Consider the following 71,455-nt stretch of genomic DNA (forward strand, 5'->3'; position numbering starts at 1 on the left):
AGCCAAAAAAAATCTAAGTTAAAAATACTGGCTCTGAATAGACAATTTTTCCAAAGAAGACATAAAAATGTCCAACATGAAAAGCTGTTCGATGTCATTACTCATCAGGGAAATGCAAATCAAAACCACGAGACCATCTCTCACCCATTACAATGGATACAGTCAAAAAAGACAAGTGATTACAAGTATTGGCAAGGATGTGGAGAAAAGAAAATCCTTGTGCATTGTTGGTAAAACTGTAAATTACCACACTCACTATGAAAATCAGTTTGGAGGTTCTGCCAAAAATTAAAAGTAGTATCCAGTTTTCCCAGCACCATCTGTCAAAGAGACTGTCCTTTGGCCGCTGAATGCGCTTTAGTCCCATCTCAAATATCCGTTGACATTTTATGCCAGGGTTTACTACTGGGCTCTCTATTCTATTCCTTTCTTAGACTACATGTGTATTTTAATACCAGCATCATGGTGTCTCATGACTATAGCACTGTGATACAGTTTTAAAGCAGAAAGTGTGATGACTCCCAGTTTATTCCTTCTCAGGCTTGCTTTGGTATTTGGGTCTTTTGTGGTCCCATCAAAACATTTAAAGATGGACTTCTATCTTTGAAAAATGTTATTGGAATATTGACAGAAATTGCACTGAACCTGTAAATGCCTTTGGGTAGTATGGACATTTTAGCATTAATTCTTCTGGTCCATTAACCATACATCTGGTCCAGTATATCTTTCTACTTGTTTTGACTTCTTCAACTTTTTCCATAAAAGTCTAATTATAGTTTTTAAAGTACAAATTTTTCACTTCCTCAGTTAAGTTTATTTTTAAGTATTTTAATGGTTTTAAGGCTATTTTGAAAGGGGAAAAGCTAGTGTCTTCAACAAATGCTGTTGGTTACACTGGAAAACCACATGCAGAAAAATGAAATTGGACAGCTACCTTCCACCACTCAGAAATATAATTTAAAATGGATTAAAGACTGAGAGGTAAGATCTGACACTACAAAACTCCTAGAGGAAAACATAGAGAAGAAGCTACTTAACACTGGTTTGGGCAATAATTTTGGGATATGACCCCAAAAACACAAGTCAGAAAAGCAAATATCAACAGGTGGGACTACATCAAACTAAAAAGCTCCTGCACAGCAAAAGTAACAATCAGCAAAATATAAAGCCTAATACAGAGTAGGACAGAATCTCTGCAAATCATATATGGGATGAGGGGTTAGTATCAAAATATATGTGGACCTCATACAACACAATAGCAAAAAAAAAAAAAAAAAAGCCAAACATCCAATATAAAAAATGGGCAGTAAAATTAAATCTATATTTTTCCAAAGAAGACACCCAAATACACAAAAGTGTACATGAAAAGATGTGCAACATCACTAACATTTAGGTAAATGCAAATCGAAACTGGAATGAGATATCCCCTGCCTCCTGTCAGAATGATCATCACCAAGAAGACAAGAGACAAGTGCTGGCCAGGACGAGGACAAAAGAATACCCCTGTGCACTGTCAGTGAGGATGTAACCTGGCTCAGCCACTATGGAAAAGCTGCAGAGGTTACCCAAAACTTAAAGACAGAGCTACCATATGCTCCAGCAGTCCTCCTTCCTGGTGAGCATCTGAAGGGAGTGAAAACAGGATATTGAAAAGATAGCTGCACTTGCATGTTTATTATAATGTTATTCACAATAGCCAAGATATGGAAATGACCTGAGTGTGCAACAATGGATGAACAGATAAAGAAGAAGTAGCATTTATACAGAATGGAATATTATTCTGCATTGAGAAAGAAAGAAATTCTGCCATTTGTGATATTACAGATGGACATTGAGGGCTTTATGCTTAGTGAGATGAACTAGACAGAGAAAGATAAATGTAAGATATCAGGTATACATGTAAAAAAACAAACAAACTCTTAGAAACAAAGAGTAGAATGGTGTTGGGGTGGAGGAACTGTGGAGACATTAAAGGGTACAAACTTGCAACCCGAAGATAAATAAGTCATGCAGATCAAATGCACAACAGAGTGATTACAGAAAACAGTGACGTATCAGTCTTCAAAGTTGCTAAGATACTATCTTGTGAATGTTCTTGTCACAAAAAATAAAGAAAATTATACTTGTGAGTCATGTGAGAGGTGTTAGTTAAAGCTGTTTGTGGTCACATTGCTGCATGTAAGTGGATCAAATCAACACACTGCAGACTGTGAAAAAAGAAAAAGTAGAACTGCATGATTTCACTTACACATGTAATCTAAAAAAGCCAAATTCACACAAACAGAGAACAGAGTGGTGGTTGTCAGGGCCTGGGAGTCAGGAAGTGAGAAGATGCTCAAAGAGCACAAACGTTCAGGTTTAAGATGAGTGAGTTCTGGGAAATCTCACGAACAGCACGGTGACTACAGCTAACAATGCTGTATTATTTATCTGAAAGTTGCTGAGAGCAGATCTCAAAAATTCTCATCACAAAAGGGAATTAGGTGAGTTTATGGAAGCAACCTTACTGTGAAAATCACTCACAATATATATGTGTATCAAGTCACCACATTACTTACTGGTAGGCCTGTGTCCTGGGTCACTGTCTAAGAAGCATTCCACCAGAGTTGTCTCTCAGGACTCAGACTTCAGGTAGTCTATTTCACTTCATGGGTGAACATATTCAAATGGTCTGTGTATAAAATAAGAATATAATGACTAATAGTTCATTGTGAATGGCTCCCAGAATGTGTTTTAAAATTTTTGTTCCCATGCTTACATTTCACACTACTGGAACAAAATCAAATATGAGCCAACACAAATGGCACATTAGAACAATGATAACAGAGTCCTGAACACAAAGATTCAATGTTTCTTCCTGATGTTTTCTAATCAGAAGTGTTTTTAAAAATATTTGAACTCACCAATTCCTAGGTGACAGCTGAAAGTGACAAAATCAGAGAACCCAAAATGGCAGATGATCCTGTAAGTGATTACAGATGTTGCTACATTTTGTGCCAGAAATTAATTATCTATTAGAAAGTTACATAAAAATACTTGAAGTTCAAACCCTGGAATGCTTCCCAATTTTGTTAAACTCATGTTATTATAATGTCTGTGTCTATTTAGCTGATGAGGTAGGTGAAGATAAAAAGTGACCTGTTCCTCTGTGTTTAGTACAATTAAAATAACTAACAATAATTATGCAATGCTTTTAAGAAATCAGGTTAGATCTGAAATACAAATGGAGATATGAAAATGCTTTTCCTTGTTCTATACATGAGTAGTAGCCCATCATGTACAAATATGTCAGATGACAAGGTATCTTCATGTTAAAAAAAAATGCCATCACAACAAAGGAAAGCTTTACTGATTGTACTGAAAATAAAAGGAAAAAAATAGAATTGGAAAAAGATCATGTTGACATAAAAATGCTCATGGTCACAGATACTATAGAGAAGCAACTGTGGCAGATGTATGAAGACGTAGAAGCCATCACTCATCCACTGAATGTGATTACACCAAATTGTGACTTAATCATTTCATAAACTTGACAGACAACATTTCTGCTTCTATAATTTAAGATATAACCTTTAAAATGCTGTATAATGAGAGGTGTGATGTTCTAGTATCTGTTCTAAGAAGTGCGTTAGACACACATAAGAATAGCCAATGGTCAGAAAGATCACATGTTATCAGCTACCACCCCATGCAAATTAATGGCATTTAGCAGATATTCATATATGTGTGTACATATATAAAATGTGTATTAGTATATATGTAAATCAAATAAAATATTAGATTATAATCTAATGTAAAATCATATCAGCAAAAGCACTTTGCTGACATAAGTGTCTTGGTGTAAACAGATTACAATTTTTTATTGAGTTATCATAATGGGATAATATTGTGAACCAAATAGAAATTGTAAAAAAAGTTATTAAAAAAAAAAAAACCTGACTACATGAAAAGATGCACAATTACTATAAGGCCTCTTCCCTTATTTACTATCAGTGTCAGAAAGTCACTTGGAATAGGTTAGGAGAATTAAAAACTCTAACAAGACACAAGAATGCACTCTCTGTTAAAGAAAATAAACCAAAGGAAAAAACGAATGGACAATTAAGATCCTACAGATAAAAATACCAATTTTTATGGGAAATAGGCTTAAAATAAAAAATAAGGAGATTATAGTCTAATGTCACCTTTTGAATAAAGATATACATTAAGCTGAATATCTTTGTATTTTGCACTTATGAAGAGAAAATGTATTTGCAATGAAAAAGCAGCCATTGTCCTGCCTTTTCAGTATTCTGAAGGTTTAGGTTTGAATATATTTCATCTTAAATGGTCTTAAGCACTATGCAGTGGTTGGTGTTTTTAAAATACCACTGTGTCTGGAGCTTCTGAAAGTGATTCAAAAATTTTTTAATTATATTTTTGTAATAATTTGGTAGTGGCCTGGATATTATTTTTAACAAGACTACTCACCCTGGAATGCTGCAAGGTTTTTTCAATGAGTTTATATTTACACATATTTAAGATTGTCACTATATTTTGAGAAAATGTCAGCGGTGGGAGTATTCTGACTTGAAAATGAGATAAGCTGAGAAGCATATTGTAAGTATAAAATAAATGATTGCATTCCTTTAAAGAAAGGAAAGTAAAAGCATAATAAACTCTTACTTCGACACACTTAAAATATACACGTTAACGTAATGTGTTTTTACACACTTCTCTTTAACTCTTTCAGTACTTTCTCAGCCCCTTTCTCATTACACCCGCATCCCCGATCCTGAACCGCGCTGTACACACCTCCGATCACGCTGGGGAGGGGGGACCCGGGCGGCGAGGACCAGGGGCGCGGACACCCCCGCGGCCCGGACGGACACGGACAATCACCCGCTCCCAGCGGGCGAGGAGAATAGTCGAAGCGGGCCCGCCAGCGCACCCGTCCCCTCCTGCTCTGCCGGCCGGGGCCCCAGCTCGGTCAGGTCCACACACACCCCGACAGGAAGCCAGCTCAGGCCGCGGGAAACTGGCATAACTTCAGACACCCGGCGGGGAGCGTCCTCCTCCCGCGGACACGCGAGCCGCGCGGCCCCGGAGCCGCCATGGCTGCCCCCGCTCCGTCCTGAGGAAAACAAGCTCTGCCCCCAGGGAAGACGCTGGCTGCTGACGCGGACTGCGCATGCGCACCGCTACCTAAGACACGCTGGCTTCGCGCGCCCCCTGTAGGTCCTCGAGGGCGGTGCAGGATACTCAGAACTCACTATAGAACACATGACCCCTCCCAGCCAGGATGCTAAATCACTGGAAATCTCAGTGCCCTGGCCTCTTTGTTGATGGCACTCGTGATGCTCTCATCCAGCCATGCCTGATCTCTTGCCTGGCACATGCCTCAGTCCTTGGAATCCCGCCTGAATCAGATTCTGTTCTGGAGGAAGGACAGGTGCAGAAGAATCTCAAAATTCCTGACTTAGAAGATGATCAGGAACCTAAACTCAACTCTGGCAACTCCCTGGGGTCCTCTGAGGAGTGTGGTTCTGTCAGAACCATCTGCCCTGTGTCAGGAGCAGACCAAGCCTCAGGTAGCTTAGAAGGGCTATCATGCAGCCCATGCTTTGGACGGTCCTCAGTTCTGACCTGCATGATCTTGAGACACTTTTGTAACTCCTAACACTCTGTTTTCTCATACCTATAGTGATGGTTATTGATGACTAACTGAATTATGCTCTTACAATGCGCAGGTGCTATTGTTCCTCAGATAACAGAATGTTTTGAAGGGATCAACTGCTTATCACTCCCCTCTAATCAAATATCTTTTTAAAGCACCAGTTCCTGAGGTGTTGGCAGTTTCTGCTCTGAGCTCCAGATCCTGATCCTGCCAGTGGTCTATAGTGATGCCAGTGTGTACATGCTCTTCCTTGTGCACCGGTGTGGAAAGGAGACAGCTCATTCCCCTACATGAGGCTGCAACATGCTGAAACTCAAAGCAGGCACAATGAAGAATCAGCTAGAGTCCCCAGTACCAGCTGTCCCAGGTAGAAACATCACCTTCACCACTGTGTTTCTGTGCTCCTATCAGGCCTTCACTACTCCCAGCAGGCCATGCATGAGCAGTGTGAAAGGTGACTGCCTGTCCCAGCACAGCATGGTGGTGATGATCCCTCCTTATCTGTTTGTCTTTGGAATGTCCCCACACCTCTCTGAGCTTCACTTTGCTCTTCTCACAGGCAGGGTTGTACAGGCATGAACCTCACAAGGTTATGGTAGGAAGTCACGGTAGCTGCTCACCCAGTGGCAGGCTCTGCCCAGAGGGCTGCTGGGAGTGCTGTGTGTCTTCACACTTGTCCTTCACTCTCCCCAATGAAAACACTCTTGGCCTTATCCTTCCCTGGCCTGCGGCCTTTCTGTGCTTGCAAAAGAACATGGAAACAATCTGCAAAGAAGTTTTGAGATTCTGTCCGTCTGGTCCAGGAAATGCTGACTCTGCTACATGTGCGGGTGGGTGGGCTCTCATGGGAGGGGCTGGGGCAGGGCTTCCCTTTGCAATAAGCTACCACACCCAGGCCTTTCCATGATCCAGACTCCTGGGACCAGGGTGCAAGTCCCCAGCTCCCCACTTGTCAACCATGTGACCTGGGCAACTTTCTCAAACCCAAGCTTTGTCCACCCAAGGTCAGCAGAGATGGAGGATAACAGGATGTCCTGCACAGAGTGTCTGTGCAGATTAAGTGAGATAGAACAGACAGAACAGTGGGCAGGGCCTGGCCCATTTGTTGGCAGAAGGGAATTCACCGTGTGCAACCAGGTCCGCGTGTCACCCAGCAATCTGCCCAGAGGCTTAGCCACTCCATCGCTATCACGCATCTGAAGTCCACTTAACCACATGGGAGAGAAACAAACATATCTTCTGAGTGTAGCTGCCACAGGGAAAATTGCATCTGAGCAGGCAGTCAGACCAGAGGGTGATCAGGAAGGTGGAAAATGCCCCCTGGGTTTGAGCAGAGTGGAGCTGCCCTCCAGAGCCTGGGGTTAGTGAGGATGGGTTTGTAGAAATGCCCCTCTCCTTAACCCATCAATGCTGGGTCCTGTGGGTACTGAGTCCCACAATCGGTGTGGTGCTAGTGCCCTCAGCACAGAGAAAACCCCAGGGATTCCCACAAGGCTCTGTCCATGTCCTCTGCTTGCTGAACTCCCACTCTGATTGGTGACCCCACCTGGGATGCATAGAGGAGGAGAGGCAGAGGTCTGTGCTGTCAACATCACTGCTCTACCCTGGGAATCTGGCACACAGTAGGTGCTCGGTAAGTCATTTTTTAATGAATAGCGATACTGGGTCCATTTTCTGTAGGTGTCTGTGCCCCCAGATCAGGGACCCCTTGGGGCTCACCTCACAAATGACATGAAATAATAATCCCACCAGGAGCAACAACAGCTCCTCAGAATAAGTGGGATTTTCCAAGCACTCTCCACCTGTAGCATCGGCCTCCCAGCAGGGAGGTGGGCTGTGAGGGGCAGCACTGCAGTCTGCACTGTAACAAGGAGAAAGCCAAGGGCCGCAGAGAGGAGTGCCTTTCCAGTGTCACTGCTCACTTTCCCACTTTTTGGGAGACTGGGAGGCTTTTCTGCTATATTCTGGGCCTGAAGCTCCAATAGTGTGTGGATATGACTCCCTCCCTGGAGCAGGGAACCACTAAGTGACCTGTCACTTGTCACCAAGCAGAGGGATTCATCCCAGCTCATCATGCTAACTGCAGATTGGGCTAATAGCAGGATCCTCTGGGAGACATCACACTCTTCCACTGTGGAAACGGGCGGGCGAACAGCCCGTTTTTTCCTGGAGAGGATGGTCACATGGCCTCGATCTGGCCAATCAGCATTTTCCATCCTCCCTGGCCACTGGGATTGGCTTAGGGCTGGGCACCAGCCCAATCAGGCTCCACAGAGGTCAGGCCTTGGTGCTGGAATCCTGGGGGAAGAGAAGTTCTATTTCACTTGGGAGTTGAGGGGTGGTGGTGTCAGCCTGTGGCAGTTGGTGGCTGTCTTGCTCTCATAAAGGTAGAGCCATGTGAAGATGGCACCAATGCCAGAGCCCAGAGGTGGGGAAGGATGACTTCTGCTGATGTCTCTGAGCACCAGGCACAGCCCTGCCTGAAGCTGTCTCCCTTTGACATCTCAGGTAAGTCATTCTCTCCTGCACTGTTTGTTTCCTTAAGTCACTGTGGTTTTCTGTCACTTAAGAACAATTTTTGACTATTCCTTCAAGCTGGCTAAATGGAGTCCCTGGAACTGCAAAAGTGTGGTGACAGGCAATGATGTGGCTAATAGACTCCAGAGGCCTCTGTTCAAACAGGGGGTTGTAAATGACAAGGGAGAGTAAACATGGCCTCAGGGAACAGATTTGCTAGTGGCAGCTCCCAGTTCCTGGATATTAGAGTGCACACACTCAGCCAGGTCTCAGCTCTGCTGTCACACCTGCTAACCCACACCTCTCCTCTCCCACGTGCCTGGCCTCGGGGCTGGACACCCCAGGGCAACTGAAAAAGCCCAGGGCTTTGTGTTGTAATTTACACAGGCTGTCTCCACTTCTGAGTGTGAGGGTGACTGGGTTCCAGTTTACAGAGGAGAAAACAGACTAGAGGGGCTCGCTGGTGAGCTGTGGGGGTGGGACCCCAAAATACCATCTGACCTATGACTTCAGAGTGGGCAGCCTCCCCACCCTCAGCCAGGATGCTTGCTAAGCCTAGGGGCTCAGAAGTCCTGCTCACTCCAGCACTCCTCCTAGAGGTGAGGGTGGGGAGGGGAGGGGAGGGGTGGGCTCTTCTCTATATAACACTCACCCCTGCAAGGGCACACGTATGACCTCACAGTCTGTCATTCCTTCCTTATGACCTGGACCTCCTTGGCCGGGCATGAGAGGCGCCTTGATGTGTGAGCACTGCAGTCCATGGGTGCATACTTGGGCAGGTGCACCATGACTGAGAGGACAGCAACACAGGTTAAGCCCCCCCATGCTCAGATAATTACATTCTGGAACTGAGCGTTGTCCAGGGGTCAGGTGGCCAATTCTGGCCTTAGGGGCAAATTCTTATCATCCAGGTGGCTGATTTTTAAGTTAAATTACACATTTGCAATCCAATAGTCAAGCCCATTTCTAAGCAGCCTCGTAGCCTCTCAGCTTTTACCCCTCGCTGGGACCATGTTCTTAGCTTCAAACTGAGTGCCATAATGGACATGAATGTGTCCTTTTCATGTGTCACCTTCAGAGTAAGGGACCGCCCAAACTCTCCTCCCTTCCCCTTGTCAACACCTCCACACAGGGAGTGGGGCAATTTTGATGCAGTTGTGCAAATGTGTGAGCTAAGGATTTAGAATGACCAGGCTAGAAGGGGCCTGCCCCACATGGCAGGGCAGGTGGTCTGGCAGGGGAGTGATGGTTCACTTGTGAAACCTCAGCTGGTGTCAGGCAGCGACAACAGACTGGCAGCCAAGGGCTCAGCTGGTGCAGAGTAAGCGGATTAAGTGTGTTCACCCAGACGCCTCGGGGATGGTGGCCCCAGACTACAACTACAGGTGAGGAAGGTGGAGGGTCCCCAGTGCCTGGACCTCCACCTTCTAAAAATCAGGATTGAGATGTGGCTTTGAAATCAGAACACTGGGGCTCAAAGCTTCCCTCACCACTTGGTCAATAATTCAAAGCAAATGCGCCTCAGTTTTCTCATGTGTAAAATGAGAACGTTGAAGCCTCTCCCTCTGAGGGTGTGGAGGGAAGTAAATGCGGTGACAGCAGAGCACAGGAGCTGTCTGGGCTGAGCCTGCACACAGGCAGGCCGTTGTTGCTGCCATGACCACTGTCTTCCAGGGCAGGGTCTTCACTCTCCCTGTGAAGGTCCAGACAGTAAACATTCTAGGCTTTGAGGGACCTACAGTCCCTGTCACAACTACCACCCTCTGCTGTTGCAGGGCAAAGGCAGCTCCTGCAGTAGGTAGTCCAGGCTCTCACCTCCGCTTCCTGAGTGTGTGTTCCTGAGATATAACTGTCAAATAATGTTGTTGGCTTTAGGTGTGCAGCATAATGATTTGTTACATGTACATATTGTTAAATGATCACCGCATTAAGTTTAGTTGACGTCTGTCATCACCCATAGTCACACACTATTTTCCTTGTGATGAGAAATTTTAAGAGGTACTCTCTTAACAACTATCAAGTGCACAATGCAGTGTTGTTAACTACAGTCACCCTGCAGTACGTTATGACCCCAGGACTTGTTTGTCTTATAACTGGAAGTTTGTACCTTTTGATTATCTTCACCAATTTCAACCACCCCCTCCCTCACCTCTGGCAATCACCAACCTGATCTCTGTTTCTATGGGTTTCGGTTGATTTTGTAGATTCCACATATAAATGAGATCATGGGTATTAGTCTTTCTCTGTCTTATTTATTTCACTTAGCATAATACCCTGAAGGTCCATCCAAGTTGTCACAAATGGCAGGATTTCAATTTTTTAATGTCTGAATAAGATTCCATTATATACATACATATACACACATATACATATATATATATGTATGTGATGCATATATATATGATGCATGTATATATGATGCATATATACATATATATACACACATATAAGCCTATATACATATACACATATATATATGCTATATATATACACACACACACACACACACACACGTATCACATTTTCTGTATCCATTCACCTGTTGATGGACACTTAGGTTGTTTACATATCTTGGTTATTGTAAATAATGATGCAGTGAACATGAGGGCACTATTGTCTCTTTAAATAGTGATTACATTTCCTTTGGATATATTCCCAGGACTGGACTTGCTGGATAACATGAGAGTTTTAATTTTAAATTTTGGGGGAGCCTCCTTACTCTTTTCCAGAGTGACGGCACCAGTTTACATTCCCACCAATGTTGCACAAGTTTCCCTTTTCCCCACACCCCCGCCAGCACTTGTTATCTCTTGTAGTTTGATGACAGCCATCCTGAAAGTGGGAGGGGATATCTCACTGTGATTTTGACTTGCATTTCCTTGATGATGAGTGATGTTGAGCGCCTTTTCATGTACCTGTTGGCCATCTGTGTGCCTTCTTTGGAAAAATGTCTATTCAGTTTCTCTGCCCACTTTTTAAATCAGATTGCTTGTTTTTCGCTGTTGAGTTGTAAGAGTTCTTTATATGTTTTGGGTGTCAACCCCTTATCAGATATATGGTCTGAAAGTACTTTCTCCCCTTCTGTCTGTTACCCTGACCACTGCTTTCTGGATGACGGGGGTCCAGGCACTTGGGAATCTCTGCTTCTCACGTGTTTCCAATGGTGGGTGGGTGAGGGCTGTGTTCTGATGAAACTGTGCATAACCGTCAGTCACTACCCCTTCTGCTAGGAGGTGACTCTGAAGAGTGCAGTGAGGGCAGGGATGTTTCCCTGAAGTCATCATTTCGATGGTCATGTGCTCTGGAACTCACATCTTCTAGCCCGGATGTGATGGGGCAATTTGAAAAGGGAGGACCTTGCAGCTAAAACACTGAGCAGGTGCTCTTGTGTCTTATTGGAAGGACCTGGAGACCAAGTTGTGTGGAACAGGGACTCCTCCAGGTCACAAGACTCAGTTCAGACTTCTGGGATGCAGAGACCTGCTCTGAGCCACTATCACTGAGGAGGGAAAGGCCTCAGGCAGGAGGGAGGAGCTGCTGGGTTTCACTTGCCCTGCTTGTCAAGTATCAGCTCTGGTGATGTGTGGCACATGGGCTTAACTTTGGGCCTGTAAAAGGAGAGGTTCCTGGGGAAGGGCTGGCTTTTTCTTCTGATTGAGGTCCTACTGTGTGCCAAGCACTGCAGTCCTCTGAGTCAGGGCTGGAAAGCCAGGCACAGAGAGATCAGGGAAACTTTCCAGGTCACACAACATTAGGGGCATCACTAGGGTCTAATGCAGACCTGACACCCAGCCCACATTCTCTCTCCTTTCCCAGGACCATCATGATCCCACATGTCAGCATCACCCAGAGAGGCCCGGGTATGGGCACTGGGACCTTCCCTGACTAACATGTCAGGAGCTTTAGGAGGGAGGACAGGACACTTCCTGAGTCCATGATGCCCACAGGCTGATCTCAGCGAGAGGCCCAGCACACGCTCTGGGCCGAACCCTAGCTCTGTCCTGAGTCACTCTGTCCTCCCCGCCTCAGTTCTTCTGCCCATATGGGGCTGGAAACAGCAGCCACTTCACAAGGGTCGAAGGAACCTCCAGGATCCTGGAAGCAGCGCCCTCACACAGGGAGCACGGTGGGGTCAGCTTCCATTGTCTCCTTATCTTTTCCTCACCTCTTTGCTGGATGAGGAGTCCCAGCAGGGCCCTGGCTTGTCCCAAGTCTCACCCCAGATCAGGGTCCAGCAGGGGGTGGTGTCCAGGCTGGACTCTGTCCTCTACCCCTTTTGGGGACCCTCGTTCCCCGCACCTTGGCTGCCTGGACACTGTCTTCCAGGGGCCTCTGTGTGCTTCACCACGCACCTGGCATTCCCCAATTCTGGGCTATTCCAGTGCCCTCTGGCCCTGGGCCTCACACCGACTCCGTGCTGAGTGGAAGTGCACTGATGGACATGCTGGGCCTCCTGGACTGTCTGGGGGAGCCCGATATCCCCGTCTTGCTCATGGCCCAGAGAGACCAAAGTGGTGAGAGGGTGTGTCTCCATTCACGTGGATTTGCTCAGAGATTCTTAGCAATATGAGGGACAAAAGGATGACATGAACACAGGAGAGCGGGGTGGAGGGGATGTCAGCAGAGCATGAGGAGGGGGCGATCCCGGGCTGGTCTCATAACCCCCTCAGCCTTGGCTTTCTCCTCTTTAAAGTGGGACAGACTATTGTGAGGTGAGCGGGATCCTGACCCATGGCCAGACACTGTCCTACACGCCTAAGAGAAGCTCACTGACTCCTCGTGGAAATCTGTGGGGCAGGGACAGGCGCTATCACCCATTCCTGCAGAAGAAGTAACTGAGGCACAGAGAGGACAGGTGAGGTGACCACCCCAAGTTACACAGCCCAGGCCGTCTGGTTCCAGTGTCCAGGCTCATGGTCGGTGCCCACTCTGGGTGTCCCCTCTCCCTTCACCCTCCAGTGGGACCCACGGCCGCAGCCTCATCTCAGTGTGATTGTTCATGGGGAGCAGGGTGGGGGCACTGAGGGCCCCTTTCTCTGAGCACTGCTTTCCCAGGAGGCTCAAGGGGTTGGTTGCATTCACTGCTGGACCCCCAGGCCTGGCCCCAGGCCAGCCACCCTGCAAGGCCTGAATCAATGATTATTGAGTAAATACCTGAACATCTGCATGTACCTGCGTGGTGCCCCATTTCCTCATCTCCACAGCACACCTGGCTGCACGGCTGATACTTCTTGTCATCAGGCCTCTTCCAGGGAGAGTCAAGGGGACCAGAGCTGTTCAGCTGGGGACAGCGAGCCTCAGGGGCCCTGTGGCTGCCCCAAGCCTCTCCTGGCCTGTCCCAGGACAATCCACAGGGAGGCCCAGCCAGCTTCCAGGAACAGCAATGAGGTCCTCACCCCAGGGGTGTGGAGTAGGTGCTGAGTGACTCTGCATCTGATGGGGCCCTGGGGGTCAGGCTGCTTTCAACATCCATTCCAGGCCTACACCCCTGCTGGCAGCACGGAGCTGGTCATAAAGGACACAGGCCCTGGGGCCAAGGTTACAGCAGGTCCCTGCTCCCTCTCTGTGCCTCAGTGTCCTCATCTGTAACAGAGAACTAGTAACAGGGCCATGGAGGGGCTCACTGAGACCCTCCTCTGTGGCCTTGGGTGGACACTGCCCTCCCTGTGCCTCAGTGTCCTTGTCTGTAACACAGAATTAGTAGCATTTTTCTTAGCCCCTTTGGCACATTTTTCTGAGTCTCTTTCCACAGTGGGCCCAGGGCTTTCACAGAGCTCACAGACTTGGGAGATAATCAGAGTGGGGTCACAGCCCTAGTGTTCACAGCTGAGTCCAGAGGAGCTACAGGAGGAGTGGGAATCCAGAAGTGCTTCATGGAGGAGGTGAGATCTGAGCTGTGTCCCCAAGGATGAGCTGTCATCTAGCTGAGGACTGGCACTGAGCAGGACCCATGTACATGGTGAATGAGGGTGTGAATGAATGAATGGGCACCCCTCTAACAGAGAGTGAGGAGGGAAGACCCCCAGGCCAAAGCAGGAAACACAGAGCACCCTGGGGGAGCAGAGGGCGGGGCTGCAGTGTGATGCCTGCCTCACCCCTTATGGGTGTCTTGCCACCACTTTACCCTGTGCTCTGGTGGATTGGGAGCCTTTGTCTCTCCTCTGCTACAGTATCCTGCTCGTTATTCCCAGCAACACCCGCCTGTGTCACCTCATTGTCCCCAAGTGGACCTGGACCTGTCTTGTGGGAGATTGCGAAGAGGTATTTGGTGTGCAGCCCAAGACTGAAGTGGGAGTGAGAGGATGATAACGACCTCCAGAGGGGATCGTGGGCTGGGAGACATCGGAGGGGTGGGGAAGGCAGAGCCTCAGGGCAAAGTATCCTGCTAGTGGTGGCTCCATCCTGAGGGGTTTCACAGGGAGGAAGCAATCATGGGGTAAAGGCAGAGCTCAGTTTGGGGCACACTGACCTGGAATAGCTCATCACAGAGACGTCCAGAGGGGCTGGATGTAGGGGACAAAGGAGCCACTGATGTCAGGGTCAGAGCCTGAGACCCAGATGAGGTGGGGCGCTGGTGCAGGGGAAGGGGCTTGAGGATGTCAACATGTTCATTCATTGGGGTCCTCAGGGTGGGGACCTTCATGTTCATTTCACAGCCACCTGGTGCCTGACAGAGCTGGGCTTAGGGAGGTCACTGAGTAGACATGTGCTGACAACCTAGATTCTCCTGTTTCCACATAAAGTCCCTGGTGTGAAGCCAGCTGGCACTCTTCAGAGTCATACATCCTCATCCCTGGGCTCTCTGTGTGCCTAGAGCCCAGTGGCACCTTACCTCCCACTCCCCACTGAAGGACCCTTTGCACACCTGCATTTCCACAAGTTATAAAACATCTTCACTTGATGTGTGTTTACCCTAGGAAAACTCATTTCCCCAGGAAGAGAGGCCTCACATCCTTCCCTTATTAAACTGGTAAAGCATTTTGTTCAGAGAAGCCCCTGACAGATCTCACAACCAACCAGGTACTTGTGCATGAATTGATCATGCAGCCCCATCCTCCTTGTGTGCACAGCACACCCCCAATAACAGACTCCACACACCTACCCTTGGTGCTCATGCAGGCACCACTTGTCTGTGGGGCCCGATGTGGCCTATAGCAGTGTCCCTATTAAACTTTCCTAAACGCTTCTGAGACACTGCTAATTCTTTACCAACCCAAGTAACTAGCCCGCCATTGTGCCCACAGCACCTGAAACAGAATTGGCTAAATTATGCAGATTGATGATGCAGGTTAATTTCTATAAAGGTGAAATCAAGGTTTACAAATAAAAGCAACATACATACTCAAGGCAGGACTAAGAACTCACACGGATAACTAAGACCCTCCAAGTGCATCCCACTGTGGCCTCAGGGCCTTTGCACTGGCTGCTCTTTCAGCCAGTATCTCTCTCCACCTGCTTCTTAAACACCTCCAGGAATCTGCTCAAATGTCCTCCCTGACCTTATTTTTCTCCAAGGAAATTATCACTGCCAGACATTGTGTATATTTTACTTAATTTTCTCTGTGTCCCCCACCAGGCTGTCTGCTGCACTAGAATGGAGACCCGCCTGCTTCACTCCCTGCTGTGCCCCGTATCTGGAACCCGCCCAGCACACAGTAGGACCGCAGCGAATGTATGCCGGGTGTGTGATCACTGTAGGCCACAGGCAAAAGTCTTCCCAGCAGTGATGATAAGAGTCATTCATTCTCTACTTACTGAGCCCTACTGTGTGCTGGATACTGACCTGGGTGGGAGGCATGCAGTGGGTGAGACACAGTGAGCACACACAACATGTTAGGAGGGACACAGGATTGGGGGAAGTCAGGAGTGTAGGGTGGAGGAGAGGGCCGGGTGGAGACAGTGGTGGCAGGGGAGACAGAGAGGTGGGGCCCAGGTCGTGCAGGGCTTGATGGGATGGCTCCTGTGAGGGCTTTCCCTCTGGGCGGCGGAACCACGGCTGGGTGCGGAGCAGGGGCCCGGGTCCTGAATGCTATGCAGGAATTGAAGCAGGTGTCTGCTGGGGAGATATGTGTGGAGGAGGCTGTCCCTGTAGACTGTGCAGGCAGGGAAGGCTCCTCTGAGGAGGTGACATCTGAGCTGAGCCCTTGTATGGGCCGTGTTTCCATCTTCTGTAGACTGGATGTTTTCATATGCCCTGCAGGCCTACGCAGGATATGCCCTGTTCTCAGCCACCTGGACTTGGCCTCCTGCCTCCCTTGTGTGCCCTCCCACCACGGAAGGAGTCCTTCTAGATCTAACCCACTACCTCCTCCACTGGACTTGGACCCACACTGAGCCACTGTCCACCTGCCCAACTCACCCAGAGTCAAGTCCAGACACTTGGGGGAGCCCCTCCACCCCAGAACCCAAATCCCAGTCCTGCCTGTGAAAGTGGCAGATCCTATGGCTTTGGATACTGATTCCAAACCCAAGGCCCCCTGGATCCCTCAGACCTGATTCATGATGGCTCTGATTGAGCCCCACACGTGCTCGATTGGCAAAATGCCAAATTGGTATCTGGGTGTGCAGATGCAGTGGAGGTGGCCAAGGGAGATTTTGATAAACTCAATCACGCACACCAGTGTTGTTGCTTTCTCACGGGGTCCCAGGCCGGTTTGCTCTCTTGATAGGAGCAACGACAATCCACAACACTCTCCAGATCACTGAGACTGAGTGTGTGCCATCATCCATACCCCTGTCCCACATCTTGCACAGCCTCTGCTAGCTCAAATTTGGCAGCTCAGTTCTTGGTCTGGGAATCAATGGTGGGGATATTCTGTGCTGAATTTTTGAGTTCTGTCAGCCAAGCATCTGCTGTGCACTCTCCTAACACTCAGTGCAGTGCTTTCAATCCCATGCGTCCAGTCCGCTTGAGAGTGTGTGTCCAAGTAAAGCAGAGTTTCACCTTTGCTGCTCCTTCACCAGAGGCCAGGTCCTGCACTGGTTTCCACTTTCTACTTTGCCTTCTCCTCCTTTCAGGTTTTGGGAGGTCTCCTTCTGTCTTGGGAAATAAGAGGCCACTCTTCACCAAGTGTCCTGAGCCAAGGCCTGGGTGAGTCGCAGTTTATCTTGCTGTGGCCATGGCAGCGAGTAAGCGAAGCTTGCACTGGTTCTCTTCCAACTGGACATCGATAAATCAACACTTTCCAGACATAACTCACAGATATGTGATTCTTATTTAGCTCTTTCATCTGTACAGCCATGGTGGGAGGGATTGTCTGAAGACTCCAGTATTGACATCATGTTGATACCTCAGGTGCAGTCTTTCAAATGGTTAATGGAATTGATTTACGTATTTTGGGATTTGTATGAAAATGAAGTTAATCTTTGAAACATACTGAATCAAGCTACAAACCAGACTTGTCATTTTCAGATACCAGTTTGTCAACTCTAAGAGAAAAATAGACAGAAACAATGTAAAATAGCAGTCCAAAGTGGTGAAGGGGACAGGTGAACCCTTTAATGTTGATGCTTTCAACAACAAGAGCAACCATGATATGAATATTGGAACCATGAAATAACCACCACTCTGGATTTCCCTTGTGCATGTGGTGCAATTTCCTACCAATGACACGTACTGGCCAATGTTGGTAATTCAAGGGGCAACTTTTCTCTCTAGGAGAAAAGAAGGAAACTCAAACAATATATTTATATGTAGGCTTGATTCCAATAGCACCTAGAGGCATTATAGCTATGAGAAGACTGCTGCAGCTTTGCTAGTCTATGCAGAACCAGGTGCTCTTCTATCAACCATGAGAATATTTAATCATCCCATCATGTTTGGTAAAGCGATTTAACCAATCCAAGACTGAAACCCCATGATATCCTGCACCCGGGACTTGACTGAAGGGAAAAGACAATCCACAAAACATGTGTCCCTAAATGTCTATGGTGACTTTTACAGTTCATTTCAATAACTGACTTATAATAGCTACCTATACTGTCTTGAAAAACTGAGGCCTAATACATATTAAAGTTCAGTCAAAGATTCCCCTCACTTATCACACTCCCTTCACCCCAAAGAAGACATACCCCAGCATTTTCTGAATCTAGGGGAAGGTTACCATTTCAGGCTGTGATCTAAGAATTCAATTCCAATCTATTTTAATCGAGAGTAGTTGACCATGGAGGAGCTCACATTTGTGCACTGAATGTGAGTGTGGTTGAACTCTGATTCTAGGAGGGGCTTACTCTGCTCCTACTGGATTCATTCAGCCCAGGTGCTGATGCTTTGAAATGGATGCCTGAGTGGTGGGGAGGGAAGAGAAAGTGCTTGATAGCAAGGCACAACCCTGGGAGAAGGCTTACCAGGGCTTGGTGCTTGGTGGTATTAGCAGTTTGTAATTGCCCCTTGTGATATGTGGATTCTCATGACTTGTTCCAAGAACATGAGAGCTTTTATGATCTCTGCCATCTCTTCTGTTTTAGGAGTTCAGAAACTTGGACCCGTTCTTGGAGCACTGAATTGAGTACTTTCCTCAAGTGCACGTTGATCCTCCGCAGGTCTCTGCCAATATCAGTGAGGCTCAGTATGTCGAATGAATGAATTTTGAGCCTAGCATTCTATACAGAAGTCTCCATGACAGTATTCTCAATTGTAGCAGGACCACACTCATCAATGTTTTGCATCTCCCCTTAATCCGTGCATCCAGCATTTCCGCAAACTTCTCTTCGTGTCTCCCATAAAGTTGACTTCTAAAGGACTGGGAATGTCTCAGAGTAACTCAGAGTCTCACCAGTAAGCTGGAGACAGGCAGAACTTCCACTGTCTGACCTTTCAGGATCTGGAAACTGACCAGTGAACTCAGGCCATTGGGCAGCAGCAGTATCTCGAACTTACACAGCTTACAGAACAGGAGACATAACCCAAACTTCACATAGGGCAGTAGCCCTTCCATGACACTGATCCACCCACAGGGTTTGGCCCAGTTACATTGGATCCACCAGCCACAACAAGCCACGCGGAACACACCTTTATTCCACCTGGAATTCAACCGGTAACTGCCATCCCTAAAGGTAGCTGCATCTTGTCAGAGTTGGGGGAGGGGCTGCATCAGACGAGATTTTCCTAAGGTAAGTGCGTTTCTCTCCACTAGTGCCCCATGGTTCTTATATTCCATTCCTCTTACCTTATGTGCAGTTCTCTATACACAGCACAAATGGAGGAAGTATGTCCATGTTAACTTTATGGATTCACATGTCTTTAAACTCAGTACCCAAAGACCCACAAGAGGAATCTTATGTTTGCATCATATCCATTCACCCAGAATGCATATCTGTCTGTTGCTTTTCTGCTGAAACACCCACACTCTCAGAACATAGATCCATTTGTTTCATGGGAGCTGAATTTCCTAGAAATGAAACCAATCCCAATATACACTTTACTGTCTGTCTCCTTGGCTCCTACTGTGGTTTGGCAGAGCAGCTTGTCTTTGTTGTAGGCATATGCCATTTATTCTGTTCGTAGGCCTGAATATGACATTCATTCCTCCTGATGGAAAGCTTGTAACCCTATATCATGGACTATAGACCCATTTTATTGAAAATAGTCATTTGGGTTAGGTCACGATGTGCTCTTATGAATCAATATTTATGAATATTAATGCACGCATCTGTTTTCTAAGTTCAAGTGTGTTGTGAACATGCATGCAGCGAAACTGTGTCAGAGCATGCTGAATGATCCTTGACATCATTTTGAGTATTTTCTTTTGAATTTTCTTCATTCCTTCAGATATATGTCAGTCAACCGTATGCTTTTGTTGTGTGAACTTTGTTTGTTGTTTGCTTGTTGTGCAAACACATTACGCCATGTGGCACTCCGTTTGATTAAGAGAGTCATATAAGCTGATTCGGAATATAAAGTGCTGAAACTCACCTATGTTTTCCTGCTTCCTTCTCCCATTCTTAGGATTTTGACGTCGTCTTTGCTTACTTTCCGATTATTCTTTGCAAATGATTGCACCTCTTGCATTTCCAATGATGGTTCTCTTATTTCCAGATCATCTTCCTTGTTTTCTATTCTGGGAAGGATTCTCAATCTTTCTTTTAGGATAAATTTCGAACTGCTGAATTCTTTTACGATTGGCCGGTCTGTGAAATTCTCTACATTGGCCAGTATTGTAAAGGGCACTCTTGTGGCATAGGCTACACTAGACTGCAGCTTTTTGTCATGCAGAATTTGGCCTTTGTCTTGTCCCTGTTTCCTGTCCTGCAATGAATCTGTGGAGATATCAGCTGAAATCCCTCTGCAGGTTCTGTTGTGACAAAGTTGCTTTATCTAGGTGCATTAAAATCACTCGGTTGATCATGAACTTTGATGAATTGAATGATAATACAGGTGCTTCTATGTCTATTGGGATTCCGCCTTCTTTGGATGCTGTGACAGAGAGGGCAGAAGGCCCAGGGGCCCATGCTGAACCAAGGCCCCTGCACCCAAAATTATGGTCTGACTTTGGGCAAATTACACAGTCTTCTTTACCATGAGATTCCTCTTCTATCCATGAAAATAACTGCCCATTGCACACAGAGTTACTTTATAAAGGACCAATCTATGGTCTTTTGCTGTTTAAGTATTAATTTTTAAACCAACTACAAATTGGCTTGCATTTAAAAGTCAACAATCTGGTTAGCATGCAGGACTTAGTGTGTGACAACCTGGACTCAGATCCTAGTTCCACATCTGTGGGCAGAGTAACCATGGCCACACCTGTTAACACGTATGTTTCAGCCTTGGCACCTTCACCCATCATATGGGGCGAGTGGGTGCACAGAAGAGACCCAGTGACAGGCAGCAGGTCAAGCACACAGCATGGTTTAGGCATGCACTAAGGACTCAGTAATTGACCTGCTCACTCTAGTAAGGGCTGCACTTGGTAGGAAGGGACTGTCTGGCAGGTCCCCTTCTACCCTATGCTATGTGAGATCCATGCTGTGGGGAGCTTGGATCTGCTCACCCAGCTGCCCTCCCGGGCCAGTGACCAGGCTGCCAGCAATCACCAGCAGGGCAGGGCCAGGAGCTGCTGTGTGGCCCCAGGGCCTCACCAGCCCCCTAGGTTGCCACTCAATATGCAGGCCACAGTATGGGAAGGTCCAGCTCATGCTGGTGGTAGCAGCCGGGCAGAGTTGACAATCCCCACCTGCACCAGGTAGAGGAGGCACTCTGAGCTCCCTGATGGCACCGGCTGCTTGTCACACACCCATGGAGACAGAAGGCTGGAGCAAATCCTCATCCATCTGACAGATGTATCAGTTCCACCGAGTACAAGCACAGACAGTTACCAGTGAAGTTGCAAGAAAAGGTGACTGAATTCCTCTTATGTCTTCTGAGATTCCCAACTTCTTGACGTGAAAGAGTGTGTAGCGTTTCTCTGGAGCCCAAGCCAATTGTAGAATATTCAAAAACAAGATAATAGATATGTATACATTATTAAAATCAAAAACTTAAATTCATAAGAACAGTAGCTCTCACAAACAGAAACTATTCACAATTTCTATACTCTATATATTTCATATAACATTTTCTAAAATTAATTCAACCCATGTTGAGTAAGTATCAGCTTCATCACAGATTAAATATATAAAAACAACCCACAGCCAATGGTAGGAAAACAAGTAAGTGAATTGTGCTATACCCACATGATGGGCTGTTAGGTAGTTTCTAAATATTTTTCCACAGAGTATTTAACCATAAAGATACATCAGGGATAAATCAATATGCAAAATACAGCTTCAGGAGCACATTGTACAATTAGAACAGGAAATCGGATGGAGGGTATCCCAACTGTGCTTAAAACATTTATCGTGTGTCTAAGAAAAAGAGCTCAGTAGACTATACCAAAAAATTGTGGCACAGTCTTCTGGGTAGGTTTGTGGGTCACTCTATTTTCTTCTTTACATTTCTCCATTTTATCTAAATTTTGTACAGTAAGTGTAATTTTTATAATTAGGGGGAAAAAACTGCACTAAGAAACAGAAAAATTTGAACAACAACCTTCTCTGTGGGCCTGCACGTAGTGTGAAACTTGTTTCAGATGCACAGGGGAGGCCAGGAAGCAGGCCCACAGGCACAGGCCCTGATCTCGGCCTGAACTGACCTCTGAGGATGTGACCTCAGAGAAGAGCCAGGCAGGACCGCACAGCAAGTGGCACCAGAACGCCTCACACCCACGAGGGGGCAGTGTTCCGAGACTGGCCGAAGGGGCTGCGAGCACAGAGCATGCTCTGCAGGCCTCCTGCCTCTCCTCACCCCAGGACAAAGGGGACACTGGCAGGGTGCGAGGACAGAGGGGAAGGATTTGGCTTTTTCCTCCTGACTGTAGACACGTCAGCCTCCCCCTGCAGTGATTTCTGAACTCTGAGGTATTAAAGCACCAGCATATTAGTACATCATCTCTGCAACGTCCTGAAATAAAACAGTGACTATTTTTTTAACTGAAATAAGTGAATTGATTTTAAAAAAACCTAGTTTGCATTTTTTAAATTTAAGCCTTAGTTGATTTGCAAAGTTATGTTAGTTTCCAGTGTATAGCATAGTGATTCATTTATTGCATTTTTAAACGGAGCTTAGCACATATACACACAAAACTGTATTTGCACAAAAGATACTTGTAATACACAAAATAACAAACATCAGTATCAGGGGTTGCCTCCAAGAAGGGACCTGCAGGAGGAAAGGCAGGTCTGACTTCCCGATGTAACCCCCTCCAGATAGCTTCAATTAATTAAAAAAAAAAAGCTTTAAATAATACATTTAACTAGTCCATTTTACCAAATATATATATATATATATATATATATAGTCTTTTGAAGCCTGAATTAGAAATCACTTCTGTAATATTTTGAAAATTAAAACGAAAAAATGACATTGCAGAGCATCCTGCAAGTCAAGGTGAATAATCTCTCCTTTTTGGCTCTTAAATAATTTTTGAAAAACAAGAAGCAAATCCTCTCCAGCCTGATCTTGTCAGAGAACACAGAATCACCCTCCAAATGGTCATGCGCCGCACCCACTGATATCCAGATGACAGTTCAGAATGAAAGCCAGGAAGACCCTACTGGCAAAGTGACACCAGGGCCAAGCAGAGCCCAGGGACATCAGACGACTGCTGACACCCGACTGCACAAATCTGCTACTGCAAATTTCCAACTGCCAGTGCCACAGACACTAAGCATCTTCCATTTTCTCACACACCTGGGTTAAAAAGCTCTTGTTACCTTTGCTAAGTACAGGTATGTCTTCAAAAGTGGTGCTTTAATTAACAGAAGGGTTTTTTTTTTTTTTTTACTGTTTCCTTCACCTCAAATCAGGTTAGGCCCACAGACAGAGTAGAACTCGGTGCCCTGCTGATCACTGGGATAGTGTGAATGACCCCATCTCTGCTGTCAATGATGATTCCTGTTAATGTGTGTTCACCAACTTGTCATGATGTCCAGTACACAGCTAAGGCCAGCAGTGCCTTCACAAATACCACGGAGACCATCAGCATGGGGACTTTCTCAAGTGTTCCACCATCCTATCTTCAGGTTTGAGCAATAAGCCCTTTCTTTCTTACAGAGTCTGAATGACCTTTCCCTTTCCTACCTTCTATCTTCCTCCCAAATCCAAATTCCAAAGTGGACAACTAACATGTATGTTTTGTGCACTTAATCTGGAGGAGTCAACTCAGTAAGAGAAATCAACGCTTTGCTAAGAAAAGCCAGAGAGAAAGGAATTTTATTGTGGAATCAGGAGGTTTTAATTTCTAATCCACTGGTTCCCAGTGTGGGTCCACAGGTGGATTGCAATAAGACTACTTGTGGAGACTTTAGAAAGACAAAATACTGGGCCTGGCACCCAGAAATTCTCATCTGGCAGAACCAGGATGGTGGTTCTCAACCAGGGGCAATTTTGCCCCCAAGGAGCATCTGGCAACATCTGGTGCCATTTCTCGCTGTCACACTTGGGGGAGGGGAGGCTGGTGGTGGTGCTTCCCCTGGTGGGTCAAGACCTGAGGTGCTGCTAGACATCCCACAACACACAGCTCAGTACCTGCCCCTCCCACGAGGACTGCCCGATCCAAAATTCTGAGGCTGGAAACCCGTGGTCTGATATAAATTCTGAGAATGTGTATTTTGAAAAAAAAACTTTTGAGGAGACCTTGCTGCATAGACCACTTTGAGAACCACTGGGCCACTGTTTCCTAAAGTGTCTCCTATTCCATGGAACAAAAACAGCTTAGGGGTGGGGGAATATTTCTGGTTAAATTTGGAAGTGGTGGAATAAACAGAGTTTTCTAATGCAGGCATTTTCAGAGCCTTTAAGACATCACTGTGTACTGAGAATCACCACACAGAGGACACGGCATGTGGAATCTTCCAAGTTAATCATCTATGCAACTCCTCCTCTTTTTTCCTACAAGTAAGGGAATAGAATATGCAGGAAACATTTTGGAAAACAATTTTATCATTTAGTCCCCCAAATTTCAGTCAATTCCCTTATACAGAGTGGCAGATACATTACACCTAAAACCAACAAAACCCCCCACGAAGAACAAGCAGCTTCAGGGGAAGTTCTGCAAACTCATGGAACCACAGGAGCTCAGATCCACAAGGGGCAACCCTTGAAAGGCATTTATTTTGTTTTGTTTTGCTTTGTTTTAACAGATTCTATAGTATATTTTCTTTTTTATGATCAGAAGTAAAAGAAGCCAAAGAACCACACCTACATCTTGATCTTGTCTCCCTGAGGATACCTGAGATTTTAATGAATGTAAACAGACAAAAGCTGGACAAACTCTACACCAGCAGTAAAACCATAAATCACAGAACTTGCTCTGTACAGTGTTTGAGCTTGGACCAGAATGGGATGAGTTCATGTGCTCTTGAGTGCATGGGAAAGGAAACCACACCACACAATCTTACAGAGGCCTCTAGAATCACCATTTCTTCCACAATAGACAACTAGGGTCACTTGAGAATCACGAAAGTCTCTTGTCCTTACCTGAACTGCAATGTACAGTCCTGGTACATTAAATAATTTGAACATAATTTCTGCAAGATATTCTCTATTTTCTGGTGTATTCAGTGGAGGTTCTGTCTGTAAGGAAACATTCACTATATTTAGCGTTCACCCAAATTTCATGTAATTACATCAGAACCACAAAAACTTGATCTAAAAGCATGTTCATTAAGATTCTGTACAACTCCTTAATTTGACAGACAGAGTATACCCAGAGTGATTGATTAAACATATTTTGGCTGTGGGGTTTAAAAATCTTTGAGAAATCAAACCCTCTCTAAACACTTCTGCTCTTACTAATCGACCCCAAAACAAGAACAAGCTACAGAGAAGGAAACTCCACCTCGGATAACAGAATGCCCAAACACCGTGAATCTGAAGAGACGGGCAGTGAGCTGCCAAGGGCAATAACAACCCCACCGAGACCAGATGAGGGAGGACAAGGAAAGGGAACACCAGGGACTTCAGATACCAGGTAATATCCAGTTCTCCAGAGAAGAGCAAAAGCAGAGAGCCCTTGCTTGGAACCAGAGCAGTCTGAGCAGCACAGCTGCAGAAGCCTCACTCCACAGGCCCTCCCCTCAGAGCACAGGAGGCAAGGTGAGAAGTTACACCTCCACCATCTGCTGTGAGAAACACAAGCTTGGGACAGAAGCTGCTTCACCCAGACGCTGCCCGCCACCCAGCCTAAACTCGCACACACAGCCAGTTCAGGAAGAGCTCCCCTCACTCAAAGATGAGGAAAGAACACAAAGAGACTAGCCAAACACCATATAAAAACACTCATAGAAAAAGAGAGGGGAAAGAGAAAATAGGAAAAAACAAATGGCAGATAAAAACATGTACCCCGAAAAATATAAAAATAAAGCAGATGAAAATCATGACATAGATATCTGAATTTTTTGAAATGTCTATTTAAAATAATAAGTATTATCTAATAGGAGGAAATTAACAGGATTACAGAAAGATAAAAATAAATAAACATGCTTTTTGTCATTCAGCAATATGTTGAACATTTTTCCATGTTAATAAATATGGATTTACATCACATATTTAAGCTGGAGGAAAAAGAGAGAAAACAAAGAGAAAAAAAAAAGAAAGGAAAAAAAAATCTAGGCCTTTTGACAAAATAAATAAATAAATTAAAATCCACATTACCCTTTGTTACATACTGAGCTTTGTGTCCCAAAACTCTTATGCTGGAGCTGCAACCCTCAGGTGACTGTGTTTGGAGATGAAGCCCCTAGAGGGGTAATCCAGGATCACTGAGGTCACAGGACAGCATTAACATCTCTGCAGGAAAAGGCAGAGGGATCAGGGAGCTCTCTCTCACTCACACACAGAGGAAGAGCCACACGAGGACCTGGTGAGAAGGAGGCCGTCTGCAAGCCAGGAAGAGAGATCTCACCATAGACCAACCATGATGGCACCTTGATCTCAGACCTAAAGCCCCCAGAGCTGTGAGAAAACAAATGTCTGTTGTTGAAGCCACTCAGCCTATGGTGTTTTGTTAGGCTTATTGAGCAGAGCAACATACTCTTATAGCAGGAAAAGGGCAGCCTGTCTCAGCCATTGGCACAGCTGCATGCAGAACACTGGGACACAAGGGGCCACATTTACAGACTATTCTGGCAGGAAAATATGACCCCAGAATTCTACATCTGGCCACATTGCCAGTCAAGTCTTTTGCAAAAACAAAATATCTTTAAACATACAACTTGAGAGAATTTGGTTTCTATGAACCCTTCATGAATTAACCATCAGACAATAAGCTTTAGCCAAACAATAAGAATGCACAAAGTACAGCCAAAGACTTACAGTGAGCAAGTAGTCCATTTAAGATGTAGGGATAAATACTTTTCTGGGAGAATCTATAGCTATAGAACAGAATGTAAATATTATAAATTAAAACAACAGGAATAGTATCAAGTTGACAGGCACAGATGGAAAGGAGGAAAATATAAAGACACTGATGCCCTTGTGTCATGGAATCAAAAGATATTGTTTTCTTGGTAGAGCAGCAGAGACACCAGTAAACATAAAGTCACAAACATAAATATCAGAGTAAATTCACTAACATAAACAATCAAAAGCAGGTGATAGAAGAAAGGAGGGGGAGGTAAGAAATGTGGACATGTACCAACTTGGTCACTAAGCACAGTAGGAAGTAATCATCTCTAAACAAATACAGGTAAATATCTTATGCAAAAGTACAGTTATGTTAAAATATGTTTTACCAATTATCAGACTAATATGCACCCAACAGAAACCAAAGAGAAAGTCAAGCCTGAGTTTTAAAATATCCATACATAAATAAAACACACTAAAACTAGAAAGCGCAGCACCAGAAAAGCAGCTGGGACCACACATGCCTGCCACACAGACCAGGCCATGCCAGCATGGGCAACAGGAGAGCTCCAACTCCAATCAGCCCAGCTACATCCCACCTTCGATTTTACCAAGTTTGGAAAGTGATTTCCTCTCTCCATGCATAATTAGCTCTGACTTCACAGAAGTCTAAACAAAGTGCTCATCGCATGGGGCATGTACTCAGTGAAAGTGCATTATTATCACTAAAATCATCAGCATGTACCAGTGAGAAACTCACCTACTGAAGAGAAAGTCTCTGAACTAAGACTATGAGACAAAATCAAATTCCATTGTCAAGTCAAGGGACATCTAAACCAAGGTGCCTCAGAGAGGTGCATGGTTGTCACAGCTTCCAAGATCAGAAACAACATAACTGCACATAACTAGGAACTGATTACACAGATTAGGTCACATCCATAAAATGTAACACTTTGGAGCAATTAAAAAGGATGGGCAGTGTGTCTGCAGATATGAAACAATATCTACTATAAATTTGCTACATGAAAATAGGCCTCTCCATACATACACATTCTTAAATATACTTCTGTATCTACAATATTTTTTTAAAAAGCAAGGTGTATGAGGGAGAGAAGTGAGGAGCTGTTTATGGGCACAAAGTTTCGATCTTGCAAGTTGGAGAAGTTCTAGAGGTCTGTTACACCATAATGTCAATGTCGGTAACATTACCAAATGATACATTTAAAACTGAGTTAAGTGGGTAAATTTCATATATTTCAAATTATAATTTCTAAAATTTTTAAAGTAAAAATCAAAATGTACCTTAGTATGTCTATTTTGTTACCATTTTATGAAACAAGTTTATGTATAATCCATGGGCCTGCACATAAGTATTGCTGGTTAAGCACCAGTAAAGTTGGTTTCCTCCAGCAAGGGGATCTGGAAGGCAACACATAAGTTGGAAGGAGACACTCTTGCACTGGGAATCCTTCCTCACCTTTTGAATTCTGTGCTGTGTGTATGCTAACTCTTCAAGCAAATAATCTAATCTGGTTATCAACTAGCTGGGGGCTTTAGTTTATACTCCTGTCTGATACAAAGCTCAAACATCATGCCCCAAGTAAGTTTTAATTACTCTAATTAGAATCAATACACTCCCTGAATGGGAGAGAGAAAGCAATCTTAAGACATAGACAAGAAATAGTAAAGTCATCAAAAGCAGATTGTAAGTGATATAAAAGTCATTCAACAACACATTACTTATTTTATTGTGCCTACCTCAAGGGGCTGAGATCAAATTAGTTAATACCTTAATGTTCCCAGTACACATTTAGCACTGTGTTAGTGGTTACTATTTCAGATTTTTGATTTTTAGTTTTCTTTCATTTAAAGCACCTGAAGAATAGCTGTGGATTCCAATATTTAGGTTACAGTAAATCTCCTTATGGCACCTCCTATCAACCTGAAAAACAGGCCTAATAACTGCCTACCTCACAATTGTCTGTGGGATTAAATAAGTGAGTGAATTCATGCAAATACTTGGTGGGGAGAGGGCTGGGCCCTTAGCAAGGGCTGAATATATCAACAATCAACTGTAATATCAACAATATATCTCAGACCAGAAGAAACTGAATGTATTAACTCCAGAGACCTAGAGTCTTCTCTTACCTTGAAGAGGAATCCAAGTACCTTAATATGTTAATTTTATAAACATAACATTTAAACTGATTAGAGGGGTAAATAGGATGAAGAGAGGAAGGCTAGAAAGGTATGCAAAGTGGGAGCATAGTCATGCAATGTTTCCTTCCTGCCTGGCTTAAAAAAAAAAGTGAGCCTATAGAAGACATTCCAACAAGAAGTAGATTAACCCTGGCTCTGGATTCTTCCTGGGTTTAATTTCAGTGTCAAGTGATGTTCCAAATAAATCCCAGATGAATGAAAAATATATATAAACATCAAAGGAAAGTAGGTCTACTTACATAAAAATTTACAATTATAGATGTTCAAAAACATAACCTACAAAAAATCAAGTGGGAAATAAAGTATCTGCTTATGACAAAAACTTCTTATCTGTTATATGAAAGAGTTCACACCATAAGCAGATTATGGCCATACATATAACAGAATATTATTCAGCCCTAAAAAGGAAGGAAATTCTGACACATGCTACAATGTGGCTGAACCCTGAAGACCTTATACCAAATGAAATAAACCAGTCATGAAAGGACTAATACTGGATGATTCCATTTATATGAGGACCCAGAATTGCCCTTTTGCCCTTTTGAGAATGAACGTCATCCAGAGCCGGTACCCTACAGGATGCCACCTTTTCAGATTGGCTTCTTTCAGGGGGTCGTGTGCACGCAGAAACTGCCCCGCCTGTCTCCCACAGGTCTCTCGGCTCCACGGGCCCCTGGTTTCCTTTTTAGAGCCAAATCACATGCCGTGGCACGGACCTAGCCCGGGCTACATGTCCCTTCACCTCTTGAAGGACGCGTCTGTCTCGGTCGCCTCCACGGTTCCGGCAGTGATGAAGCAGGCCCCTCCAGCCCCCACCCCCAATCCGCCCGCCGTCCAGGTCCGTCCGCGTTCAGGATTCCGCGTGGACGGAGCCCCGAGGGCTAGGCCTCAGGGTGAGAGTGGTATGGCGGGTGGCACACTGCCGGGTCCAAAATCCGGAGGATGCCGGCAAGGAAGGTCGCCAGGTCAAAGCCTTCCTTCCCTCCCTCCGTCTCCTTAGGGTGGATGGCTGGGCCCGTGAAGTCAGAGAGGACACGAGACACGTGGTGTGAACCGAGATTCCCAAGCCAGGAGACCTGGTGGAGGGTAAAGGAACGAGCTTATTGGGTGGGGCGGGGGGGGATGGGAGGGTTCTTGGGACTGCAGCCCAGGAGACACAGATGCAAGAAAGAAGCACTGGAAGTGTGTGTCAGCAGACGAGCCCACGGGGCAAGTGGAGACGGGGAAACGAAAGAAAACACACCGCAAGAGCAAGGCGGGAACTTTGAAACGACCAGGCTGCAGCTAGCAGCTGCTGGCAGATTTGTTTTGGAAACCGGTTGGTGGCGCCCTTGAGCTTGATACAGTTCTGACCACTCATGCCCCCCCTCCCCCCATTGATGCGGGTGTCGGGACCCAGGGGAGGCCACCCCAAACATGTGTGCGCCTCCGTGGCACACGGATAGGTTAGAAATGAGAGTGACCGAAGAAGCCGAGGGGCCAGCAGACGCAAGAGGGACCGGACCCTCAGACTCTTCTTTCTGTCTCCCTGGAAGCGGGAAATCAATCACTTCCGTGGAGGGCGCCCTCCCTGCATCTGGACTTAGGAAAACACCCTGATCACCCACTCAGAGCCTTCAGGCCCCGGAAGCCTAGAGAAACCGACCAACCTCGTGACTTCTTTCAGGGGCTTCCCCCCCAAAACCCAAACTCCGTCTCGATTCTTCACGGACGGGTCACCCAAAACCAAAGTCTCTCAGCCCGGTCCATTCCGCACAAAGGGCTGATTTCTTGTCCTAAAACGGAGAAAAGCTGCCTGCTTCGGGGCCTCATGAGTGCTTGAATGAAAGACAGGAGGTTCCCTGTCGCTCCTGCTCAACGATCCTTCTGGGGCCCATTTTTGGATCAGTCCAGCCCCGAGGACTCAAGATGTGTAGAGGGAGGGGACAACGTGCCCCTCCCGGAGACAGGACTATGTCTGCAACCAAGTTCCTCCCACTGGCCGTCCAGCTCCACTCTGGAGGACTGAATCCAGGTTCACCTCGTTTGGGTGTTTCGTTTTGTTTCGTTGTGTTTGTGTTTGTGTTTGTGTTTGTTTTTTGATTAATAGACTTTATTTCCTAGAGCAGTTTCAGGCTCACAGCAGAATTGAGCAGAAAGTACAGAGCGTTCTCACATAGCCCTCCCCACCCACACATATATCCTCCCCTCCCCTCAACATCCCTCATCAGGGTGGCCTCTTTGGTAAACCTGATGGTCCGACATGGGCACGTTATTATCAATCAAAGCCCATAGTTTACATGACGGTTCACTCTTGATGTCGTCCGTTCTATGGGTTTTGACAAATGTAGAATGACACGTAGCCACCACTATGGTATCCTACAGAATAAATTCATCGCCTTAAAAAATCCCTCACGCTGCATCTGTTCATTCCTCCTTCCCCCCCTCTCCCCAAAACCCCTGGATACCACGGTCTTTTGATTGTTTCTAGAGCTTTGCCTTTTCCAGGATGTCCTTTGGTTGGAATTGTCCAGTTGGTAACATTTTCAGACCGGTTTCTTTGATTTAGTAAGATGTCTTTTAAGTTTCTTCCATGTCTTTCATGGCTTGATAGCTAATTTCCTTGTCTTTCTTTCTTTTTTATTCATTTCTTTATTTTTTAATTTTCTACTGCCCGTATATTTTTCAGTTGACATATATGTACTGTTCATTGTTTCCAGGAAGGTTTAGCGCTTTAGCTTTTTAAACTTCCATAGTTATCCAAGGAAGAAAGCCAACCGCAAAATAAGAATGAATTCAAAAAGATACATACACCCTGCTATTAACAGCAACATCATTTATAATTGCCAAGATACGGAAGCATCCTAAGTGCACGTCAATATTGGAATAGATAAAGAAGAGGGGGGACACACCCACACACCCACAGACACACATACTCACGCGTGCCCACACCCACCCACACACACACACACACACACTCACACACGTAATGAAATACAATTCACCCTTAAGAAAGAGGGATATTTTGCCATTTGTGGCCCTTCCTTTCCTTTTTTTTGTTTTCCCCGCTCCACCTTAAAAACCAGAGTTTTATTACTGGGATAAACAATTCCTTTGCGTCATAAACAGTAAAATGCTTAGTAGTAAACTTATTCGAGGAGGTTATGTATACTCCAGAATCTGAAATGACACAAAGAAATGGAAAGCTGTCTTGTGCTCTTGCATTGGAAGAATCAATACGATCAAAATGGCCACGCTACCCAAAGCAATCCGCAGGTTCCATGCAACCCCTGTCAAAATACTCACGACATTCCTCACAGAACTAGAACAAACAATTTCAAAATTTATAAGGAACAACGGAAGACCCTAAACAGGCAAAGCAATCTTTCGTAGGTTTCCTCTCTCTCTCTTTCTCTCCCTCTCTCTCTCTCCCCTCCCTCCCTCCCTTTCTCTGTCATTTTTTGTTCTCTTTTCTTAGGGTTTGATGACTTGAGAGGATCCTTTAACATTCCTTGTAAAGCCGGCTTGATGGTGCTGAAATATTGTAGCTTTTGTTTATCTGTGATACTTTTGATTTCTCCCTCAAATCTGAACGAGAGCCATGCTGAATAGATTATTCTTGGCTGTCAGTTTTCCCCTTTAATCACTTTAAATATGTTGTGCCACCCACTTCTGGCCTGTAGAGTTTCTGCTGAAAAATCAGCTGATAACCTTACGGGAGTTCCCTTATATGTTATTTGTTGTTTTTCTCTCGCTCATTTTAATATTTTCTCCTTACCCTTAAATTTGGTCAATTTGATGACGATGTGCCTCGGTGTGTTCCTGTATGGTACTCTCTGCACTTCCACCTCATTTGGTTATTTAAAGGATCTTCAGTCTGTTCAATGCATAGGAGAGAACTTCCAAGTGTATTTCTTCTCAGTTTTATGAAACAAAGAAGGACCCAGAAAACTGGCAAAACATAAATGCTCTTCTATTGGGTTGAGCAAAGACAGGCCCTGTCCGAGGAGGGGGGCCGGTGCTGGAGGGTCGGGAGGGGGCGGTGGAGAGAAGGATATAGATCAGCGTTAGAGTGTCTGCTTAGCATGCATGATGTCCTGGGTTCAGTCCCCAGAACCACCATTAAAATAAATAAATAACCTAATCAAACCCATCCCTCTCCTCCCCCCCCCCATAAAAAAGAAGGAGAAAAGAGTGAGAGACAGAGACAGAGACAGACCATCGGGAAAAGTAGATGCACGAATACTTCCAAGAAACAGGACAACATAAAGATAATGGAAGAAATGCTGAACAGCCACGGGTGGTTGGCACAGACCCATAGCTTCTAGGGTCGCTTAAGAAAAAGAATATGAGAATCATAGGGATCAGGAGATTGGGTCTGAATTTTGTGCCGTTTGACTTGTGTCAGTTACAAACGTCATGCACAAGGAAGATGACTGGCTACTTTATTGTCTGAAATGAGATACTTGAAAGTGAAAGGAGGTGCTATACAATCGTGCCTGGACTGGGATTTTTCTCAGGGAGCCCAAATCCTTTACAATATATATCATGTTTTCAAAAATGAATATCATTCCTGGACAACATTTAAGCAATTTTTTCTGTGTTATCAGTAAACATTTTATAAAAATCAGTAAAAGAAGGAAGAGGGAGAGAGAGAGAGCAGGAGTAACTATACGCGCGCGTGCGTGCATGTGTGTGAGTGTGTGTGTGCGCGTGCGCGCACGCGTGTGTGTTGAGGTGGGGGCCTAAAAGAGGATGAGGATTCTTTTCATCGAGGTCTGTTTGTACAGAATTCTCTCCTCCTTTGCTTTACACTGTGAAGGAAAAGCCCAGCTGGGATAACAAGCTAAGTCACTAATCTAACAAGTGTCGGATTCCTGATCTGAGGTCTGCTGGGCTAACTCGTAAATCTAAATTAATAAGTGTCGGTTTGCTGATTCCCTATTCATGCTTTGCTAGCCAGCTGGATTTTCAAAGAGACATATCTGGCCTTGAAATGTCGGTTTGCCGCCTCACTGCCTCTACTCTTGTGATAATGATGTTGCTAAAGCTATCGCGTGCCTATTGGCCGAATACCCCAAGCTTGTACTTAACCCTAGAAAACCTCACGTGCACGTCTTGGGGGTGCTCAGGGCTTAGGAGCAGAAGCCCCTCTGAGCCCGCCGGCGTAAGAAATCTGAGTACTCCAACCCTCCGAGTGGTGCTTGTTTCTTGGCTGGCCTGTCATTTCCAAAACAGCACCATTGACACTAAGAACGTCACTCTCGTTCCGGCATAAAGAAGACATCTGGGGAGGGTGGGGTCGGGGGTGGGGTGTAGATCTATGTTATGTCCTGATTCCAGGAAGAAAAGGGGCCAGGGTCAGCGTGCCCTTCTTTCTGGGAAATCTGTCTGTTCGCTTTCGGTGTTCGGCTGGTTCGGTTACTTCGGCTTTCTGTTTGGCTCCTTTCACATATCCAGTGGCTCAGAGCAGCATTCTGATTTTCTTTTCTCCTGGGCTTTGGCTTTTGATAGGTAGAGGGACAGGGCCCACGCAGGGGTGGGGGTGGGGGGGTCACTGTGCCAGAGAAAGGGAGGCGGCTATGGTGAAATCATCGAGCTGAGGGGATTTCTACGAGAGGGACTCTCCGAAGTGAATGGGGTCCAAGGAGATCAGCAGGGTTTCTGTGTGCTCGGTTGGTTTTGTTCGTGCGTGTGTTTGCTTTTTCTGGACGAGGCCAAAGAACTCCTCGGGTGGGGCTGTGAGTCCAAAGGGTCTGACAGGATGGGAGGATGCGGGGCGAGTCAGTCCATGTGCCCAGAGAGAGAGAGAGAATCTGTCATAGCTGAGACTCAGGCCTTTTTCAGACCTAGGCCCAGAGAGCAGTTCGGCTCCGAGCATTCACGGAGGAGTTCGCCGCCACCTCAGTCGTGTCCCCCACCCCCGGCCTCCCCCACGCCTCGGCCCCCGGTGAAGGAGGAATCATGAAGTGGCCGCACTTAGGCTAAGCCAATTTTTGGCTTTATGCTTACTGCTTGCTTTTAGAACTATCAGCAGACTCGACTGACCAGACACCACTCCCAGCCCCAGGCCCACTGTTCAAAGCAGCTAAAGTTGTCGATTCTAACTGTTTGATTTGACCTTCCTCCGATCGTTGAAATTGACAGTCATGTTTGGCGTCTGAGTCTTTCCCCAGGAAGGGAGTCACGGGAGGATAAGCTCAGGAGAACGACCAGCCCCCTCCCACCCCCACCCCCCCACCCCGAGTTCCTCCGTGGCGCTGCTGCTGCTGCCGGGTGAGTCTGACCAAATAAAGAAGGTCACGGGCTGATGACCTACTAGACCACCAGGAGGTCCCATGTTACCAGACACTCATCCAGATTTAAGAGGAAGTTTCATCAGAGACCCTTGTTGATCATGAGCACCTTTTATGCCCCAGCCTGTTGTGATTCCCTTTCATGCTCCAACCTGTTCGTCCACAGAAGCATGAAACCCCAACCCCAAGACGGGTTCACAGTTTGGAAGGCACTAGCCTGCTGTGAGTCCCCTTTGCCCAGCAAAGCAATCAAGCTGCCTCTTTTCTTCTAAACTCTAAGACCCTGCCTCTGGGTTATTTGGCTCGTCAGGGACGGGGTGGGGGAGGGCGATCTTTCGGCAACACCCGCAGAAGTTTCCCTGAGTGGCAGGAGCCAGCGTGGCCCTCAGGCCTCAGCCCCGCAGGCAGGCAGGCAGGCAGGCAGGCAGGCAGGCAGGCAGGCAGAGCTGGAGCGACCGATGGACCCGCCCCAGCCCGCGCAACCCCCACCCCCCGCCCCCGCTGCCGCCCAGGCCTCCTCCACCGATCGGTCCCAAATCGGGTCCTAAATCAACTGGACTGTCTCCTGGAAGCGGGGGCGGGGACGGTCAGGAGGATCCATTCGGCAGGGCCTCGTTCAATCGCTTCATTCAAATGCAGAAAGCTCTGTGCTCAGGTCCGAGCCTTTGACTTGGCCTCCGGCTCCTCTCCGTTGAACGGCTTTTGTTTTTTGGTTTCAATTTCCCCTTCCTTAGGCCACCCCGTCCCAACTGCACGGAGGGAGGCGGGAGGGAGGGGGAGAATCTCGCCTGGTCTCAGGCCAAAGGAGTCCCCTCCTTTTCCTGACCTGGGTAAACCCCACTAAACCGTTTGAGAATCATGGAAGGGCATGGAAGCAGACCTCTGACTTGATAGATTCCTCTGGGATGGGAGACTTAAAAAAACAAATTCTTTTTCCCTTCTTCCAGGGAGGCAGAAAGGAGGGCCAGAGTGTACCTCTTGCCTCGGGCAGTTCTTTCTTTGTTTCTTTCTTTCTTTTGTTAAATCATTCTTTATTTTTTTTCTTTTTTTCCTTCCAGTTTTATTGAGACAGAGTTGACATACAGCAGTGTATACTTCGGGGGGGGCGGGGAGAGGAATTCGATTTTATGCATTTATTTTTGACCGGAGGTACTGGGGATTAAACCCAGGACCTTGCTCTTGCTTGCTAAGCACACACTCTACCACTGACCTATACCCTCCCCCTTGGCCAGTTGTGAAGTCCCTTTCATTCAGCATAATCCATCGGGCACATTTTGGGGCAGCCTACTCTGGACCCCAACGTTTCCCTATTCTGTAACTTCCCTGGAAGTTTTACACATTAAAAGCTGGGCTGTTCACTGTGCGTGTGCGTGTGCGTCCGTGCGTGCATGCGTGCGTGCGTGCGGTCAGGGGGCAGGAGGGAGGGAATGGTTTCCTAGGGGGCCTGCGTTTCATGGACCCAGTTTCTTAGTTCTGAGAACAGGTCTGTTCAAGAAAACAGTTGTAGTATCTCGTCTCAGGAGGCGGTGGTGTCGATGGGCTTCTGAAGCTAGGCCTAGGGAGCAAGCAGTCAGGTATCGCCTAAGAGGCACTTGTGTGGACAACCAAAGTCCAGCACAGAGGTGAATCATCGGAGCAGATGAGAAACCAGAATCAGGGCCGGGAGTAGGGGGTCAGTCTGGTAGGAGATTTCCACACATCGGGGTCTTCGAAACGGCTCGAGCAGTTTGAAATGCCTCTGATGATGTCCTGGGGTGTTCGGCTCAACTCTCTGAGCGGCTCCCCCGAAAACAGTCCCGAGGATGGTTTCCACAGGAGCAGTTGTGGCCATTTCTCTGACGTTTACCTCCCGTTGTCCAGCTTCAGTCTGCAGGGCTTCAGGAGACGGAGCGTTTTCGTACTCAATGATGCCAAGACAAAAGGGTGAGAGAAAATGGGAAACGTTCGTGGAGAGGGTCCTAGGCAGATAGTGGAGGCAACTAGAAGTCCTTCAGTCTCCGGGCCGGCTTTCAGGTTGAGACAAAAACCCTAAGGAAAGCGCTTGCTGCCACAGCACATAGACTAACATGGGAACCATCAAGAGAAGATCAGCACGGCCCCTGAATGTGGACGACACACGCCCATACGTGAAGCGTTCCGTAGTTTTAGTGAAGTCAGTCACCCAGAGAAAGACAGATATCCTATGCCATCACTTCTAGGTGGGATCTGAAAGTAAGTCAAGACACCCATCCATACATAAATAACTCCATTTTAAAAAGACTCCAAGGAACCTATTTACAAAACAGAAACAGACTGGACTCGCAGACATGGAAAAGAAACCGATGGTTAACACAGGGGACAGGGTAGGGTGGAGGAACAGGGTAGGGTGGAGGGATAAATCAGGAGTTTGGGATTAGCAGCTATAAACCACCCTAGACAAACTAGGTACACAAGTAGGTCCTACTGTCTAGCACAGGGAACTACGTTCAATAGCTTATAATAACCTATCCTGAAAAATTATACGTGTGTGTGTGTGTGTGTGAATAAGTGAATCACTATGCCGTACGTCATAAATGAACACGACATTGTAAGTCAACTATACTTCCATTGACAGAGAGTTCCTACAATAAACAGGCAGACAGACCGACAGTCAGTCAGACAGACAGACACACACACACACACACACACACATTGTCTGTCTGTCTGTCTGTCTGTCTCTCTTCTAAGGGTGGAGAAGAGTTTGCTGAGCTATTTCGGGGGCCCTCTCATCCTAGTTCCTATCTCCAAGGTGGTTCAAAGTCCAAAAGGCGGTCAAGCACTTAGTCAGATAGGTCCCTCGTAAAGAATGCCTCCCACATCACGACGACAGACTTCTTAGGCCAGCTGAGAAGCTCCTTCAGTTCTGCGCCCGTCTCGGCTCTAAGTTGACGTCAGTCCTCCAGGATCCAAGAAAGCCACGTTGGAAAACAAGTGGTGATTTTGATGGGACAGGAGATCAGTCATTTGGGGGGCGAAGGGTGGGGTAGGGAGAGATACCAGCCTGTCTGTCTGTTTTCATCCAGTGTGGGAGCCGTCCCTAAGAGATAACTCGAGAAGAGAGAAACGGGGAGTTGACAAAGAACACGTGCGGTGGCGTGCCCTCCCCCCACCCCAGGAGAAGGCCAAGCCAGAAGTCCCTCCGGATGGCGGGCTCCGGACTCCGGCTTCCAGGGGAAGCGACTTTTTTTCCTCCTCATTTCAGGCCCGGAAGAAGAGGGAGAGGCAGCGTGTCCTTCTCGGGCATCCGCTGTTTCTGAAGCACGCTTGTTGCCGAAAGATCGGGCCCCGTCCCCGACGAGCCCAAGAATCCAGAGGCGAGGTCTTGGAGCTTAGAAGCAAAGAGGCCATTTTATCGCTCTGCCGGGCAAAGGGGATTCACAGCAGGCTAGCGTCTTCAAAACTGTGTACCCACCTTGGGGATGGAGTGGGTGGGGTGGTTCTAGAGCCATAGCTCAAACAATCAAGCATCGATCGCCATCCACAGAATCGTTTTCTCAGCAGAAGACTCAGAATGGTGTCACGATGCCTCCCAGGTGACCCATTCTATAGAGGCTGGCGGTTAGATCTCGTTATCTCATAAGCACTCAAGGCGTGGCCTTCTTGGTCACTCAGGCTATTTTGTCAGGTCACTAGTCCCGTGACCGACCTCCTCCTCGGAGAAGGACTCAGAGACCCAGCACGATGATGACTTGCAATGACTGAAATACAGTAGAAACAGTAAGATCGATAGCTTCCAGTTTCAACAACGGGCCTGGAACCGTGAGCAGCAACCGGTCAGTCAGAACAGTTGATCGTTTCAAGGGTGAGCATAAGAAACCGAATGAAATCCCCCCCAAGCAAATGAATGAATGAATGAATGAATGAATGACCTAATGATCCTCCCCTCCCCTCCCCCGCCTAAAAAAGAAGAGGCAATCCGTTAGCCTAATTCCGGCCATTTTATTCATCCTCCTTCACCCTGAAGCCCCGATCAGCCACGTGCCACAGTGGTCTGGTTTCTGGTTTCCTTCACCACCCTAACCCCCACCAACGACCACCCCGCCAACATCCCCCCATGCTCAACCACGGCCCCAAGCGCGGGACTGGACGGGGGTGCAGGGGGCTGAGGGGGCGGCGATGGCGGCTTGAGGTGAGGGTGGGGAGTGTTCCGCCCAGATCGTATAGGAAGCTCAAACACAGCTGCAGTACGAGAAGAGATGGTAGATTTCTGTGAGTCCTCCCTCCTCTTAAAATCCTTCCTAAGGAGGAGACAGACAGAAAGAGAAACATCACCCTCACTCCCAAAGCCTCCTGCGCCCTCGATGCGCCCCAAAACAACAACAAGGAAAACGAAAACAAACACAACCACAAATAACTCGCTATCCCTGGGGAAGAAGGTTTCGAAGGCATGGGGATATCATTCTAAACTTCATTCCCTCTTCATCACATTTCATGGAAACCGATTGCGATCTATGAGGCCCTGTGAAGGTAGGGGTTGGGGGGTGTAGGGAGGGGGGAGGGAAGGGAAAGGGGGAGGGAGAGAGAGAGAGAGCGAGCAGAGGAGAGGAGGGATAAAAGGGGAGAGGACAGGAAAGGAGAGGAGGGAAAAGAGGGGAGGGAAGGGGAAGCGAGAGGAGGCGAGGGGAGAGGAGAGGAGTGGTGGGGAGGGGAGAAGAGAGGAGCGGAGGGGTGAGGGGGGAAGGGAAGGGAGAACAGGGAAGAGGAGAGGAGGGGAGAGGAGAGGAGAGACAAGGGAGACAGACAGACACGCATGCGCGGGCGCCCGCGCGCGCGCGCGCACACGCACACACACACAGACACACGCAGAATAGCGAAATGGAGAGAGAGGCAGAGAGAGACAGACAGACACGGATCTAGGTCAGGGAGACTACACATGGGTGTTCTTCTGAGTGATATTATGTGTTTTCTCAGTCGCCACCTTTGGAGATAAAAATCGCTCCCATAAGATGAAGGGAGTCCTTCTGCCACCGCCCCCGGCCCCGCCCTCCAGCACCGCTTGTGTTTGTCAGGGATTCCAAGCCAAAGCACGTGGAGGAGCGGGAGAGCTTCCTGGCGGCCCAAGGGGGAGGAAAGTCCGGCAGCATGAGAGAGGTGGTTGGCACGGGGAAGCTGGAGGCAGGCTGACGAGAAGATGGGTGAGGGGGCAGGGAGGAGGGTTTCCCAAGTTGGAGAGCCAAGACGAGGGACGGGAGCTGTCGGTGGTCGCGTTCTGACCCTGACCCCGACCCAGACTGGAGCGGATCCCTGAAAGGAGGCGGTTCGGGCTCTCCGGCCGAGAACGCCCCTCTCTTCCTCTTTGTGCAGAAACACCTTCCGCGGACCGAGAAAGTCCATCCTGAGACCCTCGTCGGAAGAGTCCTTTCCAGACCCATCTCGATCCTCCTGGGCCAAGGGGTCCAGGGGATGGGGCGGGGCCTCCATTCGCTCCGTCTTCCGTCCGTCCATCCACAAGATCTTGAACATCCATGTAGGATTCCGGACGGTAGCAGTTTTCCAGGATCCTCCAAATCCTTGTAAGTCCTCTCCTGGCAGATTCGACCCCTAGGTCGTACCGCGCAGCACAGGGCACTAGATTCAGTCCCTCGGGGCGAGGGTTCCTGAAAAAGACCAGGAAAAAGAAGAACACAGTCACTATGGTGTGCACCAGCCAGAAACCAGCACAACCTCGTCACTCTTAACAGACTTGCCAAAGGCGGGGTGGGGAGAGAAAGTCATAGGATGGCTACCATCCCTTCCACCCCCACCCCACCGTCATCCCTGCTCCCCCTCCCCTCCCCTCCCCCATTCCTCTCCCCTCCCCTCCATCGACACCCGCCTCCCGCTTGTACCCCACTCCTCTGAACCCAGCACCACCCACCTCGGCCTGGACGTGCTCAGCTCAGCTCGGCTCGGCTCGGCCCGGCTCGGCCCGGCCCGGCCCGGCCGTCCGGTCGACTTCTTCGCAGGGTCTAAAATAGCGCCCGGCCGACAGGCAGGTGGCACACGGCACCCGGCAGGGGAGCGAGCGGGACGGTTCGGGATCTCTGGGCGGCGGGGACACGCGGCCGGACAACCAGGAGCACGGACGGCCTGGCGTGCGTTTCTCTGCTCCGGGGGGGGGGGGGGCTCGACCAGGGACCGTGGTACGGGGAACGGGGACACACACACACGGCACACACACACAGACACACACACACACACACACACACACACACATCCCTTCACCCCCACCCCCACCTCTGACAGCTTTCGTTTGTTTTCGGCCGACCGTCCCTCGATGAGGGACGAGTGCCAGGGCTGGGGCTGGGGCTGGGGGGGGGGTGGAGTTCCTCCCTCCACAACGACCCCACACGGGCCCTTTTCCGGTCACCCGAGTCCTCTTCCAAGTCAGACCACAGGCCTCCGTCAGCCGGCGCGAGCACTCGGGGAAAAAGTCGCCATCCTCATCGCTCCACTCCACCTCTACACGTGAAGAACAGTTCCCAGCCCACGCCACTCAACCCCACCCCACGCCCCGATGCCACCCACCGCAGTGTAGAGAAACGAGACGAATCCACAGACGTCCATCCATCCGATGAAGAAAAGGACGGCCCTATTCCAAGGAAGCATAGATATCTAGGTAGGAGATTCATCGAGTACTATGGAGGCGGTGGGAAGGGGGGGGGTTGCGGTGGGGAGGGCCTAGAGATCCAGCAGTAGAGCCCGTGCTTAGCATGCAAAAACTAAAGGCCCAGGGTTCAATCCCCAGCACCTACTCTTCAAAAATAACCCGAGGAGAAGCAAGACGGCGGAGTAGAAGGACGCTCGAAGCTCACCATCTCCCACCAACACACCAAAACTCACACCGACGGACCCACTCGGCCAATCAGAGCACCTGCGGAACTCCGACAGAACACCGCCCTCTTCGAAAGACAAAGACGCCCAAAATCTGGTAGGAGAAAAGAAAGAGTAAAAAGCAAAACAGTGCGGGAGGGACCGGTCCCGCGGGGAGGGAGCGGCAGAGGAGGAATAGGGCTCGTCGGAGAGGCCGGCGGGACGGAGGGGGCGCCCCCGAGCCTCAGATCTGCCCGGAGCACCCCTTGGCCGACCGATCCAAGTGAAACGGGCACAGCGGGTCCCCGCGATACGCAGCCCGAGTCGCAGGCCGGCAGCGGGGGGCCGGGACAGGCCGCACGAGCCGGGCGGAGGACCGTGCCGCGTGCGCCGTGGCCGGGAGGGGATACAGAGCAGAACAGCCCGCCCGCCCCCACCCCCCACCCCCACCCCCACCCCCACCGCCACCCCCGTACATGACGGGAAAAGAAAGGCAAAGCAACACGGCCGGTGTGCCCTGGGGGGAGGGGCGCCGTAGCCTCCGTCCCCTCAGACCCGCGGCGCCATCACCGGCGCTCCTCGCGAGAAGAGAGGCGGGGCGCAGCCACAGCCGCCACAGCCTCCGGCGCGCAGCATGCGGGCGGGGGCGGGGCCGAGACTCGAATCCGCGCCCGGGGGCTGCGCAGCCTTCTAGGCAGGACTGAGACTCGTTTACAGCCCGAGGCACATAGGATATTTCTGCCCCGGTACCTCAGAGAACTCGCGCCACCAAGACTAAGAAGGAGCCGAGTTCTGGGACGCAGCAGGGGCGGGGCGGTTCCACGGTCTTCCCCGAGCCCACCTACGGAGAGGAGCGCCGCCGACCCGAGGCGGAGCACACAGCCCGCACAGAGCAGCGGAACGACCGGGGCCGGGAGAGGGCGGGCGGCCAGCCAGCCACCCTCCTTCCCGGCAGGAACGCAGCATCCGACCGCGGTGCCGGGAGGGGGCGCGACGTACTAGCCCACAGGCACCGAGAGCGGCACAGACCGAGGGCGCCGACGGAGGGCCTGCGGAAACAGCAAGCTGAGTTCACGGAAACAGGGCGACGACAGAAAGACTTCTCGGTGAAACCGTTAAGAGCGCACCGTCTCCAGGAGAACACGTCCTCCCGCCCCCCCTTTTTTTTTCCTTTTCCTTTCTCTTTTTTAATCTCTTTTCTATCGGTTTTACCTTCTGCTACCTTTTTAACCTTTACTTTTGAACAGTCGTATACGTTTACGGTTTTAATCCCTTTTAAATGTTTCATTGAAAATCTTTTTATTATTATTATTTTTAAACATCCACCCCCTTTCCTTTTTCGTTCTCTTGGTTTTGATCTCCTGTTAGTGATTATTCACAGGTTTCAGATATCGTTTCTCGATTTTTTTTTCTCCATTTTATTAAGGTTACTAAAAGACGTCTCAACTCGATCGCTCTTCTGCTTCCACTTGCTCTTCTATTATTGATTGTACACTGTTTTCAAACTTTTTTTCCTTCATTCTTTGAAAATCCGGCTCCCCCACCCCCCTCCCCCTCTCCCCCTCTGTCTCTGTCTCTGTCTCTGTCTCTATCTCTCCCCCTCTCCCCCTCTCCGTCTCCCTCTCCCTCCCTCTCTCTGCCCCCCCCCCTTTTAAAGTTTTATTCCTGTATAGGCTTTAGATAAATACATAAACTCCCTAAGGACCACGATAGATAACTGATACTCCTTAAGCCGCAGGGCCAGAGAGATAGGAGCAGCATGAGGAAGCAGAGGAACCACTCCCAATGAAAAGAGCCAGAGGGGAATTTCCCTGAAAGCACGATCCACGAAATAGACACGGATAGCCTGCTAGATCAAGATTTCATAAAAGGAGTGATCCAAGTACCGAAGGAACTACAAGAGATAGTGTTTACATATATACTGTACGTCAAAAACGAAATCAAGGAGAACTGGTAAACTCATTGGCTGACATGAGGAGTGGTCTAAAGGCTGTCCAAAGGAGGCTAGATCACGCCGAGGAGCGAATAAGTGGCCTAGGAGACAGGACAACAGAAAGAACCCAATCAGAACAGCTGAGAGAAAAACAAAGAGCAACGAAAACAATCTTAGGGACCTACGGGACCATCGAAAGAAAGCGTGCCCATCTACGCACAATAGGGGTTCCAGAAGGGGAAGAAAGAAGCAAGGGGATCGAAAAGGTATTTGAAGAAAGCATGACTGAAAATTTCCCAACTCTAAAGAAGGAATCAGATAGCCAAGTCCAGGAGGCTCAGAGGGTGCCAAACAGGAGGAACTCAAACAGACCCACACGGAGACATATCCTAATCAAGACGGCCAGAGTCAAGGATAAAGCAATGATCCTAAATGCCTTTAGGCAAGAGAAAAGCAAAGAGTGCGTTCCAAGGGAACCCCCATAAGCCTCTCAGCGGATTTCTCTACACAAACACGTCAGGCCAGAAGGGAGTGGCAAGAGCTATTGAAATTCTTAAAGGAAAAACAAAACAAAAAGATGCAGCCTAGGATACTCTATCCAGCAAAGCTATGCTTTAGAATAGAAGGAGAGGTAAAGAACTTCACAGACAAGCAAGAACTAAAAAGAGTTTAGCAACACTCAACCCATGCGAAAAGAAACATCAACAGGTCTACTCTAAATAGAGAAGCAGCAGGATGGTACAAAAATGAGACACTCATCCCCGGAAAGGTGATCACTACCGTTCATTCCAAACAGAATAAACACAAAATTGTAAAAGAAGACATCGAAATCATCAAGAGTGAGTGGCAGAGGGAAGCAAGGAAATATAGAGACTTTTTCCCCCCCTTCTCCTTCCTTTCTTCCTCTTTGAAACGTTTTGTTCACGGTAGGATGGGCTTGAGATTCTATTACTATCTGTTTCGTACAAACAGTTACAGTCCTAGGTGAAGAGATTTCCAAAAGCAAACGAACAAACTAACAAACAAAACAGAAACAGACCGACAGAATACAAACTTGAGGTTGTCAGGGGTAAGGGCGGTGGGACGGGACTGGGATTTCAACATGTAGACTAGATAAACACGATGGTACCGTGGAACACGGCGAAGTACAGACAGGCTCTCTCGGTGGCTCACAGCGAAAGAGAACGGGACAAGGAACATACGTGTGTGTTCATGTAGAAGTGGAAAAAAAACCAAAAAACAAAAAAAAAAAAACCAAGCCTAATGACGCCTACCCGCCCGAAGAAAGTAAAGTCCATAGAGACGTACACGCATGCATTACACACATCACATACAGACAAAGACAGACAGACAGACAGACTTAAGCCAAGCATGCAAAATAAAAATCCCTCCATGACGTGAAGCAACCCATGTCCTCCAATAACCAAGGACGCCCGTTTGACTAGAGATCCTTGGGGCCGCAGGAGGCCAGGTAAGCCGCATAGGCACACGGAGCACAATCCCTCGGGCCGCGGGGAGCCGAGAGGCCCGCGACGGCTGGTCGACCTCGGTGTGGGCAAGAATCCGCTCGGGGATCCCCTGACGACACGGGGAGCGAGAGGGCCGCGTAGCCCGCAGGACACAACGGGATCCACCGTGGTCGCGGGAGCGACTGGGACGCGAACCACACGGGACACTCGTGGTCCCGTGCGAGGCCCGCTGGAGCCGTGTGGAGCCTCTGCTTCTGGTCGACCGCACGTCGAACCGGAAAAAGAAGGGGAAGTCGGCCTGCCTCGGGCCACGACCACCCCGCGTCCACGACGCGCGGGCGCCACAGAGGCCCGTGCGCCGGTGGGTCGCCTCGGGCCGGCGAGGTTTCACAACGGGGCGCAGCCGGCACCGACACGGCGCGTGCCGGCTCGGACACCCCACAGGCGCCCGGGGGTTCCCGCCTCCCGCAGGGACGCGTTGGGGGCGCGCCGAACACGCGGCCACCGACCGTCCGCCGGGCCAGGCCCCACCCGACGCCCGCGGCGGCGGCGAGCCACGTGGCGCGGTGCCCCGGCCCCGGGGAGGCGGAGTCTGGGGGACGACGAGGGACGGACCCCGCGAGTCCCCACGGGCCCGACCGCCCCGACCCCAAGGCGGACGGGCGACTCCCCCCTAAGGGTCTTTAAACCTCCGCGCCGGGACGCGCTAGGTACCTGGAGAGGGCGAGGCGGGCGAGTCGTGGACGGCAGGACCCCCCGGCCCCAAACGTCGGCCACCGCCCCGACGCCGACCGCCACACTCCGGCCAACGACACGGGGCCACACCGGGCACCGGCCGGCCCCCGCCCCCCCACCGAGTCCCACACCGCCAACGCCTGCCGACGGCAACCTTACCCCGTTGCCCCCCGCGTCCAGACAGACCGCCCGCCCTCCTTCCCACCTCCACCCCCAAACCCCAAGGCCCTGCAGGGCCACCAACCCGCACCCGCGTTCCGGGGTTCCCCTTCTCGCCACGGGGGACGAGGGGGGCCCACGATGCGACGCGGAGCACAACGGGCGGGGCGCCTTGGGCGTGTGGGGCGGGAAGCGAGAGGCGAGAGGCGTGAGCCGGCCGGCAGGCCCGGCCTGGGAAAAGAGGCCCGAAGCTCGCTCGGGTGGGGGGGGAAGCCGAGAGGCACGTGGCAAGGCGGGGCGGCGGGATCGGAGGAGCAGAGGGCCGACGACGACCCGTGGGGACCGGCCCAGGGCGGCGAGCAGCCGGAGGCGGCCGCGGCCGCGAGGAGCGGCCGGCGCCGGAAAGACGAGGGCGCGGCGTGCGGAGGGGGGCTGGCACAGCCCACAGAGCCCTCGGACCCTCCTCTCGGCAAGTGGCGTGGAGGCCGGGCGGGGAGAGAGAGAGAGAGAGACACGGTCGCCGGAGGCGCCGCGGGCAGACGCGGCGTCGCCTCGGGACAGGAGGCCGTCCGGCCGAGACCACGGGTGGGGGGCACGCGGTGCGCAGGAGCAGGAGGGGGCGGGGGGAGACGGGCGGGGAAGGGAGGCGAACGAGAGCCGCCCCACAAGCCGTCCCTTGCACGCCAACCCGCCACTGTTTCCCTCTCCCTCCCCTCCGGGACGACCGCCGGCCCGGCCCGGTCCGGACCGGCCAGGCCACCCGCCCGCCCGGGCAGGCGGGGCAGGCCCGCCCGCGGCACACCTCCGGCCGCCCTCTCCTCCCTCTCCCGTCCGTCCGACCGTCCCGCGCCGCACGGGTGGGAAAAGCGAGCGAGCAAGCGGGCGGGCGGGGCGGGCGAAGGCGCTGGCCAGGCGCCCTCGCTTCGCTTCGCGCCGCTCTGCTGCGCACGCGCGTTAATGATCCTTCCGCAGGCTCACCTAACGGAAACCTTGTTACGACTTTGACTTCCTCCCGATAGTCAAGTTCGACCGTCTTCTCGGCGCTCCGCCAGGGCCGTGGGCCCACCCCGGCGGGGCCGATCCGAGGGCCTCCCAAGGGCAGGGACTTCATCAACGCAAGCTTATGACCCGCACTTCCTGGGAATTCCTCGTTCCTGGGGAAGAGTTGCAATCCCCGATCCCCATCACGAATGGGGTTCAACGGGCTACCCGCGCCTGCCGGCGTAGGGTAGGCGCACGCTGAGCCAGTCAGTGTAGCGCGCGTGCAGCCCCGGACACCTAAGGGCATCACAGACCCGTTGTTGCTCGATCTCGCCTGGCTGAACGCCACTTGTCCCTCTGAGAGGTTGGGGGACGCCGACCGCTCGGGGGTCGCGTAACGAGTTAGCATGCCAGAGTCTCGCTCGTTGTCGGAATTAACCGGACAAATCGCTCCACCGACTAAGGAGGGCCATGCACCGCCACCCACGGACCCGAGAAAGAGCCAGCAGTCTGTCAATCCTGTCCGTGTCCGGGCCGGGCGAGGGTTCCCGTGTTGAGTCCCATTAAGCCGCAGGCTCCACTCCTGCCGGTGCCCTTCCGTCAATTCCTTCAAGTGTCAGCTTTGCAACCATACGCCCCCCGCAACCCAAAGGCTTTGGTTTCCCGGAAGCTGCCCGGCGGGTCATGGGACTAACGCCGCCGCCTCGCCAGCCGGCATCGTTTATGGTCGGAACCACGACGGTATCCGACCGTCTTCGAACCTCCGGACTTTCGTTCTTGATTAACGAAAACATTCTTGGCAAATGCTTTCGCTCTGGTCCGTCTTGCGCCGGTCCAAGAATTTCACCTCTAGCGGCGCAATACGAATGCCCCCGGCCGTCCCTCTTAATCACGGCCTCAGTTCCGGAAACCAACAGAATAGAACCGCGGTCCTAGTCCATTCTTCCTAGCTGCGGTATCCAGGCGGCTCGGGCCTGCTTTGAACACGCTCATTGTTTCCAAGTAAACGCTACGGGCCCCGCGGGACACTCGCCTAAGAGCATCGAGGGGGCGCCGGGAGGCGAGGGGCGGGGACGGCCGGCGGCTCGCCTCGCGGCGGAACGCCCGCCCGCCCGCCCGCTCGCTCCCAAGAGCCAACTCCGAGCTTTCCAGCCGCAGCAACTTTCGTATACGCTCTTGGAGCTGGAATTACCGCGGCTGCTGGCACCAGACTTGCCCTCCAACGGATGCTCGCCAAAGGATTTCCAGTGGACTCATTCCAATTACAGGGCCTCGAAAGAGTCCTGTAGGGTTTGCCGTCACTACCTCCCCGGGTCGGGAGTGGGTAATTGGCGCGCCTGCTGCCTTCCTTGGATGTGGTAGCCGTTTCTCAGGCTCCCTCTCCGGAATCGAACCCTGATTCCCCGTCACCCGTGGTCACCATGGTAGGCACGGCGACTACCATCCAAAGTTGATAGGGCAGACGTTCCAATGGGTCGTCGCCGCCACGGGGGGCGTGCGATCCATCGGCCCGAGGTTATCTAGAGTCACCAAAGCCGCCGGCGCCCGCCCCCCACCCCCGGTCCGGGGCCGGGGGGAGGCTGACCGGGTTGGTTTTGATCTGATAAATGCACGCATCCCCCCCGCGAAGGGGGTCAGCGCCCGTCGGCATGTATTAGCTCTAGAATTACCACAGTTAGCCAAGTAGGAGAGGAGCGAGCGACCAAAGGAACCATAAATGATTGAGTGAGCCATTCGCAGTTTCACTGTACCGGCCGTGCGTACTTAAGACATGCACGGCTTCATCTTTGAGACAAGCATATGCTCCTTACTGGCAGGATCAACCAGGTAGGCGAGGTAGGCGAGACCGCGCGCGCACACACGCGCGCGCACGCCCCGGGGTGGGGGAGCGCGCGGCGCGGCGGGGCGGAAACGGGACCGTCCGTGCCGGACGCGGGGTGCGCGAGACGCCAGCGGGGGCGCGGGGCGCGGCGCGACGGGAGGTGGCGGAGGACGGAGCCGGCCCCGAAGGCCCCCCGAGCCGCCACCGCGGCGAGGGGGCCGACCGCCACGGGCCCGGGGACGCAGACAGCGCAACGCCGCCGGCGCGGAGGGAAGCGTAACGCGCCGTGGCGCGGCCCCAAGGGACGGGCGGACGGGGGAGAGGACGGACGGACGGAGAGAGGACAGGACGAGCGAGGAAGCAGCGGCCCACGGCCGGCGCGCCCGCGGACGGGCGACGCCGCCTGGAAGCCGGCAAGCAGGAGAGGAGGGCCGTGGAGCCACCGCCAGGGGCCCGCGCCAGCAACGCAGACGCGAGTCGACCGCCGGGGTGCGACACGGGGTCTCAGCGCCACAGGCCCTCCGGCACGGGGGCGGCCCCGCGGCACCCAAGGCGCCGACTGGCTCTCTCCTCGGCACCCCACGGCACCCTCACGGGGGCTCAGGGCCACCCTCGCCCGACACCGCAGAGCCTCAGAGCGGCCCACCGCAAGGCTCTCCCGCCGCACGGGCCGGCGCTGCCCTGCCCCGACGCACACCCAAACGTTCGTGCCGTGCCGTGCTGAAGCACCCCGCCTACCCCGGCGGGTCCGACGACGCTTCACCCGGGGCCACCTCCAGCGGAGGGACAGCACCCACACGCGGTGAGGCCACGTTCTGGTCCAGGGCGCGGGGTCGGCGGGGGAAGGCTCGGCGCGGGTGGCCATCGGTCCGGGCAGGGGAGGGCCGCCGACGACGGGGAGGGGCCGCTCGCGCGCAAGAGCGACGGACGCAGCAGGGGTGGGGGGTGTGGGCGGGCACCAGCCCAGGGAAGAGGAAATCCCGAGACACGACCGGGCCGCCGGGGAAACAACCGCAGGATCCCACCGCCCCCACACGTGGGGGCGGCCCCACGACGCCCAGGACGCCGGCCGGCCTCCGCCAACCCTCGGCGGTTCGTCCCACACCCCGGCCCCGCCGCCGGGACTCGCGCGCAGCAGGCTAACCCCCAACTCGAGAGGATAGCCCCTTCCGCTCGCTCACTCGTCCGTCTGTCTCGTCTGTCCGTCCACCACGCCACATCATCCAGCTTCGTCTGGCTCGCCCCCAGGCCTCGCGGCCCGGGGAAACGCTCCCGAGCGAGGCGGCCCGACCCGTAGCCCACGCATCGCCACCGGTGGCTGCGCCTCGGGACCAGAACAGGTGGGGTGGCTCCTCGCGGCGGGGAGACGGGGGGGGGCACAGAGTCGGGGTGGACCGCCTTCCCCCTCCCCCACGGCACGCGCCGGTGAGGCAAAGGCCGCGCGCACACACGGCCCCGCGCCAGACGCCGGGCCCGTCCCGGCAGAACCCTCCCCCGACTCGGAGGGGGGAGGCGCGCGCCACAGCAGGCAGAGAGCAGCACACGGCCCCACCGCGGGGCCCGCGCAACCCACACGCCAAAGCGACGGGGCCCTGCCCACACGCTGTGGCAGTCACCCCCGTGGTGACTGCACGCTCTGGATGGAGGAGCGGCGGCTGGGGGTTGTCCGGTACCCCAAGGCTCCCCTCTCAGATCGCTAGAGAAGGCTTCCTCTCACCGAGGGCACATCGCCCCCTACCCAGCGTGCCCCCTTCAGGCCCACGGCAGTCCGCCAAGGTGGACGCCAGCGCTCGGCTGGGCGGGAGGGGTCTGCGGGAGGGGTAAGCGGTGGGCCGAAAAGCGAGCGTTCGCGGTCGGGACCGGGGAAAGCCCGTGCCGCCTCGCGAGGAGGCGCACCCAAGACCGCGTGGGGACGAGACACACGCGCGCCCACAACGGCCCATCACCCGGCCCCACCACGTTCGCTCCCACGCCCGGGCGCGAACCCCGCAGAGGGGGACCCACCCGGCGTGCGCCCGGCCACATCAGTCCCCCACGGTACAGGGTGAGGGCGACGATCAGGAGGCGGCCCGGGCCCCACCGCGGGTGGGGAGCGGCCACGCCTCGCTTACCATCTCGACCCCTCCGCGCTCCTCAAGAGTCGCTCGGGACACACGACCACCACAGGGGTTACCCGAGAGGACTCGCTGGGGACCGGGAGCGATGCCACCGCTCGGCCTCGGGCACCTGAGGGACAACCTGGAGCGCTCCAGGGGCACCACAGAGGGCCAAGGCGAGACACACGCTCACACCCCGACCAGGGGATAACGTGGCGTGGCGGCGGGGCAGCCCTCCCCCACTGCGGGGGAGGGCCCCTCGCGAGACAAGACGCCGAGCAGGCCAGGAGGCGAGAGTGTCTGCCGCGTCACAAGACCCCGGCCCCGCCAACACCACAAGGCACGGGAGACCGAGGTCGGGCCGGAGTCCGCACCCCTTCCTTGCCCCGCCACCCACGGGCGGCGGAGGAGAGACGAGGGGCCCGCAGGCAGAGCGAGAAGAAAGGCCACGTTTACCATGAACGTCCCGTCCCTCGTCTGGCGCGGCTTAGGCCCGGCCCGGGAGAGCATGACACCACCGCATCAGTCAGGTGAGCGAGCGAGCGAGCCATGGGGCAGGGAAGCCCCAGAGGGGAGGGCGCGGCGAGGACAACCACCAGAGGGGGCCTGCTTCAGCCTCACCAGGCGCCACCCACTCCTCGGTCCTCTCCAAGGAGAGCGGCCAACGACCCCAGGCGGAGAATGCCTGACACGCGGCACGGAGCGTATGAGGGTGGGCTCGTGCCAGCCACCACCGGGTGCCTGCGACGGGGAGCACACGGGGTAAAAGACCCACGTCGCCACCTCACCCCACCGCCCTCGGGCCACCGGAGTCCGGAGGCCGCACCACGGGCCACGTCAGCCGGACGCACACACGAGAGCCGGCGCGCAGGCCCGGGCGGGCGGCTCGAGTGTCAGAAGCAGAATCGGATGCTGCCAGGCCAGGCCTCACGCAGAGAAAAAGCCCAGAACCCCACACGCGTCCGGAGACCCAACAATCGGTGACAGACACCGAGGAACACCGTATCACCACCTATCTGCTGGCACAAAATGCCCGACACGACAGAAAAAATGACAGCGCCCGGAAACGGGTCGGGTCCACGATTTGCAGGGGGGGGCCCCGGATCTCGGTCCGGCCACCTGCCCCCAACCCTACCCCCATTAATGGCAGACCCGAAGCTCTCGGGGGCCATCTGATCGACCGTCGCGCGCGGGGGGGGGGGTGGTAGGGGGAGGGGTGAGGGGAGGGGTTTAGGGGGAGGGGCGAGGGAGGGTTTAGGGGGAGGGGCGAGGGGAGGGGTTGAGGAGGAGGAGGAGGAAGAGGAGGAGGAGGAGGAGGAGGAGCAGTGGGAATGGGAAGGGACGAGAGGGAGACGGGATCGGGATCGGGCCGGGGACGCCCTGCCCGTTTCTCGCCCGCGTGGCCGGGGACTTGGGGAGATGCCACAGAGGCGCCTCCGACGAGAGGGCCCCCCCACGAGGGGCCGCTCCCGAGCACCGGGCCCCGGGCCCCGGGCCGGGGAAAGCCTGCCTCCCCCACATCCCTCGCAGGACGCCCCCGTGCCGGTCCCCGAGTCCCGATGAAGTCTCGGTCCCTCAAATGCCACCGGAACCCACGCGGGCAGGCTTACGGGCCGGGGGGCGCCCTCCCTGGCCTCCCGCGCCAACAGGGGCCGGCTCAGCCACGTCTCCGGATCCATCGGGACTCAGAAAACATTTCATCCAAGGAGGCGCCTCCGACGACCGACCGGGAACCCCAGCGCGCCAATCCCCGGCCTCACCGCACTGGGCCCGGGCCGCTCCTCGCCTCAGGAGCAGTCGTCCAAGGGACGCAGACGAGGGCCGGACCACCTAGCCGCCGGCGGCCCGGGCGCGGGACACCCTGTCCCTTTCCCCCGCGGCGGCATGGCGCAGGCCGCGTCCGATCGGCTCGGGTCGGTCCCCGCGGCTGGAGGGGCACAGGCGGATGCTGTTCGACCAGGCCAGGCCACACGGCTTCCCCCAACACACGAGATCCTGGGAGCGCGGAGACAGTCACCCCCTCATCGGCCTGCGAGTCCAATCTGTGCCGAGAGCAGGACGCGCCCGCGGCTCAGCGCCACGGGGACTGTCACCGCCGGTGTTTTGGAGGCCAGAAAAGACTGGGATAACATAAGCCAAAATATTGCAAGGTAAAGAAACACTGCCCACTAAGAATACTACACCTGTCCACAAAAGAAAAAAGAAAGAAAAAAGAAAAAGAGAGAAAAACTGCAAGACAAACAAAGTTCAAAAATGACAGCAGTAAGTCATTCTTGATCAAACATTATTTTAGCTGTAAATGGGCTAAACTCCCTAATAAAAAGATACATAGTGGCTGAACGGATTAAAAAGCCAAGATCCACCTATATGCTGTCTGCAAGAATTCATCTTAGATTTAAGGACACACATAGGCTGAAAGTAAAGTGAAGGTAAAAGATATTCCATGAAAATGGTGACCGAAACAAAGCAGGAGTGGCTATTATACTTGTCCCAGACAAATGTGACGTTTAGCCAAAAATGCGACAAAAAATGTGTTATGTAATTATAAACATGTCAGTTCACTAGGAAGTTGTAACAATTGCAACTACTTATACACATCTAATAGCAGATCGTCTAAATATGTGACGCAAACATTGACAGACCTGAAAGGAGAAATTTAATGCAGTACAATAGTTAGCATCTCTCTATCTGATTATCAACAGCGGATAGCACATTGAGACAGAAATCAATAAACAACCACTGGACCTAAACAACACTTTAGACAAATGGACCTAACAGACATACACAGAACTTTTCATCCAGTTGCAGAATAATTCACACTCTTTTCAAGTGAAAACAAAACATTCTCCAGGATACATCACATGTTATGTCACAAATTGAAGAAGATTGACATCATACCAAGAATCTTTTGTTGCACCATGAAATGAAACTAGAAATCAATTACAGCACAAAATTAAAAAACTCCACAAATACGAGGAAACTAACTAACACAATCTCAAAAACCACTGGGTCAAAGGCAAAATCAAGAGAACTGCCGATTATAAAATTTGAATTTGAGAAGTCATAACTCACCTCTTCTCTCTAAGACTTTTAGATAAAACTAGACTCATCACAAGGCGGATGTCTGTTACTTAGGACTTATGAACTGTGACTAATGGCAAATGATACCTCTACATGGAACAGAACACCTCTCATGTGAAACATTTTACTAAGTGCTTAGGAGTATTGATTTTTAAACTGAGGTCATGTTTAAAGTGTTCTGTATAGAAATCAGTGAATTAATTGTCAATGTCTATTACTCACTTCAATCACAGAGAATTCAGATGCCCAGCCCTGCACATGACTGAAGAGGATTCACGCAGATCTTGGGGCTAGCAGGTGCAGATTCTCTAATAACTACACACCTCAGATGTCCATTACCAGACGTGTGGACAAAGTCAGCATCACAAGAGACAAGCACCACTCGGAGGGTTGGAATACTCAGATTTATTACACTGGCGGGCTCAGAGGGGCTTCTGCTCTGAAGCTCTGAGCACCTCCAAACCTTGTGCATTAGGTTTTGTAGAGTTAATTGCAAGCATGGGGCTATAGCCAGTAAGGTGTGAACAGCAAAAGCAGGGAATCAGTACACTGGAATTTATCTATTAGGAACAGATCATGCTACTTTTGGGAGCCCATGATTGGGTTAACAAATTGTAACAGACCCCAGCCATTCGTCTCCTTAAAGAAGAGCAAATGTGCTTAGTTGACTGCCTTGCAACCAGGCACCTGTGCATCCGCACGCCAGTCTCCTGGCCATAAAAAGCAGAGACAATGCCTTGCTTGCATAGTTGAGGTTTTAGATAGAACTCTGCTCATTGCAAAGCAACCACCCAGGCCCTCAGCTATAAACACTGGGTGTCTCTGCTGTTAGATAGTCTTCTTTGCCCAAAACAAGGAGCTGGCTGGGCTGGTGGTCTTTTCTAACATATCTATAGGGATATATCTTGTTCCCCTCTTCCCATGACTTCCCCGAAGATAAACAAAGCCTTTGTACTCACTGTGATTTCTACAATCTCAATCCCACCCTGTCTTTCCTTAAATTCCTGCATTCCATCGCACAACTGTTAGTGATTTTTCCTTTGATTGTACACAATAAATGTGGGGGCATTTGAGAGGCTCGTGGAGTTGGCTCCCGACTCCCTCTCCCTCTCTTGACTTTTTCCACAGAGTCTTGAGTAATTCATTCCGTCTCAGTGGGACTTCTGCTGGCCAGAACCCAGTTACTGGCACTTGTTGGGCTAGGACTTATGAGTTAACTTGTTAGCCCAGTAAACCAACACTTACTAAACTTCAGACTTATGAGTTAGCCCAGCAGTACTTAGATCAGTAAACTGACACTTATTACACTTAGATTTAAGGGTTATCTTGTTAGTCCAGCCTGGCTTTTCCTTCTCATTATGAGAAAATGTCGATCGTGGCAGTATTTTGCCTTGAAAATGAGATAAGCTAAGAAGCACATTTTAAATATAAAATATTTTAAGTACAAAATAAGTAGTTGTATTCCTTTAAAGGCAGGAAATTAAAAGCATAATAAACTCTGACTTTGACACACTTAAAATAGAAAAGTCAACATAATGTGTTTTCATACACCTCTTTCCCCGTGTCAGTAATTTCTCAGCCCCCTTCACGTTACTCCCGAGTCCCCGCCAGTGACCTGTGGTGTTTACCTCCGACCACACGGGGAAGGGGGGCCCAGGCAGTGAGAACGAGGGGCGCGAACCCTCACCCCGTCCCAGCAGCTGAGGACAACGGCCGAAGCGGGTCCGCCGGCGCGCCCGTCCCCTCCCTCCTGGACTGGGAACCCAGCTCGGCCAGGTCCACACACACCCCGGTGTGAAGCTGGCTTAGCATGCGGGGAAACCGGCATCACCTCAGACAGCGAGCGAGGAGCGTCCTCCTCCTGCAGGAACGAGGGCCCCGCGGTCCCGAAGCCGCCGTGGCGCCGCCCGCTCCGCCCCGAGGAAAAGGAGCGTCGCCCTCAGGGAGGACGCCGACCACGGCTGTCGCGGAATGCGCATGCGCCCCACCACCTAAGCCCTGTTGGCTTCGCGCGCCCCCTGCAGATCCTTGGGAGCAGTGCTGGATGTTCAGAACTCACCGGAGAACACATGACCCGTCCCAGCCATGACGCTAAATCACTGGGAATCTCAGTGCCCTGGTCTCTTTGTTAATGTCACTGGTGATGCTCTGATCCAGCCGTGTCTGCTCTCTTGCCTGGATCATGCCTCACTCCTTGGAACCACGCCTGGATCAGATGCAGAAGAGTCTCAAATCCCATATTTAGAGATGATCAGGGTTGGTCTGGAATCCAAACCCAAATCTCTCAACTCCCTGGGGTCCTCTGAGGAGCGTGGCTTTCTCAGAACCGTCTGTTCCATGTCAGGAGCAGACCAAGCCTCAGGTAGCTTAGAAGGAATGTCATGCAGCCCATGCTTTGGACAGTTCTCGGTCCTGACCTGCATCATCTTGAGACCCTTTTGTAATTCCTAACACCCTGTTTTCTCATACCTGTATTGATGGTTATTGATGGCTAACTGAAATGTTGTTCTTATAATGCAGAGGTGCTATTGTTCTTCAGATAACAGAATATTTTGAAGGGAGCAATTATTTATCACTCCCCCTAATTAAACATACTTTTAAAGCTAGAAATTTTTCAGGCGGGCAATCAGGTCCTCTTCTTGTACCAGTTGCTGTGGTGCTGGGATTATCTGGTCTGAGCTCCAGATCCTGATCCTTCTGGTGGCTTATGGTGATACCCGTGTGAACATGTTTCTCCTTGTGCATCTGTGTGGAAAGGGGACAGCCCTGTTCCCAGATGGGACAGTTTCATGCTGACGCTCAAAGCAAGCACAAAAAAGAATCACAGAGTCCCCAGTACCAGCTCTCCCAGGTAGAAACGCCACCTCCATCACAGTGTTCCTGTGCTCCCATCAGGCCTTCCCTGCTCCCAGCAGGTCCTGCATGAGCAGTGTGACAGGTGAGTGCCTGTCCCAGCACAGCATGGTGGTGACAATCCCACCTTAATCTGTTTACCTTTGGAAGTTCCCACACCTCTCTGAGCTTCACTTTGCTCTTCTCAAAGACAGGGTTGTATAGGCATGGACCCCACAGGGTTATGGGAGGAAGTCATGGTACATGCTCACCTGGCCGCTGGCTCTGCAGAAAGGGCTACTGGGCGTGCTGTGTGTCTTCACATTCATCCTTCTCTCTCCCCAGTGAAAATACTCTCAGCCTCATCCTTCCCCGGCCTGTGGCCTTTCTGCATTTGCAAAAGAACATGCCACAGCACTTTAACCATGATGCCCTCACAGCCTCTTCTAGACGTGGTGCACCTCCCATATTCACCCGCACAGATGAATCACAGGACAAACTAAAGCTGTAGGCGGTCTTTGGATCCACAACAGGGGCTGCTCTCTCCTCAGAACAAAGTAGGTTCGGGGGCTGTACTGGGGAAAGACGGACAGAACCTGGAGCTCACACATCTATTAATTCCCCTGAAGAAGAAAATGAGTCACAAAGCGCTGTGGGTGGGGTCCCAGCCTCCCTGGGATTCAGAGGACTGTTGGACTGAGCTGATCCCTGAGAGACCCATCCCCCCAACAGCCCCATCTCCCTCACCTGCTCTCTCTACATGCACCTCCATGACCTCCATAGCTGGGGGCCAGAGCAGGAGGAGTGGGGAGCAACCCACTCACAAAAGTGCCTTCAGCCCAGTCCTGAAGCTCCTGTGCGTGGAGGATGGGGTAGGCTGTGCCCATGGCCTTGGAGAGAAGGGTGTCGGTAGGACCACACTCACAGCGGGTCCCTGTCAGGCCTACTGCATGACCAGCCCTCCCGCTACAAGGACGGCTGTCACAGGGGTGGAAGTGGGCTGAGGCCACCACCTGGGTCCAAGAGCCAAAGAAGGGAGTGTGAGAGCTCAGCATGGATGAAAGGCCAGGCCTCTGACTCTAGTTCATGCAGAAACCTCCCATGCCCTTTCCAGTACCTTGGGACCCTAGCGGCATCAGTACCTGCAGCTCACCTGGCAGCCCTGCACAGTTGGCCTACACTCCACAAGCCACACGCTACAAGATACAGTTCCCTCCAACATGATGCACCTGCCCCACCTTTTCCGGGTCATCGTGAACCTTCTAGCACCCACTGAGGCAGGGCCAGAGGGTAGGAGGCCTGCAGGCAGGGGGAGCTGTCTGAGTTGGGGTTCAGAGGCTGTGTGTCCCTTTTGAAGGCAGCAGAGCTTTCTTTGGGGGGAAGACACAGGGAAAGTCAGTTCTGTGGGTGAACCTTTCTCTTTACCCTCCTCTTGTGCCAACCCCACACCTGAAAATTTGCTGGAGAGCCAGAGGAAGGGTCAACTTAGGGCCTGGAGACAACCCCTCTCTGTTTTTACCAGCACCCCTGGCGCCGCAGCCAGCGTCACCGCCACCAGCTGCTCCAGTAGTGGCACAAGCAGCATCTGCCCCAGTGGGGGCGCACTCTGAGGCGGAGCAACGGGGCCCGTCCACTCAGCATTCCATCTCCAGCCTCAAAACTGGAGACAGAGCCAGCTCCAGCCCCAGGGCCCCTCTGCCCCTGATACATGACCAGGAGGAAGGGGACAAGTAAGGAGCAGTCTGAACTCACAGCCTCCCCACAAGGCTGGCGGCAGAACTGCTGACTCTCCTGGATGTGCTGGTGGGTGGGCTCTCATGGGGGTGCTGGAGCAGGGCTTCCCTTTGAAATAAGCTGTCCCACCCCATCCTTTCCAGGATCCAGACTTCTGGGACCAGAATCCAAGACCGCAGCTCCACCGCTAATCAACCATGTGACCGGGGCAACTCTCTCAAACCCAAGCCTTCTCTGTCCACCTTCAGAGGTGGAGGATAACAGGATGTTCCGCACAGAGTGTATGTGTAGATTAAATAGGTAGAACAGAAAGAAGAGCGGGTGGGGCCTGGCCCATTGGTTGCGGGGGGGGGGGGGAGGTCACCCTGTGCAACCAGGTCCAAGGGTCACCCAGAAATATGCCCAGAGGTTCAGCTGCCCTAGCACTTATCACATATCTGATGTGCACTTAAACACAGGGAGAGAAACAAACAGCCTGAGTGTAGCTGCCACTGGGGAGCATGCATCTGGGGAGTCAGACCAGAATGTGATCAGGATGGTGGAAGATGCCCCCTGGGGTTGAGCAGAGTGGAGCTGCCCTCCGGAGCCTGGAGTTAGTGAGGTTGGGCTTGTGGAAATTCCCCTCTCCTTTACCCATCAATGCTGGGTCCTGTGGGTACTGAGCCCCACAATCGGTGTGGTGCTGGTGCCCTCAGCACAGAGAAAAACCCAGGCTTCAGCCATGTCCTCTACTTCCTGGACTCCCACTCTGGTGACCCCCACCTGGGATGCAGAGATGAGGTATCGCTGATCATGTGATGTTCCCTCTGCTCCGGGAGGTGTTGAAGAAAGTGGTTCCCTCTCAATGTCTGGGATTCACCCAGTCCCAGAAAAACAGCCCTGGCAATGAGCACATGGCACCACCATCCATGCCACTATCACTCAGCTGAACAGTGTGGCCAACTGCATCATCACCCCTACCACAAGGACTGAGTGTGGTGGCCCAGGAGCAAGCCTGGGTGGTGGAGCACTGGGTCAAGGCGGCCAGGGTATGGGATGGACCATCCAGTGGAGCCTGTCTCTGGAATCTCGGGAATGGCCTCTTCTCCTCTGCCTGCTTTCTGGATGGAAGTCTGCGATCCAGGCCCCTGCACAGTCCCAGGTCCATCCTGCCGGGGCCGTGCTGACCTTGACTCCCAGCTCTCAGTGGGTGGATGCTTCCTACCTGTCTCCTTCCTCGGGCTGAGCTAACTTCATTCCTGTGGATTTTCAACATCCTGCTGTCTGTCTTACGTATTGTGTGCCTTCTAGGTCCTCCCTGGGCTCTCTGGGGGTGTGTCTCATCCAGGGCAAATTGAGACAGTGAGGGGACTAAAGCAAGAGCAAGCAGGGCAGCAGCTTCCCACCTCCAAGCCTGCTATGTTCCCCTCCCCAAGGGTTCCAGTCCTCAGGAAATTTTGCTCCCTGAATGCAGTCCTCTCTGCTCTGCCTCAAATCACTCTCCGAAGGAGACATGGGGCAGTTTCTACGTGGGTGGGTGTCTCTCCACAGGAAGTTCAAAGTCAACGTGGGGTCACTTATTTGTCTGCCATCCCCAACCCCAGGCAGCTGGCACCTCCTGGGGGAAACAAATTTGACAGGCATGATCTGGGTTGGGGGCCAAGTCTCTAAGCCCCCTTGGGAAATAGGCCATCATTCCTACTGCTTTAGGAATTTATTTTCTTAAACGCCCCAGGGGCTGCAGTCAAATTGGAGAATTTCTAGTGTTCTCTTTATACCAACAGAGCCCTGCCCAGCTGAAACTCAAACTGGTGAAAACAGATCTTCTCAGTAGAAATGGAAATGGAGGCCCCAGGTGACCAACCCCAGGGCTCCATCCCCAGCCCCACAGCACCTTCCTGCCCAGAGAATCCCAGTGAGACCCTCATCCAGGCAGTCTGAACACTCCATGTTCTCAAGTAAAAGGGATTTGCCCTTTAACTCCTCATGCACGCATTTTCTCTGAACTTCTCCTTCCTTCTTCCCCTTCCCCTTAGGAAGAGCTTCTGGAAATGTAAAGATCCGTGTAGCAAAGCCGATTCCTGGAGCAGGGGTCTGCTCATCGAGGTAGCGTGGAGGCCTGAGGTCTGGAGGGGGGAGGGTCAAGGAGGGAAGGGGACGGGGTGGGATGTGGTTTTCAGTTGCTCACTAAAGCGTCTGAAAAATCCCCATCTTCTCTGGATCAGCAGGACGAGGGATGTGTTCTGCCCACAGAAAGGTGGAGGGGCAGGAGGCCCGGGGAATGTGGTGTGTCCGTGCTACTCCAGGAGGGGGCACTCGGATGGCAGCGCTAGCGGGTCTCTGGCTCCCATTCTAGTCCCTCCCGCTGGCACGTGGCTTCTTCCAGGCTCCTGGGTGGACGGGGTGGGTAGGGGGAACTTTCTTCTCTGACCAGCCCCATCTGTCCTCAGGAGCCCAGGTCCTTGCTGCCCATTCTGTCTTCACTGCACCTCCGAGGGGAGGGCGCCCTTCTCATCCCAAGGATGAGCACTGCAGGGGCCCTATGGTCTAGGTGTGCATATTGCCGCCCAGTCCTGGGTCCTAGAGGCTGGACCGGAGACAGGTATGTGTGCATTCTGTGACTCCACACTGCGCCCAACTCACCATCAGTGCTGGTCAGTCACGGTCAGGATTCTCACCCTGGTCCCCAGTCAGCAACGACCCAGGTCCCGGGTGGCCCATGAGAAATGTCTGGGAACTGATGGGAGCTTAGTTGATCCTTCCTGAATGACTTCAGAAGCTTCATGTGAAAGAGGAAGCAAAGTGTCCTGTCCCCTCCGACCTTGTGGGTCAGAGGTGGTGCCTCAGGGGTCACGTTCCTGAGTGCATGAAGAAAGCCTGCTGTGCAGGGGGTGTTCTGAGCTGTTCCCGGGGAGGGCAAGGCTTCAGCATGGCCTTGTTTCCAGCCTGGGTGGCTGAGACTGCAGGGATCCTGGGGCAGGCAGGGGCCGCAACCTGGCCTCCAAGGCCCATGTCCCCTCCATCCACAGCTCCACCCAGATGGGGGCCCGTCACCGCTTGGGAGCCCGAAGGGCACAACTCCCACCGATGGCGGAGCTGGGCTGGGGGAGGGACGCTGCCCCAGGGCCTCTGGCTGAGAAGGGGTTATGGCCTCTCCTCTGTGGGCCCCTGAAGCACCCCACTGCCCCTCGGCGGGCCTCTGCCTCCTCAGCCGGGAAATGGAGGGAGGATGACCCCGTGGGGCCAGCCTCACAGAGCGGCGATGAGGAGAAAGGTAGGAGGGGGCGGGGCTTTCTGTTCTGCTTCAGCAGGAGGTGAGGATAAAAGTGACATGGCCCTGAGACCTCAGGAGAACCGGGCGGGTAAGTGGGCGTCCAATACTTGCCAGGTGAGGAAACAGGCTCCGGGGGGCTAGGCCGCAGCCCCAAGTCACACACCCAGTGCGTGCCAGCGCTGGGATTGTTCTGGAATCAGAGCATGCTGGAGGGCACGTAGCACTGCTACCAGTGCCCGGGTCAGGTGTCAGGGTCTGAGGTCGGGGGGCTTGGGGAACCGGGTGAGGGGGGCAGGCTCAATGGCTCTGTCCTCCACTCCGGCAAGAGCAGCCTCCAAGCCCAGCGCCCTGGGGCGGGGCCTCCAGAGCCCGGGAGAGGCTGCGGGAGGGGGTGAGCGCCCTGCAGGGGAGGGGCTGCAGGGTCACAGGAGGGCGCTACCCCCAGCTGGAGGCCCCCAAATCAAGGGAGGAGGGGCCTTCCTCCTCCAGCCCCGCCTCCCACTGCCACGTTAGCTAAGATCCTCCTTCCAAGTGACTGCCAGGAGGGCCTGGAAAAGCTGATGCAGGTAGACTTGGTGATGGGAGTAGCCAAGGTTCAAACACCCTGTGATTTGCTGACACAAGTCTTGGGGGTTGACTAGGAGCCAGGGTTCTTGTAGGGCGAGGGGTGTGGAGATCGAGGAGGCTAGTAAGGGTCCCAGACTGCTCCACCTGCAAACAGTGGGGTGGGCCCAGAGCTGAGGGTGAGGGGTTTTCACGGAAGGGTCTGTGGGGCCCTGAGATCAGAACCCAGGTTCATCCCCTCCCTCAGCAAAAACATCACCGACCTGGTGATGCTGGACCCAGTGTGGAGGGTGATCTGGATGTGAGTCTGGGGGCTGAGCAGGGGGACCAGGGTCAAGGCCTGGGAAGAGAGAGGCCACACACCAAGGCCTGGGCTGTCAGCATTCAGCAGACCTTTTGTGAGACCCTCATGGCCGGTCCTGTGAGCTGGGGTGTCAGGCCCATTTTAGGGGTGAGGAAAAGGAGGCTCCACATACAACAGTGGTCCAAGTTCCCTGGGCTGGTGGAGCCACAGAACTGGCAAACCACAGAGCTGCAGGGTGTTTTGTTGGAGCTGGACTCAGCCTCTCCCACAGGGGCTTCCATAGGGTGAGAGTGAAATGGGGCCTCGCAAAGTCCAACATCACATAAGTGGCGGAACAGTCCCCTCCTGCCCCAGGCTTCAGCTTCCCTGTGTGTCAGCAGAGAGGGTTCTGCTACAAGCTCCCCAAGACTCAGCCCCAATGTCTTCCCTCCTTTGGTGCCAAGATTTGGTTTGGATCTAAGTCCTGATTTCTGTGCATGCCCGGCCCCCTCCTGGGGCCTGGTCACAGGGCAGCATGAGAAGGAATGGGCATGGGGGCTGGCAATGACAGCAGGGCTCTTCCTGCTGGGCTTCGGCTGCCTGCCTTCCAGGGGCGTGAGTCTCTCCCACGTGTACATGTTATTAAACTTTTGTTTGATTTTCCCCTGTTAATCTCTTTCATGTCAATGTAATTCTTAGACTGGCCAGAAGAACCAAGAAGAATAGAGCAAAACTTCTTCCTCCCCAACAGTCCACAGTGAGGATGAGCTGCAACTTCCCTGGCTAAGCACACCTCACTCACAGCTGCTGCAGGTGGAGAGCCTGGGGCGACTGACAAAAGCCAGCAGAAGGTGAGATTCTTACCAGGTCAATCCCCTGAGTCTCTGCCTGCAGAGTCTTTTGGAAATGAGAAAGGTAAGAATTTTCCTCTTCTAGAATTCTATTAGCAGGAGAAAATATTTGTAGGGTTAGCTCCTTGGACTCAACAGTTCTTGGTTTGAAATTCAGTGAATTAATTACTCTTGGTTTGTGGATCTTTTCCCAACCAGACATTGTCACTAGTTTTCTTTATCTCTGTCTTTTGTGTCATTTGTCATAAGGAGAACAACCGCTGGTCAAATTAGACTTTCTTTTTGTCTGTCCAGTGTCTTGAGAGCTTGGCCTGTTGGCCAGTGAGGAAACTCCCTGATCTCTCCCACTCAGGAGGGGCATGCGCAGTGTGAATTTGGAGACCAGCTGAACAGACTGGAACTCCAAGCCTCCTCCTGGTCAGTCTGCACCCAGTTCTCAAGGGAGCTGGCCATAAGGTGTCCCAGTCCACGAGGGGCCTCTGTTGTCTCAACCTTCGCTGCTTTATTACTGATATAACAAAGTTCTTTACTTTCTCAGACTTTCTAGGGAATGAACTTTTGGATCATGGGGGCTACATCATGTTTGCCGTCAACAAGGATACCTCCTGCACCCATGGTAGACTGGAAAGTCCCCGCTGGATCTTTCTACAAATAGGCTATTAAGATATTATTCTTCAATGGCCAATGATGGATCCTTTGAGTTGGAAAAACTTCTAAATTGCTAATTTTTTAGAAAGCTCTCATCACTGACAGCTAGTTTATTAGCACTAATGGAAAGACCAAATTAAAAAGTGGATACAACGAAATGGAACAGCTAACCTGTAGAACAGCCTTAGTTAAAAAAAAAAAAAAAGGAAAAGAAAAAAGAATAGAAAAATAAAGTTTTGAAAGGCCTTACTGAATTTGCAGTCTCAGCTTCCCCAAGTGGGTTTTTCAGATGCTATTTAAAAACTTAGACTAATGTCAGGCACAATTTATTATTTTTTGTCATTGATATGTCTTGATTTATGCAATAAAGCACTAATTATTTCACTGCTCAGGTTAAGTTTTTCTGAACCTTGACTTTCCTTTGATAAAAATGACTTTCCCTCTTCCCTGAAAAATGAGAACATATCCTGTACCCCTCAGAACCAAGGGTCCTTCCGAGTTGATACGACCCACACGGAGAGAAAGTGAAAAGCACGCTCAGCGCCTGAGGACCCCGGCTCTTCAGTTGCGCCATCGCCCACGGGCGCTTTCAGGAGCTACAGTGACTGAAGGCCTCGGGACAACATCTAGCCTGGGAGGAGTTTCTCGAGACGCAGGAACAAGGAAAAGCCTCTTCTTCCTCAACGTGATGCTTAAATACTGTCACTGCCTGTCAATACAGGCAAGGGCTTCCAGTGCCAAAGTGCTTCTAAAAAGTGATGCCTGAACTTGGCCTCCTCACCCCGATGACTGAACTGAGGCTTGAGGGCAGAGTTTTGGATGAAGCAGAAAAGACTGCTTTATTTATTCTTTGCCAGGCAAAGGAGCTCACAGTGGGCTAATGCCTCCAAGACTGTGGGCCTGCCAGGGAGAGAAGGAAGGGTGCTTGAATTCAAGGAGTGGCACTGGTTTCCTTTGAGATCACATTCTGGGTGACAAATTGTTGCAAAATTGTCCTTGCTTTTGCTGAAGCAGCTCTTCCTTCCACTGGGCATGTCATTATGGGCACATGGTTGACCTCTGGCTTTGGGAATCTTCTAATATTCTTGTGCTTAGAACAAAGGGTGTGCAGGAAGGGAGGCTGTGGAAAAGCGCTAGGAAAAAAAACGTGTGCAGTTTAAAGTCAGGCTGGTATATGTCTCTAATATCTATGCAGACTGAGACCCAGGGCCTCCTTCTGCAGCACCGGCACAGGCCAGGACCTGCATCTCAAGCAGCAAAACACAAAGAAACCACAAGAGACTACAAACGAGTGCCTGTGTGTGCAGTTGCAGTGAGTTATGAACAGTAAGAGACAGAAAACAGAAACCCAATTGCCACTTCTGAGGTGTCGGGGGCAAAAGCACACAGCCCCACCAGGGGGCTGGGCAGACCACCCAGCCACCCCTCCTCTCCAGCCTCACCCTGGTGGGCCAGAGCAGGAAAAACGCCATCTGAACCCTTGAACACCTAAGCAGTTACAAATACCAGATGGTCGCCAATGACAATATCCCCCACTGCGAATTCCTTCCATATCTATGGAAAGTGGGAAGTGGACGCCATTCTCCCCAAACTGCTTCCTAATGAACTGGGGTTTCATCTGGGTTTTTTTCTGATGGAAAAATGCACGTGTTCATGCCATTTAGAAAGGGGTCATGTTAGAGATTGTACCGTAGTTTGACAAAGGTAGGATACATAGCACATCAAAAGCTAAAAAACATCTAAAACCCTGGAATAACATTGATGAGCACAAGCAATAGCTGAAATATTCCTGAAATCATAGAGCACAGCTTTTAGGAATTGAAAACAAACTTGGAAACCAATGAGGGACGTCAGAGCGAACTTCAGGGGCATTTGTGTCAGCGCCGTCAACATTCTGAATCCAGGTTTTCACGTCATCAAGAAGGGAAGGGGCATTTCCAGATTCATCAGGGATGTGAACACAGTGCGTGGCAGGAGTAATCACACTGCTTTCTCCCTGAGAAGCCGGCAGTATGTCTAATGCCACCTGGCTCTGAAAAGCTGTCTTCCACACTAGGGGGAACTCCGTGCTCAACAGTGTAAAACTCTGCTGGCTATCATTCGGGGCTTTTGTGTGAAGTTAGCCAAGGCCTCTACGTGCAGGGTCACCTTCTCCAATCCTATATTAGGGACAAAGGAGTTGAGTAGACAATCAAACCAGAGCAGCGTGAGGACAAGCCCCAGCAGCAGCCCTTCTGAGAAGAGGCTGCTGGGTCATCCTTCTCCTTGGAGTAACCAGGCGCAGCCCAGATCAGAGCTCAGGCCAGGTGAGCTTAAGCCACTGAGCAAGGAAGACTCGGGGCTGCACACCTACGGGCGTGAGGACTGCGGCAAGTGTAAATGTGAGGAGTGCACCCACCCAAGGCCTGCCATCAGCTTGGATCTGCAACAAGCAGTCCCTGCACTTGGCCCAGAATGTGACTGACTGGGACCTGTGTCTGCATGTGAAAGGTCTCATCTCTCACTTTTCCAATGATGATGAGGACGACTTGTGTCCCTGCTGCCAGTCTCACCACTGTACACACTGGTCGGCCACAGGCGTCATCTCCCTCTTCTTGTCCTGACCATGGTGTTACCTTTCCGCCTAGGGTTGCCCCAGATTGTGCCAGGGGTGTTACGATCTGGTGAACAATTCTTAATGACACTGTAAACATTCACATAGGTTGCTGCAAAACTCCCACTGTTTTTTCCAGACACAATGTGCTGTATCTCTGTTTACACAACACCACCTGTGTCTGAGAAAACCAACCTATGCCCCACTACATGACACAGTCGCAAAACACCACACCACTATGTTGCACATTGGGAAGCGTGTGAACCGATCAGCACATTTTCAGACTGTGTCTTGCCCCACAGAAGCCTTCGCTGCAAGACCCTCACTTCCCTTGGACCCCATGCACACCACACAGTCACAGTAAAACTTAACTTTTACTTTCCAGGCTTCCTGACAAACCGTTCAGTGCAAAGAATATCTATGTGAAGATCCACCACTCTGTAAAAAAGAATATTTTAAGAGGCTATTTTAAATTTGATCTTGCTGGAACTTTTTATAAGGGACCTCAAGTTAAACTTTAAAAGGCCTCCCAAGGTCAGGAAAGCCACGCCACCAGCCCTCACCTGCAGTACCTGCAGGCCCAGGTGGATTTTTCTCTTCCTGAGTTCCAAAATACCTTGAGGTTCCTGCAGCTGCCATGAAGTGGCCTTCCTCATTCACTTGGAAAGGTTGCTAGGAACCTAAGAGTTTCCTGGAGGTCTCAGGTAGAAGGAAAAGATAAATGCTTCAATTCTGTCCACAAAGGTGTAATTTACCAAGTTCCTGTAAGCCATAACTAGCTTCAGGGGAAGATTACCTCATATCTGGAAAATAAAGATTAAAAGCCAGGAATAGTTCAGATAAAACCAAAAATTGGAACTATATTCATCAGTTTACTCCATTTCATGTAACTAATATTTCGTTAACAGTTTTATGAAATAAAAAATTCCATTAGATTTCTTTAATTTCTTACCCAGCCCAGTGGTGTGATCTGAAAATCAGAAACCTGTACTTATCAAAAAGTGCTTTCCATAAACCTTTCGGAAAGGAGGCATTTTGCAAGGGCATCAGAGTAAAAGCCTAACTGTCTATGAGTGACAGAAGGCTCAGGAAGGCATGGTTACAGACCTGATTACAATGCAGCTGATAAAGAAACTTGGTTAATGCTGTGACATACATTTTAAGACAATAACTGGAATTATGATTGATAATATTTTATCAGGACATACCAAATTTTAGGTATTCCATATAACTTCTAGACTCTTTATGCTAATAACATTCACAGGTACCATATAATGTAAGATATTTTGTCATCACTCATTCAATAATGCTTCCTATGTAATTTAACCTATCAAATGAATGCAATCAGTTTGGGATCTCTTTTGGGGATGCTCCAGGGGCTCTTTGAAGCATTCCAAAGTTAGGTGGAGGTCAAAGAAAGTTAGTTAATATTTGATAATTGGGAAGTTTGTCAGAGTTTTAAAATACTTGGTCAGATAAGATCGTAGATCATTGCAAAACAATTCTTATTTGATTAACCAGAATGACAATAAAATATTTCAAGAGCAGCTAGGGAACAGATTGCCTAAAGACAAAGAAATTCGCATACTCTGTTATCAGAAGCCACTCAACAGTTTAAGAAATCTTTCTTTCACTAACAGAGAGTAAAAACAAATGCAACCTTGCCTCTGTCTACTCTTAACAAAATCCGTTTACCTAATTACATTTAGTCAAGCCTTAGATTTTCTTAGAAAATCCCGACCATGTACAAAATTCTTTTCTCAGTGTGTCTTTTCCACAAACCTCCTTCAACTTTCTGTATCCATATTGTTTTGTCCCTTATTTTTTTCTGTTCAGAAACAACGAGCTCAAGGAGAAAATCATCTTTTTTCTTTTTCCTTTTAACAAAAATCATTTCCATTCCTCACACCTTTATTTACTGAAAACATACTTCCAATTTTTTCTTACACACTGAAGGGCATACATACGGCATGCGGTATTACAGTAAAATACCACCTTTCCCCTAGTCATGGGTCTGTACCTCGTGTTGAACCAAGCAATCAACATTCTTCCCAAGGGACTGTGATGAAACAGAAATGATGTCACCCATTTTGATCTCTAAGCAAAAGACACGAAGCAGACCTCAGTCAGCAGATGGAAGCCTCAGAAACCAGAAAGAGCAGAAGCTGAAACTGAACTACAGAAATCCAGAATGGGTTCCAAGTCCCACTAAGCCCGTGATCACTACCCAGGTGGCACCTTCCAGATCAGGAATTCCAGGTAAGGGGTTCCACCAGATTGAGAATCCCTTTTCCAGAGTCTTACCCAGACATGGGCCCGGAGCCCTGCTGTGCACCCCTAGGGACTTTCGCTAATTCTGGCTGAGGGGTCGTGACTTCTCTGATGTTGCTTTTCTTTTTCTCCACATAACTTCAGTGCAGCAGGAAGTCTAAGCTGGTGCAGGTGAGGGAAAAGGGTGTTTCCCCAAATCAACAGTGGCTTCAGCAGATGCCTGGGTGGTCCCTCCTCCATTCTCCACTCCGTTCCCATAGTCCCTACCACCAGAGACAGAAAAGTATGACCCTGATGAAAGAAATTAGAGAATATGCAAATAAATTGAAAGACATCTCAGGTTCATTGGTTGGAAGAACTGTTATTGTTAAGAAATATTTCTACTACTCAGAGCGATATGTATATTCAATGTAATGCCTGTCAAAACTCCAAGGGCATAGTTCCCTTAAACAGAAACACAATTATGCAATTGAAACTTGGGTTTGAACAAATTAATAGAGCGTCAAAGTGTTCAAAAATGCAATAATTAAACTTTCAACTTTGTAAGTTAAAAGAAAATAAAGATAAACACAAGTGAATTAGGTTTGAATCATTTAAAATAAAGTAAATTTTAATAAACATGTAAACATAATTAGGAATTAAGAATGAAATGAAGAATGATTATTTTATTAATAACAATTTTAAAAAGCAAAACTTTCAGGGAAGTAAAATAAAAAAGGACAATTCAGACTTCATTCTCATTCAGGATGTAAAAATTTAGAAGTTTTAACTCTAGCTAACAACAAATGAAAAACTAAGTAAACAAGCAAAATCAATGACTCCTGTTGGAAGCCTCAGAGAACTGAGGTTACAGGTCCCGTTGCCACCCCCAAACTGGAGAGACAGACAGATGGACACAAAGACATCCACTGACCAGAGTAGAAATGCACAAGCAGAAACCTCCATGGACCCCAGGCAGGAAACCCGAACCGTAGCTGACAAACTGCTGGAGGCTCAGTGCTCCAGTCTGAGAGTTAAAAACGGCAGGGGCCGCAGTTGCAGGAGGCCCCCCAACTTTTGTTCAGGATTCCTACCAGGTTTTCACATTGACAGTTGGAGACAATGTGCCTCACTTCCAGCAGGGGAAACAGAAAGCAACTATTTTGAAATAGGCCCACAACATTTCATTCTTCTCAATGAGGGCTGCCCTCAAGAGACAATGAACAGACCATAAACAACTGGGGACTGAGCAGAGCATAACTGCCCTGAAATACGCAAGTCCAGCCCTCCCTGGAGAAACCATATAAATGTAACAGATGTAAGAAAAGCAGTAGCCAGAGAGCCAATCTTTATGCATACCAAAGAACTCACATGATAGAGAAACTTAATGTTCACAACCAATGTAAAAAAGCTCTCATTGATCATAAGAACATATTCTCATTGCTGAGCAGACAGGTCTATAACGACTCTGGGTGAGCCTTCATCCAAGCTCCAGCCCTGGGTGCACACAAGAAAATGATAAATAGGAATAATCTCTAAAACACAAAAGAAGGAAAAGCATTATTTTATTTGGAGAAGAAAGCTCTTAGCTTGCACAAAATAATTCTTAGTGGAGAATCAATTCAGTCAATTACACGTTGGGTTTCTATTCCTCACACAGTGACACTTGCAGGACATTGGAGGATTCTCACTGCAGGAAACACTGTCAGTGTCATAAGTGGAAGAGGGTCTTCAGTGATCACTCATTCCTCAGTCAACTTTTGTGATCTCACACTGCAGAGATGGCAATGTTTCAGTCAATGTGACAAGG

The 71,455-nt window shown here is 50.6% G+C and overlaps 4 long non-coding RNA genes and 1 other non-coding gene across 5 annotated transcripts in view; 3 read left to right on the plus strand and 2 right to left on the minus strand.

Annotated features, from left to right (window-relative positions):
- LOC116279794 (uncharacterized) overlaps positions 1–5,146 on the minus strand; it is a 10,480-nt gene extending 5,334 nt beyond the window's left edge. The window contains exons 1-2 of the long non-coding RNA XR_012070028.1: positions 4,795–5,146; positions 2,559–2,671 (exon numbers count right to left, since the gene is read on the minus strand). This is a non-coding gene — a long non-coding RNA (uncharacterized lncRNA). The remainder of the gene's footprint in view (positions 1–2,558; positions 2,672–4,794) is intronic.
- Positions 5,147–12,796: 7,650 nt separating this feature from the next.
- LOC140694432 (uncharacterized) lies at positions 12,797–26,089 on the plus strand. The gene is made up of 7 exons (XR_012070072.1): positions 12,797–13,028; positions 13,926–14,132; positions 14,344–14,434; positions 15,750–15,854; positions 17,192–17,264; positions 18,641–19,285; positions 24,493–26,089. It is a non-coding gene; the product is annotated as an uncharacterized lncRNA (long non-coding RNA).
- An 11,499-nt stretch (positions 26,090–37,588) lies between these two features.
- On the plus strand, positions 37,589–37,697 carry LOC140694572 (U6 spliceosomal RNA). Its single transcript, XR_012070164.1, has one exon. It is a non-coding gene; the product is annotated as a U6 spliceosomal RNA (small nuclear RNA).
- Positions 37,698–40,111: 2,414 nt separating this feature from the next.
- On the plus strand, positions 40,112–56,150 carry LOC140694433 (uncharacterized). Its single transcript, XR_012070073.1, has 4 exons — positions 40,112–41,082; positions 41,936–42,167; positions 42,297–42,479; positions 54,871–56,150. It is a non-coding gene; the product is annotated as an uncharacterized lncRNA (long non-coding RNA).
- On the minus strand, positions 41,905–42,923 carry LOC140694434 (uncharacterized). Its single transcript, XR_012070074.1, has 3 exons — positions 42,838–42,923; positions 42,304–42,476; positions 41,905–42,140 (listed from the first exon to the last, which is right to left on the minus strand). It is a non-coding gene; the product is annotated as an uncharacterized lncRNA (long non-coding RNA).
- Positions 56,151–71,455: the final 15,305 nt, after the last annotated feature.

The sequence above is a fragment of the Vicugna pacos genome, unplaced genomic scaffold, assembly GCF_048564905.1.
Source record: "Vicugna pacos unplaced genomic scaffold, VicPac4 scaffold_21, whole genome shotgun sequence".
Lineage (NCBI taxonomy): Eukaryota > Metazoa > Chordata > Mammalia > Artiodactyla > Camelidae > Vicugna > Vicugna pacos.